Genomic DNA, 72,089 nt, shown 5'->3' with positions numbered 1-72,089 from the left:
CGTGCCGGTGTCTCCCTCGGTATCCTCCGAGGATGCTGTGGGCAAGGTGAAGAGACAGGAAAAAATCAGTCACCTGTATACATCTGACACATGAGTCCAAACAAAATAGGCAACAGTGCATAACAGGAAAGGCATCATGAGTAACATCTAGAATACTCCCCACATATGTAAGCCCTGCACTCCCCAGTTGGTTGACCCACCATGCCACTTGGAAAAAATGAAAATTAGGACACAACAGCAAATAACTTGAAATCCCAAGATCCTGAGAAGCTAGTATCTGGGATCAGTTGAGCACAGCCAGACTATGAAGGCATGCCACCTCTTCTTCACTGTGAACCCAACAGTAATGTCACACCCAAGGCCAAGTACCACATGCCAATGCAGATGGTGTCCCCACACTCAGAGACCTGTGAGTACTTAGGAAACCCCAAAGAAATACATTGTGATTCCTGGAGAATCACAACCCTTTACACAATGGACATGTCTAGAATGTGTGAATGTGCCACTTGGTGAACAGAACATACATGTGTCTGTATAACAGAAGTCACACAAGGAGGTGCACACCAAACTACATGTACACAGTCATTGTCTGAGCTGCCAGACTCATTCAAATAAGCCACTGTTAGGCAGAAATGGGGTATCAGTAAGTACATATACATGGCACCACAGTGGTCTGGATGACTTGACACTCGTAAGTTGGTATCGGCAACAAACAAGGACTAACCCAAATGCAACCACACTGTGGGAACATGTATATGTATGAACTCTAAACAAGTTTTGTTCAAACTGTGCCTTACTTTAAAATGTTGAAAACCAAATGGGGTTCTGGCTCTATTGGCAGCAAGGCCAAGCCAAATATCATCAATAAACAGAACAAAAGCCAATGCTGCATGTAACTCGTCTACACTTTTAGATGGTGAACTGAATCAAACAGTAACACTAGCAACCACTTTTTCCGTTGGATTTAATCCAGAAAATGTTTTACTTTTTACATTAAATACTTTTTCAATTGTTGGAACATATTCTTTACAAAAACAGACAAAAATAGACTACATTAGCACCACAATATCAACATTTTGACTAAATTATATGCAATTCAACACCAATACATATGAACTACACTCAACCATATGGACATCTCAGTCATACTATTCATACATACATCATCACTCGACGACATACACATTAAGACAATAATAAACAATCAATAGAACAACAGGCCATCAATAGACAAAACTTAGCATAGTTGTAAATCACTACACTTTGTTATTTAGAAAAGATTGGCCAAGGGCAGAAAGGTCTACGCGTTTTGAATCCCTTTGTGTGCGGGGATTCTCATCAGGACCAACACTTTGCTGTAACAAAGCAGAGAAAATGTTTTACTAAAATGATCCCACTCTATTATGTTGTGACTGCATGCATTTGGCTTAGTTCTTACCTTATACTAAAAAGCCGACACATTCAGAGATGTTACTACTTGAATCCATAGCCTGAATAGATAAAAAAACAACAGAAAGTCATCTCTTCATGTTTCTGTGCCCATAGCGGCAGACTATTTATCAAAAACTGGCCCATCTTACTTGTAAGGCTGTGGTGGGCGAGAGCCTGGAGAGCCAGACGGTCTTCTCTCCTCACTTGTATTTCGTGCAGCGACGGTTTCTTAATAAATTACCAATCTCGACATGCACTTTAACCAAAAAAAACATGAACAATGTCGTCTGTCAATAAGTCCCTTCGTGGTGCAAGTTTGTTATACTGTGATTCTTATAGAGAGATTGCAAGCTTACCTCAGGGAGTGTAAGCGTGAAGGGTCTAACGATCTTCCTTTTACGCTGTACTTCATACAGCGACGGGTGTTCCAAGTGGGGGTGTGACACAAAAGGGGACTCTGGTAATGCGGGGAATCAATCTCGGCGTGGGTTCAATCTACGGAAAAAACGGACGGAGCAGGCCGGTCAAATATATGCCTGCATGTAAAATAGTGAGTTGCGAGGCCGTGAAGGAGGCAGGGGAATCTTACCTCGAGGAGCACGAATGATCAAGTCTCTTCGCTTCAATGGCTGTCCTCCGTATTGGTGCGAGCTGTGAACGGCTGGTCCCAGCATTCATTTAGGCGTTGATGTCGTGCGCACGTCAGTGGACTACAAGTCGCATGGGAGTTGTAGTTTGGCTGTTGTTTCAAAAGCGTTTTTTCTTTTTAAAAACACACCAAGATTAATGGAAAGGGCCGGTTTAATAAATTACATCCAGGAGAGCATGCGTGCTCGAGTCTTTTGATTAGGTGGCCTTGATGCGGACTGGTCAAACTTGTAGAGGAGTTTAGGCGTTCTGACGTGTACAAGCAACTGAACTACACATCAGATGGGAGTTGTAGTTTTTACCAAGTATTTCATTTAGGAACAATAGAACCAAGAGGGGAACCCACTTCATCAGTACTATTTGTGAACACATCGATTTCGCAAGTTCATAGATTGTAAATTTCAGAGAGTTCGTTTAATCCATTGATAGACGTATTAAATTTGATGATGAGCATGGCTTCTCTTTTGAGTAGTTTCTCGTACAAGTCACCACCTCGCTGGTCTTGTTCCACTTTGGAGATGACTGTCCATTTGAATTCCCTTTCTGTGTGGTTCTTCAAATGCCAATGATTCACCAGTGGTGCATTTTGCACATTTTTACGAATTCTTGATTTATGTCGCTGGATGCGATTTCTTACTTCCTGGTTGGTCTTTCTGGATTAAATCCAACGGAAAAAGTGGTTGCTAGTGTTACTGTTTGATTCAGTTCACCATCTAAAAGTGTAGATGAGTTACATGCAGCATTGGCTTTTGTTTTGTTTATTGATTACTTTAAAATGTGCCAGCGGGTCCCAGGAAAGTGTAAAGGTGGTGTTTTGTGCACTTCCTTGGGAGACATCTGTCATGCAGGCACATTATTGTCCTTCACAAAAAAACAACAAGGTCAAGCATATGAAACATTGAGACATGTTGACAGGTGTAGTGATTGCCAAGGGACAATTTCTCTGAGTAACAACTTGAATAATGTCATTTGTCACATGGCTATCCGTCACCTGATTACACAGTTGGCTACACATATGACCTACTGACTGTCATCTGGAGTGGCACACATATCCACACCCAGGACAATGAATAATCTAATGGGCCTGCAATTGTTTTGTAAAAAAGCCTAGCTGTACTGTGGGGACACCCTCATGGCAAGCCAGAATGTACCCACAGATGTCAGCACACAAAGTCACAACTGTGTAGCATCTGAACCACACACAGGTGCAAAATATGTACAAGCAGGATACATGATTGTCAAAAACTGACACAGGCTACGAAGCACAAACATTAAGCACTGGCCAACATCACGGGGGCACTGCACGGTGACTTTCTGTACTGCGAATTATCACACACAAGTCAGAACTGGCAATGAAAAATCAGGGTTGAACATGTACGCCCCTCCCGCACACACCCACCCATACCTGAGTCAATGTGACTGATACCGATCAAGAAGTGACACCTCTTATTCATGGTTACAATAACTGTGCTTGAAAACTCGTTTCATTAACACAACATCACCTTGTAGGGCTGGCAAAACATATTTGTCACAAACAACCATCAACAGATTGTTGTGAATAGCTACACAGGGACTGCCCCGTGTGAGTATGCACAAGCAAACTGGTGTATCCCTGTCCAGTGGACACATGTAGCACACATGTGAAAAATACAACCTAGGCCAGGGAAGAATGCCACAGAGGCAGGGCCATGCTGAACCCACAGTGAATGTGCACAGTGTTGGATGACACATGATTAGGAGGGCAGGCTGTGTCAGGGGACTGTAGTGGGCACACTGCTCCATGGTCCTGGAAGGAGCTGACTGTAACAGGAGAAACCGTCCCGGCACTATGCATATCTCCCACTCATGCACATCATGTCTGAGGCTACAGAATTGGTAATGCATGCTGCAAGTCTGTTCTTTTGAAACCTCACACTCCTATGTTGAGACTCAGCATCAGTGCCAACAATTATGCACCCCCAAATGACTGAACAGGACAGGGCACAGGCAGACAACCCCCACACATGATGCTGAAAGCAGTGTGCACCTTGATTAGCTGGCAGCCTAGATGACCATGTGCAATAGTGATAACACACAGACCAGGTAACACATGTCAAGGAGGGGAAGGAAGGAAGAACAGCACAGGTTGACTTGGGGGAACAGGATATGCACTGCACATATATACCCTGGCAGTGTCTCCAGGCGACTGAGCAGCAACAAAAGCTGGCAACACACAACAAACACACATGTACCTACCCTCTTCCTGCTGCTGTAACTCCTGTATCCGCCTATCCAGGTCAGGGAAGACCACCGCCAGGAAACGCTTCATTTGGTGAGTCAGACGCCGCCGCCTGCCATGCTTGCGGGGAGCCTCCTCCTTCAGCATGACCCGGGCGATCCTCCGGGTCCAGCACCTGATGTCCTGCCATCTCTTCCTCACTTGTGGCAGGCGCCGACTGCGACCCTCCACCGATTGAACGGCCTTGACGGCCTCCTTCCAGATCTTCCCCTTATGGTAGGCGGTTACCTGTGAGGATAACAAAGTGGGACAACATCACCATGTCACAGAGACACACATTTTAACATCTTTGATTTGTTGAACAGGGCATAGTATGCTGGCAAGTAATAGCACCTTAGTCATAGGGACATTTGCCACTGTGGACGCACCAATGCACTACATGGCATAGTAAGTAAGTAAGTAAATCTTTGTTCGGTTATAAAAAACAATAATAACCATTAAAGTACAGATAAAACATATCATACACAATGCAGACATTTTAAAAGATTCCTTATAAAAATGAACATTAGTTCAATCAAGATTTACTCTATGTTTAAAAATACACTTTAAAAACGTACTAACATATTTCGTAGTCAGAATGTTATTCAGAAGTTGCAGATGCAACATGGCGGGACGACACCTTCTAAGACCAAGGGTTCTCAGCAATGGGATTAGCCATAGTTTGCGATGAGTAAAGTAGAATTTGCAGAACAATACTGTATGCATTGTTGATTGTTCCGACAATTCATCACAAGGGCACGCCATTAGACCCTCTTTCCAGTCATGATTTTTTGGGAACACTACGAGCCTATGGAAAACATTCAATCTAAATCGTGTCAACAAAAAACGCTCAAATTGTGACTCGACATAGGTCAAATATGGTTCCATTTCCAGTGTGGTCATGACTATCAGGGAGTGTTGAGCAGATATTTTTTTTATCTCCTTACTCAACCGTAATTCTTCCATGTGGCTGAGGGCCCTTATTTTTAGGTCTTTCTTCGAAATTTCAGCAATTAGTTTGGGGTTAACATAGTATTTATTGAGCCCCAAATCTATAAGGAGGTTTTTCACATAAAGCAGCCAGTCAATTTTCCCCGCGTGTTCCAGAGACATGCAATCAGCCACTATCTCTTTTGTGATTGAGTTTTTTGTTGACGTCCAAATACGGCGCCGCAACAAAAGAGGTTGGATTTTAGCCAAATCTTCGATATGGGGCAGACCAAGTTCTGCATGACAGGCAAAGGTGGATGCTCGCTTGGGTGCACTCAGTAGGAATCTCAAAAATGTGTTCTCTGCTATCTGGAGGGCATTGGTGTTTTTATGTCCCCACAACCCCGCCCCATAAAGTGCGATGGAATGACACTTTGCTTTATAAATGCGGAGGAGCTCTACTGGTGGCCTCTTTCCAAGCTTCTGGGAAAATTTTATAAGGGCAATAATTGCTCGCAAAAGTTGGTGTTTGCGGGCTTCTATGGCCGCTTTCCAGTTAAGTTTGTCATCTATCATGACCCCAAGATATGGATATTGTGTAGTCAAATCCACTTTCTCTTTGTCAAGTTAGATAGACCTTCCCCTTTTCTTTCCCTTTCCTGCCACCATCACATATGTTTTTTTTATATTTATTTTAAGGTCCAAGCTACCCATGAATTTTGAATATCTATCTAAAGCTTTCTCCAACTCTCGCGGGGTAGGTGCCAGTATTGCTGCGTCATCCGCATAGAGAAGGGCAGGGACGGGGCGATTTTTCACTCGTGGGAGGTCCTGGGCCCCTTTCAGCATCTCTGCCTCAAGACCATTAGCGTAGAGGGAAAAAAGAAAGGGGGCCAGGACACACCCCTGCCTCACGCCCCTCTCCACATTAAAGGAATCCGATAATTCACCCTGCGTTCCAAAACGGACCCTAGATGAGGCATTAGAATACAGTGCCCGTAGGAGATACACAAAAGCTGGGTCTATGCCCAAATGAGTGAGCACTGACCACAGCTTCGAGTGGGAGACGCAGTCAAAGGCCGCGGAAAGGTCGACATAGACCATGTTTAACCTTCCTTGTTTTGCTGAGACATATTTACCCATTAATAGGGCTAAGTTCAAAGCCTGTTCAATTGTTCCGAAGCCCCCTCGGAAGCCAAACTGGATATCAGATAGTATATTACGGTCATCTACCCAATCCTGTAGGCGCTGGAGAACCACTCTGCCCAGAGCTTTACCGAGAGAGTCCAGTAATGAAATTGGCCTATAACAGGTCACATCTTCCCTATTTCCTTTTTTAAAGATGGGTACCATAATCGATTGGGTCCATGTTTTAATTAAACCACAGTTCATTGTTGCATCGAACACTTTTGTTAAAATTGGGGCCCATAAGTCTAATTCAGACTTAAAAAAATCGACTGGTACACCGTCTGGACCAGGGGCTTTTCCACTTTTGCTCTTTTTAACCGCATTTATGACCTCATTTAAGTCAAATTTTAGGGGAATCGGAAATAAACTTTCTTGTGGACTCTGGTTATTTCCTCTAGTAACTCTACTCCTATTACTTTGCCAAAAACTTTTGAAAAGTGGTTTGCCCATATTGGGCCCTCAATCGCTACTTCTACTCTTGGCATGTCGCTGGTATCTATCAAAAAGGGGGACTTCACTACCTTCCAGAACTGCTCACTATTCCGATTCCGGGAACTCTCATATAGTTGGTCCCAGAGCGCTTTTTTCAGTTCTTGTTTTCTAATTTTGCAGGCTAGACGATAGGACCTCCTTAATCTGCATATTTCCTCTTGATCTCTTACAGATTTCGTCAGCGCTTTTTTTAAGGATTTGTGGGCCAAGGTACACTTATGGTCAAACCTCCTTTTTTTTTTTTTTGGCCTTATTCCCTTTCATATTTCTGGTTAAAGAGTCCTTCACCTTCTCCATAATTGAGCTAAAATTATATAATAGTTCTTCTTCACTAGTATCATTGTCGAGGCACTTCACAATAGCGGGATATGTCACTTCAACCACCTTGTTCATCAAGGCCACTGAGTCTATCATTCCCCACCCTATAGCATAGCCATTTGTTTTTGTGAGGTGGATATTATTCTGGGTAAGTGTGGCCATTATCGGGTGCGATGTATAAAGCCCCTGGTCAATGACCAGCTCAAAAGCTAATGCGGCGTGATCACTTAAAGTGTTGGGTATCAATCTAAAGCTCTGGGCCTTACTTTCGAGTGTTGTTGAAACCAATATATAGTCAATCGTTGACTCCCATCCCCTACCCAGATATGTGGGTTTTAGCTGGCCAGATACGATGTTAGTTTCATTCAGGATTACTAGGCCTAGCTCTGACAGTGTTTCATTTAAAAAGTCACCGGCTTTAGTGTGGCAGAAGTGAGTCATATACTTATCTGTTTCTTCTGCCATACCACAGATATTACTATTTTTTACTTCACAGGGGTGGTGATTGAAATCGCCGCCCCAAATGATGCTTGGGACATCTGAACCTAGCATTTTTTTTATCAAATTAAAAAGTTTGTTACGGAGAGTCCCAAGTAAATTTACTCTCTCATTTTCCGGGACATTATCATATGTATTCACTAGAATTATTGTCCCGTTCTTCGGGAATGAGAGTTTCAATATCTGATAGTTAGGATATAGGTTAAGTGATGTTACTTTTAGCCCAGATATGGTGTTTTTTATATATACCGTCAGGCCCCCCTTGGCCCTACCATGAGGACCTGCCACTGCCGCTGAGAAATAAGTTTTATAGCCCATTAGATGCTGTTCATTGGTAGACCATGTCTCCTGTAGACAGATTACATGGTAATCTTGGGTAAAATCCAACAGACTTCCGTTCATTATTTTGGTTCGTAATCCTGCGATATTCCATGACAGGATTTGTATTATATTGTCGTCCTTTCTAAAATCTAAACATTTATTTATACAAGCTGCCTCTACTACTGGTGCGTGCTCTGAGGATTTTTCCACTTCGTCAACCATCTGCATAGATTGATTATTACAGAAATTCCCAAGAGTGGCAGTATCAGCTCCTCTAAATGGTGTTAAAATTGGAGCTGGGGAGAGGTTGCTACTTTCCATTCCCTGTATTTCTACACTTTCACTTGGGGGAGTGGTATCGTTAGAGATAGTTCGATTTACCACAGTGGGATTTTGTGTTCGGACCTGTTCTAAGTTGAGTCAATCTATATTTTCCAAACCACCCAAAGCTGAAAAACGATTATAAGTAGGTATATTAAACCTCTGTTGTAGCTGGGCATAGTTGTTCTGATATAGTGGATTTATGGTCTGAAATGGATATTGGTTATTCATCGAATAGCTCCCAAACTGGGGGTTAGGCAGATATTTACGAGCGTTTTGATAAAAAATTGATGGTCTGCTTCCCTCCAGTCTTTGTAAGAGTCTTTTGCAGAGTGGGATTTAAGATGGGGGATCAGTTCTTGTGGATAAAAATAGTTGACATTGTGTGTGGAAATAGCATCCCCTCCTCTAGCTTCATACCAGTCTCCAATACATCTAACGGCTCTATGGTCCCTGAAGTTTATGATTATCACATCCCCCTTCCTTTCTTTTGGTCTTGTTCCCACCCAGCTCGTTCTTCTCACCATTAAAATTTCCCCATTTATATGTGCGGGAAGTGGCGGATTTTGATTCAACCAGTAGATGGTTTTATTTTTTAGGGCATAATAGTCCTCCCTGGAACTCTCTGGAAGTTCAGGTACCCCTGTCATAATGATCGTATATGGGGCTGATTCCGGGGGTAAGTCCACTCTTCTAGTTGGTTGAATATACTGGCGCTGGGGAAACGGTTCGCAATTTCCATTATCCATTGTATATTTTGTTGATGTGCTATTTTTTCCCTCAGAGTTATTTATGTTTTTATTTTTTAGGTCTTCGGCATTTCCTCTCATTTCAGATATGGAACTACTGCCCACCCTTGTTTCCCTTACTATTTCTTTGTCTTTTAATGGGGGATTAATCTTACTATTGTCTGCAGTTTTTTTCGATAACTTTCCCACAGATTTTTCCCCCAATACAATATGCGTTTCCCTTAGAGTGCCACTAGTTGATGGTTGTTCTGGCAAAGTAGGGAAAGAGGTGGCTAACTCGACAGTGGTGGTTTTAGTCTGAGTTTTTAACAGTTCAGTTAGGGTAAAATTAATCCCCTGCATTTGCTTGCCCAAATCGTCCTGGTGTAGGCTTATTAGTCTGGTCCTTTCGAAGAGGGGGAGTAAGAGGGACTTAACCATAACCTCTATTTTTGTAAGTAGTTCACCCAGGGGGTCCGTATCAGTAGATAACCCTATGTTATTAACACTTGAAGAAGGGTTATTCGTTGCTACAAGGTCAGTAAGAGTCAAGGTTTGTGCTATGAATTTGGTCTTCTTATTCTTAGCCAAGGATGGTATAACGGGAGAACCTTGTCTCTTTCTTGAGATATGTCTGATATCGGGAGACCCTATTGTCAATGGAGAGGATATTACCAGATTTGGCGAATCTGATAACCCTGATATGGATGAACTTATTGTGTGGTCGGTAGGGGGAACCATGCCTGGGAAGTTTATATCTGAAACTATTTCGTCCCTTTACGGGATGGGACATACTCCCTTGTTCAACACCCCCGGGGAGAGTGCTTTTCCAATTGTGCCCAATGAAGAGCGTTTGCCAGTTAACAAATCAAGGGATAAACGTTTTTCTGTTTCTGCAATTTCCTTCTCTAAAACAGTAGTAACACGTTTATAAAATTGATCTATAGTGCCAGAGACAGGACCATTAGATGTGTTAACAGTTAAAGAGCGTGATTTTCCTATGTCTGATGGCATATTTTTAACCTACACAGAATTACTAAGGGAAAACAGTGCACAGGTAAGTCCAAAATCACGATGATACAAGGTCCGAGGCTTATAAATGTTTATGATAGTGTGGAAATACAACTCTTACCACACAATAAGGGTTAAGGAGGTATCCCGTCCCGTCCTCAATCGTCCTCGAGCGGCCTCAAACGGCCAGCTCTTTGCCCGGTCTTCGCTCCGGGAGCGTCCCGCTGGCGCGTGAGGTCGGGGCGCTTATAGTAGCGGGGAGTTAAGAAAGGAGGCGTGGCCGGGAAGAGGAGACAGGTGTGCTGGATCAGCTCAGCAGCAGGCACCCTGGTCCTCGCAGTCCTGGGGATGTGAGGCTCTGTGGCGGCCTCACCGCGTTCAGTGCAGCGTCCCCCTCACTCATGCAGCTCCGGTCGGCAGAGAGACCAGCTGCAGGATGTCCAGGAAACGATAATGCGGCGAGCGGCGCCCGCGAAGCGGGGGCCGCGAGAAGTAGAGAGATTGATGGGGGCGTGACCGGGAAGAGGAGACAGGTGTGCTGGATCAGCTCAGCAGCAGGCACCCTGGTCCTCGCAGTCCCGGGGATGTGAGGCTCTGTGGCAGCCTCACCGCGTTCAGTGCAGCGTCCCCCACACTCATGCAGCTCCGGTAGGCAGAGAGACCAGCTCCAGGATGTCCAGGAAACGATAATGCGGCGAGCGGCGCCCGCGAAGCGGGGGCCGCGAGAAGTAGAGAGATTGATGGGGACGTGACCGGGAAGAGGAGACAGGTGTGCTGGATCAGCTCAGCAGCAGGCACCCTGTTAGACGGACCGGGAGGGTCGGCCGAGGACAGGAGGAGAGGTCTCCGGGGAGAGCCGTCTCCAGCGATCGTACAGACGAATAACTTCCCCCCCACAGATGTACACCACACAAGGATAAGGTTTAACGTTCTTTATAAGCGATCTCTTAGGTACGATAGGATGGTACAAGGAGGTCTGGACTCAGGGGTCCCCTCGATTCTAGTCTCTTGGTTGGGAAAGGGGGTAGCGGGACAGTCTGGTTACCAATCTGGTAGATGCGATGATGGATAGCTCACAATCCTCGAGCTCGGTGTTCTAGCTGGACGGGCCGTGGCAGCGCCAGCAGGTCCCGGTGAAGGTGGTCGTTACACGGTCCGCAGCAGCGCCAGCAGGTCCCGACAAAGGTGGTGGTTCCAACGGTCCGCGGCAGCGCCAGCAGGTCCCGACAAAGGTGGTGGTTCCAACGGTCCGCGGCAGCGCCAGCAGGTCCCGACAAAGGTGGTGGTTCCAACGGTCCGCGGCAGCGCCAGCAGGTCCCGACAAAGGTGGTAGTTGCAACGGTCCGCGGCAGCGCCAGCAGGTCCCGACGAGGATGGAGGATGTAGAAGGCCGCGGCAGCGCCAGCAGGCAGGACGATAGTTCACAAGGCAGGGCTACGGCAGCGCCGGTAGTCCGTCAAGGATGAGTTCTTCTCGGTGTCTCTCGACTCCAGGATACAACTGCCTTCCTGCTCTGGAGCTGTCCTAGTTATAGGTCTGGCGCCCTTTGATGTCCGGACCCTCGCACTTGGAGGTCGGGAGGTCTGGGATGAGGGAGTCCAGACACCCAGCAGGGGGGTGGAGCCAGCGCCCGGGGAGCTGGAGAGCGATCGGCACCTGGCGGGGGAGAGCCATCGACACTTCTTTTTCCCATCGACCTGCCAAGTGGTCCGTTCACCTCCTGGGTGGATGGTGGTGCCGGGATGTCGGGGCCTGGCCAGGCCCAGGGTTAGGGTCGAGCTGAGGCCACGCGGCCTCGTGGTGCAGTGTCCAAGATGGCGGCAGGTCCGGCCGAGGGAGCCGGTAGTGGTTCGGCCCCATGATACAGAGATGTCCGGGGGCAGGAGTTCCGTCTGGAGACGGGGTGCGGGTTGTTTCTGTGGGTAACACCTGGAGGGACGGGGCTTGGGCCCTGTCATGCGGGGAGGGAGCAAGCCCTTCATGTGGCCTGTCCAACATGCGTCCCCCCCAGCTGAAGGCGGGGAGAGTCACCCATCCTCTAGGGGACTCTCCTCGTCGAGGCGGAAAAAGCGTGACAGGCCATCTGCGTTGGCGTGGTCTTGCCCGGTCGATGTTCCACAGTGAAGTCCATCCCCTGCAGGGAGATGGACCAGCGCAATAGTTTGGGGTTTTCCCCCCGCATCTGCATTAGCCATTGCAGGGGTCGATGATCTGTTTGCACCCGGAAGTGGGTACCGAAGAGATAGGGCCGGAGCTTTTTGAGGGCCCACACCACTGCGAAGGTCTCCCTCTCGATGGTGCTCCAGCGCCGTTCTCGGGCCAGGAGGCGTCTGCTGATGAAGGCCACCGGTTGGTCAAGTCCCTCGGGGTTCAGCTGGGAGAAGACCGCCCCGATGCCATGGTCGGAGGCATCTGTTTGCACAATGAATTCCCGACTGTAGTCGGGGGCCTGGAGCACCGGGGCAGTGCACATGGCGGCTTTCAGCTTCTCGAAGGCCGCTTGACAGTCTGGGGTCCAGTTGATCTTCTTCGGGTGATTCTTGGATGTGAGTCCCGTGAGGGGCCCCACAATGCTGCCATAGTCCCTCACGAACCGCCGGTAGTAGCCGGTGAGCCCCAAGAAGGCTCGGACCTCGGTCTGTGTGACTGGGGGCTGCCAGGACTGGATGGCAGCGATTTTGAGTTGCAGAGGGGCCACCAGACCGCTTCCCACCTGGTGTCCGAGGTAGGTCACGGATCCCTGACCAATTTGGCACTTGCCGGCCTTGATTGTGAGGCCGGCCCGCTGGAGGGCCTGCAGGACCTCTCGGAGGTGGTGGAGGTGGTCGGACCAGTGGCGGCTGTACACAGCGATATCGTCCAGGTAGGCGGCGCTGAACTCCTCGAGCCCCGCCAAGACCTGGTTCACTAGTCGCTGAAAAGTAGCTGGGGCATTCTTCATGCCAAAGGGCATGACTTTGAAGTGGTAGTGGCCATCGGGGGTAGAAAAGGCGGACCGTTCTTGGGCCCGGGGTGTGAGACCGATCTGCCAATAGCCCGCTGTCAGGTCGAAGATGCTGAGGTAGCGGGCAGCCCCCATGCGGTCGATCAATTCATCCGCTCGGGGGATGGGATGAGCGTCGGTTCTGGTGACAGCATTCAAGCCCCGATAGTCGACGCAGAATCGGAGCTCAGGAGTAGTGCCGGGGGTAGCAGCTTTGGGGACCAGCACGACCGGGCTGGCCCAGGGGCTGTCCGAGGGCTCGATGACCCCGAGCGTGAGCATCTTGGATACTTCCTCTTGGATGCAGGCCCGCACCCGATCTGGTACGTGGTATGCCCGGTGTCTGATAGGGGGACTGTCCCCAGTGTCCACGTCGTGCAAGCACCAGGGGGTGACCCCTGGGGTGAGGGAAAACAAGGTAGCAAACTGCAGCAGGAGGTCCCGGCAGCCTTGGCGCTGTTCCGGGGTGAGGGCATCGGAGAGCCGGACCCCGTCCACGGAACCATCTTTCTCCCGAGTCTTCAGGAGATCAGGGAGAGGCTCGGAGTCTTCTTCCGTTCCACTGTCTGTAGCCATCAGGAGGCTGAGCTCCGAGCGCACAAAGTGGGGTTTGAGTCTGTTGGTGTGGAGGACCCGGAGGGGGTTCCGGGGGGATTCTATATCGATGAGATAGGTGACGGGGCTCTTGCGTTCGACCACTTTGAAGGGCCCCGTCCACTTGTCCTGCAAGGCACATGGTTCGGTGGGGGACATCACCCACACTTGTTGGCCAGGTTCGAATTCGATGGAGGAGGCATTTTGATCGTACCATTTTTTCATGTCCTCCTGACTGGCCTCAAGATTCGCTTTTGCCACTTCTCGGAATCGCCTGGTCTGATTGCGTAGGGTCAGGAGGTACTTGAAGACGTCTGGAGGGGTCTTGAGGGGGGCCATCTCCCAACCTTCTTTGACTAGGCTGAGGGGCCCTCGCACAGGGTGCCCGTACAAGAGTTCGAAAGGGCTAAAGCCGAGGGAGGGTATGCTCAGACGTGAGTCCCTTGCTCATTGCACCATCAGGATTCAGGCAAGCCGGGCCGACGAAGGATGTGATGCCAGAAACCGGTCCCCGGAAGCTTGTTTCCTTCCCAGTATAAGAATTGGCTTGGTAGTTTGGTTTGCCCTGTTCCCATCATGCACTGGGACAGGTACAGACTAATTTGCATTTGGCCAGGTTCTGAGCTGGGATGGTGCAGTGAGCTAAAAAACGGTGATGGATTAAAACCATGATCTCTTGACTTGGTAAGAGTATTCTGCATCATTCAGAAACTCTGTCCATCACCACCCCCTTTTTCCTAAAGCCGAGGGACTTCTGGGGAACTTCTCGATAGGCGAAGAGGAGGCACGGAAGTAGTACATCCCACTGGCGACGGAGGGGCTCTTCCAATCCCCCAATCATTCCCTTGAGCGTGCGGTTGAATCGCTCGACTAGTCCGTTTCCTTGAGGGTGATAGGGGGTCGTGAATCGGTAGGTGACCCCGCACTGTTGCCAGAGGGACTTCATATACTTTGAAATAAAGTTTGTGCCTCTGTCGCTGACGACTTCTCGGGGGAAGCCCACCCGGGAGAAGATCCCCATTAAGGCCCTGCCGACCACCGGGGCTGTTACAGTTCGCAGGGGCACAGCCTCGGGGTAGCGGGTGGCATGGTCCACCAGTACCAGGATGAACCGATGTCCTTGGGCTGTACGGGGGTCCAGGGGCCCCACAATGTCTATTCCCACCCTCTCGAACGGGATGGTGACAACTGGGAAGGGTTGCAGAGGTGCTTTGAGTTTGCGGCCGCTCTTCCCGCTGGCCTGGCACGTGGGGCAGGACCGGCAGTGGTTGAGGACGTCGTTCCTCATCTTTGGCCAGAAAAAGTGGGTCACCAGGCGACTGTAGGTTTTGTCCTGGCCCAGGTGTCCAGCCAGAGGGACATCGTGGGCCAAATTTAACAGGAAGTCTCTAAAACGGAGGGGCACCACCAGCACTCGACTGGCCCCTAACTCCGCGATTCTCTGTTCGCTGTACAATAGGTCGTTGTCCCAATAGATCCAATGGGCTCCGGTGGTGTCCCCTGCGCTTTGGGCGAGGGCTTGCTGGCGGAGTCCCTCGAGGGAGGGACAGGTCTTCTGTTCTTGACGGAACTGTTCCTGGGTGGGCCCCCCTTCTTGACGCCACTGAGCCAGGTCGGGAAGGTCCTGGGGCTGAGCGACCCCTTCGGGGGTTTGCTCTGGGGGGTCGGTATAGTCGGTGTCCTCTACTGGAGCGATCGGGGGAGGAGGTGCAGGCCATTCTGGTTCTTCTGGTCGGGGGATGGCACGGGCGGCCATGGACCGGGTGGTTAGGCACGCCCAGTCCGGGAGGCCCAGCATCCCCAGGTGTTCTCTTCTTTCTACGGCGGCCCACGGGGAACTCTCAAGATCATTCCCCAGGAGACAGTCCACGGGGGCATCATCCCGGACCGTCACCTTCAACATGCCGGAGACTCCTCCCCATTCGAAGGGGACGCAGGCCATCCGACATAGACTCTCTGAATTGTCGGCTGAGCGGACGGGGCAGAGAATGTTCGGCAGGATCTGCTCTGGTTTTACCAGGTGACAGCGGACGGCCGTCACACTGGCCCCCGTGTCACGTAGTGCTTCGGCCCGGCGCCCATTAATGTTCACCCACTGGCTATATTTTCTGGTGTTGGCGGGTAGGGGAGCCCGCGGGACCATGTCTCTTCCCCCTAGGCACGCTAGAACAATGGCGGCCGGTTCCCACTCTTGTTGTGCCTGTTCGTATTCTTCCTGTTCTTCGGAGATTTGTTCTCCCCCCAGGGCGGCGGCAGCTACCTGGCGGGGTCTCGGAGTTTGGTTCTGTGGACAGTTCGGGTCATTGGCGTAGTGGCCGACTCGCTGGCATCGGTGACACGTGACGTTGGCTCGGAACCCCGGGCGCATCGGGGGGTTGCCCCGGCTGGCCGGGGGCGGGGTGCTGGCAGCGGGAGCGGCCGGGACGGTGTCTCTCCCTCGTCCCTGGCCTCCTCCACCTCCTCGGGGACGGTGCTGACCTTGGTTGTTCCGGTGCTGTTCGTGTGGCCCTCTCCGGCCCACTCGGGTGCTTTCCCACCGGTCAGCTTCGGCGGCGAGTTGCCGTGGGTCAGTCAATTTACTGTCGAGGAGGTGCTGCCTGAGCTCGACGAAGCAGTTGTTAGAGAGGTGCTCCCACACCATGAGATTAAAAAGTTGCTCGTAGGTCGTTACGTGGCTTCCCTTGATCCAACCCTCGAAGGCTCGGCTGAAATAGTTGACATATTCCACCCAAGTTGTACCCGGGATCCGGGTGCAGTCTCGAAACCTCTGGCGGTACATTTCGGGTGTGAGCCCATAACGGGTGAGGAGGGCAGCCTTCATGTGGTCATAGGATGACATCTGATGGTCTGGGAGCTGTAGCAGGGCATCGCGGCCTTCGTTGGCGAACCTCCCCCATAGACCGGCTCCCCAGTCACTTCTCCTCTCGGACATACTCTCGAACGACATCCTTGGGGATGTGGACTTTCTTTTCTGTCGCTCCCGGGGTGCGCGGTCGCTCGGGCACCTCCGGTTCTTTGTTCTGCTTCCGTAGGTCTATTTCTGCCAGTTTGCGCTCGTGTTCGTATGCTAATCTCTTTTCTTCGAGCTCTCTCTGCCTCTGTTTTTCTTCCCGTTCTTCTCGGAGCCGCAGATTTTCTAGGTTCAGTTTTTGCTCGGCTAATTTTAGTTCACCGTCCATTTTGAGCCGTGCCATTTCTAACTCATGTAGTCAGTTTTTTTCTCTCTCTTGGATCTCTTCCTGCGAGAGGCCCGTTCCTCGCTCCTCGGGAGCCGTGGCGTTCCTCTCTGATGCTGCAATGTTTTGGCCCGGGGATCTGGCGGCCCCGGTTTCTGCCCACGACTCAATGGCATGCTTGAAATCGTCTTTGGTACTCAGGCCGGTGGTAGCAATGCCTAGTTCCATGCAGAATTGTTTTAATTCACGATGGCTGTACTCTTCCAATTTCTCCATCTGGAATTTCTCGGTGGATCCGCTCTCTTTGGTTGACATTGTGGTTTGAGCTACTCTCTGTACGATTACGCGTTGATTCGGATCGTGCCGCTGGCCACCAATATTAGACGGACCGGGAGGGTCGGCCGAGGACAGGTGGAGAGGTCTCCGGGGAGAGCCGTCTCCAGCGATCGTACAGACGAATAACTTCCCCCCCACAGATGTACACCACACAAGGATAAGGTTTAACGTTCTTTATAAGCGATCTCTTAGGTACGATAGGATGGTACAAGGAGGTCTGGACTCAGGGGTCCCCTCGATTCTAGTCTCTTGGTTGGGAAAGGGGGTAGCGGGACAGTCTGGTTACCAATCTGGTAGATGCGATGATGGATAGCTCACAATCCTCGAGCTCGGTATTCTAGCTGGACGGGCCGCGGCAGCGCCAGCAGGTCCCGGTGAAGGTGGTCGTTACACGGTCCGCGGCAGCGCCAGCAGGTCCCGACAAAGGTGGTGGTTCCAACGGTCCGCGGCAGCGCCAGCAGGTCCCGACAAAGGTGGTGGTTCCAACAGTCCGCGGCAGCGCCAGCAGGTCCCGACAAAGGTGGTGGTTCCAACGGTCCGCGGCAGCGCCAGCAGGTCCCGACAAAGGTGGTAGTTGCAACGGTCCGCGGCAGCGCCAGCAGGTCCCGACGAGGATGGAGGATGTAGAAGGCCGCGGCAGCGCCAGCAGGCAGGACGATAGTTCACAAGGCAGGGCTACGGCAGCGCCGGTAGTCCGTCAAGGATGAGTTCTTCTCGGTGTCTCTCGACTCCAGGATACAACTGCCTTCCTGCTCTGGAGCTGTCCTAGTTATAGGTCTGGCGCCCTTTGATGTCCGGACCCTCGCACTTGGAGGTCGGGAGGTCCGGGATGAGGGAGTCCAGACACCCAGCAGGGGGGTGGAGCCAGCGCCCGGGGAGCTGGAGAGCGATCGGCACCTGGCGGGGGAGAGCCATCGACACTTCTTTCTCCCATCGACCTGCCAAGTGGTCCGTTCACCTCCTGGGTGGATGGTGGTGCCGGGATGTCGGGGCCTGGCCAGGCCCAGGGTTAGGGTCGAGCTGAGGCCACGCGGCCTCGTGGTGCAGTGTCCAAGATGGCGGCAGGTCCGGCCGAGGGAGCCGGTAGTGGTTCGGCCCCATGATACAGAGATGTCCGGGGGCAGGAGTTCCGTCTGGAGACGGGGTGCGGGTTGTTTCTGTGGGTAACACCTGGAGGGCCGGGGCTTGGGCCCTGTCATGCGGGGAGGGAGAAAGCCCTTCATGTGGCCTGTCCAACACACCCTGGTCCTCGCAGTCCCGGGGATGTGAGGCTCTGTGGCGGCCTCACCGCGTTCAGTGCAGCGTCCCACACACTCATGCAGCTCCGGTAGGCAGAGAGACCAGCTCCAGGATGTCCAGGAAACGATAATGCGGCGAGCGGCGCCCGCGAGAAGTAGAGAGATTGATGGGGGTGTGACCGGGAAGAGGAGACAGGTGTGCTGGATCAGCTCAGCAGCAGGCACCCTGGTCCTCGCAGTCCCGGGGATGTGAGGCTCTGTGGCGGCCTCACCGCGTTCAGTGCAGCGTCCCCCACACTCATGCAGCTCCGGTAGGCAGAGAGACCAGCTCCAGGATGTCCAGGAAACGATAATGCGGCGAGTAAGTACACAGGTGGCATGAGGGGTGCAAACCAATCCAAACCAATCCCTGATCATGGCACACACTGTGCATCCCAAGCAACACAAATCTGATGGCCTGCACCGCAAAGCAGTCACATGCCCCAGGCCACTGACGAAACCGCAGCAGAGTACACAGACACACACAGGCACAGATCAATCACCTGCCATTGTCAACAGCGGATACAAAGGTCACTCTGCACATGTGCCACTTGCCAGGGGGGTGTGGGGCTAGCTCAGCAAGTCAGACACACAGCACGGCTTCCTTCTCACATCAGATGGGTCGAGCAGTTGCCTCCTCCATGCAGCTCTGGTGCAACACTCCACATAGACACTCACCCACATGACAAGGAACATTCACACACATCAATGTCCAGGGGGTGTACACATCATTTGGACACTCTCACCACTCTCAACACAGCTCCACTCAACTCCCACACATCTGTGGGTGCAGTCACCTGTCACACCGGGGTGACCACTGAATCACCGCAGGACAATAGAACAAGAATGCCCAAGAGGATTAGCCAGGCTAAATGTGCCATGCACTATGCAGTGAATGTCACAGTAAGCACAATGCAAGTGAGGAGTGCACACATGAACTACATCAAGCCCTGCATGAGAGACATAAGCCATCCACCCTCCCCCCCCGGGACCCACTCTAAACAACATTGCATGTCTGTCACACCTGGACACAATGCCAGAAGTGACAGACACAAAAAAGGTGCACAGGCAAAGGTAGGGGAGTCAGCACTCACCTGCTCCCCTGGTCGACCATACAGCATGGGGTACCGTGGGAGGACCACATCCAGCAGGGCCTCGTTCTCCTCCTGGGTGAAAAGCTTGGCCATCTCCACAGTCCTTGACATGGTGCCATCGGGAGACAATACAGCAGCAGTGGTATCGACTGACATGTTGTGCAGGCAAGTGCCCACTCATGGGTTCTGCCTGCTTTATATCTGCATTGCTGGCCTATTTCATTTACAGGAGTACAGAGTGATTGGTCAGACTCATTTGCATCCTACGTTTCCTCCAATCCCTTTAAACATACACCAGTGACACCCTTAGCATCTTTCGAATTTGCAGCATCATGTCAAGTCAACAACCACTTTGCAACAATGTATAATGTGGCCAACTGCTTTTTCCAGACCACATGATATAAAGTTTAGAACTTGAAACTCGGTATCCATGACAACCAGCATGCATTTATGCCCTAATACTTGTCCCTCATGTGTCCCAATTGTAATTTTTAAATCCCCACACAGGTACGGTGCGTTTCACACGTACCCCTAGGGCACAATCACTACAGTGATACGGCCTGTACTCACGCGTGTACGGGCCGTACACGCGTGAGTACGGCTCCTATCACTATAGTTGTGTTACCGTAGGCCATAGTGATAGGGGCCGTACTCACGCGTGTACGGCCCGTACACGCGTGAGTACGGCCCCTATCACTATAGTTGTGTTACCGTAGGCCATAGTGATAGCGTGAGTACGGCCCCCATCACTATGACCTACGGTAACACAACTATAGTGATAGGGGCCGTACTCACGCGTGTACGGGCCGTACACGCGTGAGTACGGCCCGTACACGCGTGAGTACGGCCCCTATCACTATAGTTGTGTTACCGTAGGCCATAGTGATAGGGGCCGTACTCACGCGTGTACGGGCCATACACGTGTCAGTACGGCCCCTATCTCAATGGCCTATGGTAACAACTATAGTGATAGGGGCCGTACTCACGCGTGTACGGGCCGTACACGCATCAGTACGGCCCCTATCACAATGGCCTATGGTAACACAACTATAGTGATAGGGGCCGTACTCATGCGTGTACGGGCCATACACGCGTGAGTACGGCCCCTATCACAATGGCCTACGGTAACACAACTATAGTGATAGGGGCCGTACTCACGCGTGTACGGCCCGTACACGCGTGAGTACGGGCCGTACTTATGCGTGTTCGGCCCGTACACACGACCTCAGAGCGTGTGTATTGCGTTTCACAGCTTACACTGGTGATAGGAGGCGCACACGAAAGGAATGAAGGTGTCAGACTCGCACAACGCTGTACATCAAGTCATTTTCAGTGCAGTCCTTCATGTGCAGGGCCTAGGTGTGTCAGGCAGTGATGTGGCACATGTCTCCTCAAGTTGTGGCACTATAGATGTGTGATGAGCTGTTTACACATGTCATGTGTGATGGGGCACTACGTGGCACACTTCCCCTTCACACTTTGCACATGTGTGCATGTAGTACAAACGTGTGACTATGTCATGTGTGTGTCATGTGTTCCCATGAGCTTGCAGTTGGTGTTCCGTCAACTCCATCTGCTGTTGCAGCATCCAACATGTGTCTGTGTGCATATGTGCATGGCACACAATTACGCACACCATGCCACATGTGCAATACCACGTGACATGTGTCTGCATGCATCGAACATGGTATTGCGACCTGAGGACATATCTGCGTTGTCTCAATGTCTGGGTTATCAGCATTTGACATGTACGCCTTCATGGAAAGGTGTGTGATCTGCCCTTTTTAAATGACATCTGACCTGTGCATCTAGCTTCCCGCATGCTGGCTGTATGAGATTACATCCTTCAAATGCAGATATGTGGATGTCTGTCACTCCTGTAATGTGTCTGGCTGTTCACCTACACTGGCACACAGCTCGTTTCATGGCATGTCACGTCGACCTTGCAAATAAACTATTGTAGCTGGCTCTTCGTACGAGTATCACCTTGCTGGCATACATGTGCTGGATGTATTGCACAGACCAGACTCTGTATTTAGCAGATGTGTATTAGCTGTTGAACATGTGCTCATTTCATTGACATTGTTGTTGTGATGTACTCGCTCATCGTTATTCCTTCCAAATCTCTGCAGGGCACCGCCTCTCCCCCGACCAATGCCAGACCTGGGTGCCATGCGTGAACATGACTGCATCCGAAGATACCGCTTCTCGCAAGAGTTGATTGAGCGCTTGACCACCCGGCTGGAACCACACCTCCAACCGCAACACTGGTATCCTACTGCTCTGACCCCCAAGATGAAGGTGATGGCAGCCCTACATTTTTTTGCCACCGGTACCTTTCAATTCACCATAGCTGATGTCGGTGGCATGTCCCAGACAATGTTCAGCCGTGTCCTGCATGATGTTTTAGAAGCCATGTTGGAGCACCTGGATGAATTCATCCATTTTCCCACTTGTGAGCAGATTGACAGGTGTCAAGGGTGAGTTCTATGCCCTGGGAGGGATGCCTCATGTAATTGGGGCCATTGATGGGACACATGTGGCTTTGGTACCACCACAGGCACAGGAGGTAGCCTTTCGGAACCGCAAACATTATCACTCTATTAATGCCCTTGTGGTGTGTCTACCTAACATGTGGATTTCCCATGTCTGTGCCCGTTTTCCAGGGTCAGCACACGATGCCTACATCATGAGGCGTAGCAGGGTGCCAGAAATGATGCTGCGGCTGCACGACAAACGAGCATGTCTTGTTGGTGGGATACTCTGTTTGTCCTCTGTTTAGCGGTATCTTTGTATGTTACGGCATCTCCTGACTCACTTCTTCACATGATGTTTCCATGTAGGGGACTCTGGCTATCCCAACATGCCATGGCTGATGACGCCTCTCCGCAATCCCAGAACAGCCGCAGAACACCGTTACAACGACCCCCATGGGCAGACCAGGCTCGTGATTGAGAGGACGTTTGGACTCCTGAAGAGCCGATTCTGGTGCCTCCACAAGACCGGCGGGTCCCTCCCATATGCCCCAGTGAAGGTCTGCAAAATCTTCCTTGTGTGCTGCATGCTGCACAACATGGCAGTGGAGAAGGCAGTGCCACTCATCCTGGATCCCGATGAGCATGAACATCCACCTGTGGAGGATGAAGGGCTTAGGCACGAGGAAAGTGAGGAGGAGGAGGAGGAGGACATCCGGAGTCAGCTCATCCGCAACTTCTTCTCATAATGGTGAGTCCCTGTGTCTGAGTGTGCACGCTTTGAGCCTTGTGTGGCATGTGTTTCAATGTGTGTGTCCAGCTGACTGTGTGCTAAGTGACTTGGAGGTGTGTTCTGATGTGTCATTCAAGTGATGATGTCATTCCACACATTTTAGCATGGACACTAATTTGTTAAATTTGCATGGTGACAACATCATTCTTGTTGAGTACATGTCCATGTCTGCCGATAACTAGCTCTTTGCTGACTTGTGGTGTGTCTGTCATCCACAGTTTCTTGCGCATGACGTCTGCTCGTGTCTTCGTTGGCCTCCAGCTATTCCTCATGAGTATTGCAACGTGTGCTGAGTCAGCGTTCCATGCACGGACATGGTGAAAAGTCATTTTGGGTAAGGAGTGCAGCAAGGCATTTTGTGTGTGGTACGTGTTTGGTTTATGTTGGGACTGCTCCTGTGCATGTTGTGTTACCATGCGTACCTGTCGACTCACCATGGGGCACATGACATGTGGCATGGCTCCCATGACTTGATATTCACCCTGCCTGACAGTCATCTGTAATGTTTTGTGGAATGTGATGAAGGCATCAATGTGTGTAAAACGTCCCTCAGGAACATACGGGATGCTGATGGCGGACATAGTGTGGGACATCCCCATAAGAGGCTCAATGGCGAATTGCAGACTCTCCGTGTGGAGCAAGGGGTGTTTGGCTCACACACTTCACTTGTGTGCCAGCTCAGTAGGATTTTACACATCTGTGTGTTGCAGGGGGTGTCCAGTGTAGGTCCCACATGGTCAGAGGAATGACCTGTGAGTCTGTTCAAAAGGATGCATTTCCCTTAGTGTGAGCCTGAGTAATAAAGGTGATCCTCACACTTCAAGGTGCCTCATCTCTGTCAATGCTGGTCTCTTGCCACTTTGCATGCAGCATCTCTGGCATAGTTGTGAAAGATTGTGCAGAGGAGTCCATGTGTAGTTTAGCAACATGCATGCAGTTCCTCATGGATCATGATCCCTATTGTGCATGAAGTCCATGGTTGTGTATGTATTTTGGCATGTTGGTCCACACAATGGGCCATCAACACCTGCTGAGGGTGTGTCTCCTGTGCGCAGCTCGGCCATCAGTTCCCTGATCCGGTGTCATTCATCTTTGGTGTTTGTGCATGCATTGTCTCTGGGTGTGCCATGTACAACCGGACACTCCTTCCTTTACACATGCCTCAAAGATGCTCCTCCCTGCCTTCCTCCACCCAGTCATTTGGCTGTCCTCAGCTTGTCTATGCCAGAGTTGGCGCCACGCGGTGGCAAAGGCTGGACCATCAGCACATGCAACGTGAACATTCCACGACCCTCATGTCCTTGCATGACACACATCACACTACAGTCTGATGTAGCAGCCACACTCCAAGCAATGTCCATCCGCAAATCTACCGCATGCTGTCAGACATACCCTAAGCGCACACACGACACCTTTGCATGCTGAGTGTGCTACTCCAACTGCCTACACAGCACTGCCACGCCTTCCAGGCCCTGTCACACCAACCAGGTCATGTCCCTCCTACTCCCCACCGGCTCTGTACCCCAGCAAGGTCATGGGAGTGGGACTCAAGGCTTCTGCATGTAGTATGGTGTTGTTGTCTGGCACATGGCACAGGTATCATCTCTCAGCATGTCAATCTACAATGTGTCCAGGACCCCCCTCTCCACCATCACATGCGCACAGCAGCTCATCAGCTGGTATGCCATTGACAGCCAGGTGCTCCTCACCCTCACCAAAGACGCAGACATTGCCAGTTCCATTATTCCTGAATGCATGAGATCCATTGATGAATGGCTGTACATGAGCCACCTGAGGCTGGACTTGTACAGGACTGAGGTGATCATCTGAGGATTGTCCCCTTACAGCTGGGTCAAGTGCTTGTGTCCCACCCGCAAGAGCCCTGCCCCGGCACCCAGTGGCCACACACACAAGATGGTGTGCATCATGTATTGCTCGCACACATTTGCCATGTCAGTCCACAGCATCTGTACCTCATGCTGCAACGCCCTCTGCATTATGCACATGATCCACAGATAGATCCACTCCAAGGAAAGACAGACCATCCCCCATGTCCACGACAACATCCATGTCAAATACTGGCCTGCCCTCTACAGAGCACGTACATCCAAACTCCTGGGAAACTTGTCCACATCCAGGGTGCATCTGCACACCTCAGCTTCAACATCCTGCACCCCAGCCACATCACCATCCACCATAGATAGCTGCAATGGATCACTGTCTGCTGCAGGATGACCTCAACACTCCCCACCCACACTCAGGAGGCAGTCCACAACCCCGACAGAAAACCAACCTTGTACGTCTTGTCATACGAGACCCCGTTGGGCCATCTCCGTGTATCCGACCTTGCCCTGGCCACCATTCTTCACATCCACCGTACTCCAGCATGCAGGACATAGTTCTCCCACCTGCCAACACATACCTGGGACTCCCTCCCCGGGAACCTCCACATGAGCCATGACCTCTACGCCTTAATGATAATCTTCCAAATAGGTCTGTCCGCTCAGTATTGCAAGCCCCCCCTCAGCAGCTTGTGGCCATCACAGGTGTGTGTTCTGCTCCATGCCTGCTTTGAATGATACCTTGTGACCCATGTGTGTCCTGTACCAGACTTAGATTCCAGGGTATGGATGGCTGGAGTTAATTTAACACTCAGTCATAGTTTGACATTTACACACACATATGTTGTGGAATTAAGCAACATGACAGCAACGTCTCATGAACCAAATAATATTTTTATTTGCAGTTGGGTACGTGTTTTGGTAGGTGAAATTAGGTGCTCTACCGGGGGAATAGAATCCAAAGTTCACAGGGGGAGATGGGATCCTTGGCATTGGAAGTCATCAGAGTCCAGAGCACAGTGTTGGTCAGCATTGGTCAGACTGTGACCAGCAAGTCCATGTGGCAGATAATGTCATTGGATGAGGTGCTGCTGTTGCGCCAGAGGGCCAGGTGCCAGGCCAAGTGACCTGGGAGATGTTGAGGGTCCGCTGACTCTCACGGTCTTTTCCGTGGACGACCCACCTTCCTCCGGGGACCCTCAGATGCAGGCCTAGATGATGTTTGGGACGCTCCGTCGGATGAATCCTCCTCCTCCTCCCTCCCTGTGGCTGGTGCTGGTCTGCGCCTGCTGTCACAGGGAGGGTTGCCCATGTTGTCGGCAATCCGACGGAGTGAATGGCTCATGTCCCTTTGCACCGCCAGGAGCTCAGCCTGTCTTGCCTCCATCCGTCCTTGGTGTTGTTGTTGACTGGCATGTTGCTCGGCCTGCATGTTCTTGATCTCGTTGAGGGTCCCCTGCATCTCTGTGAGTCTTGACACTACCTGGCTGATGCCCCTGGTGTCACGACGGTATGTGTCCAGGATGTGGCGTATGTGGGACATACCGGTTCCCTCAGCTGGCTGGTCAGGTTCACGCCTCCGCCTGCCTCCACTCCCACCACCCCTGCCCACTTGAGCCTGGCCTGCCGTTGTGGGCACATCGGGTTTACGGGACCCCTGAGGGATGGCATTTGCAGGGTTGCCTGCCTCCTTCTGGGTGCCCAGAGAACCATGTCCCTCCTGGTCAGACTGGCTCTGTTGTTCAGTGCGAGCAGGGCTCCTGGGTGTCTCCTGGGATGTGGCAGCAATGGGGGTGGTGATTGGCACAGATGTACCTGACGCAGGTGCTGCAGGGGCTTGGGCACCAGAGGGGCCAGGTTGGTCGGGGTCATCCACGGAGTGGTGAGAGTCGTCGCTGCCGGTGTGGTCATCTTCATGCTGAGCCGGGGACTGTGATTGTTCCCCCCCACTGTTGGGGGGAGATCCACAACGTTGCCCTGTGTGTGAGAGAGAGACAATGTTAATACTGTTTCATGCAACATCCATGTTTCATACATATTCAAGTTGTCACAGGTCCTCCAGGTAGTTGGATGTGCCTAGCATTCCTCTCAATGTCCACTTGGGGATGGGTATGTTGCGGGGGACAGATTGAAATGTTCTCCTGAGTGTTTGACCTGTAGAATTTTGGCTAGGATGCTTATTTGGCTATGGATTGGTCTTGTGTCACATGTCCATTGTGAGAGTGTGTAAATCCGTTGCCTGCCCCGGGGGTGTGTGCTTGTGTAAGGGGGGTGTGTGTGACCGGGACTGCTGTTGGGTGTAGTGTGAGTTGGCATTGGGTCTCCCAGGTGATGTGTGTGTCCCCTCATGGTGAATGCTGGCATGACAGTGAGTGTGAGTTCCTGTGCTAGTTACCTGTGCTTGTGGAGTTGGTGTTTGAGTGCACAGTGGTCCCAGGAAGGCCTTGTGCTGCATACAGCAGGGCCAAGTGTCAGCGACCTTGTCAGTACTTTGCCAGTCCCTGTGCATTGTGCATGGGTATGTATCTATGCCATATGGGCTGACGGCATTGGTGTCTGCTTCTCATTTTCACAATGTGTTGTGTGAGGCCCACCCTCCCAGCCTCCCGGACATCGAGTCTTGGGTTTGTGGTTGGTGTAGCCTGGGACATGACATTGGCTTGATTTGTGAATGGTGCATGGAGACGTTGGTGGCATGAGCGTGGTTTTTGAGTGTGGTTGTGTGCGGTCAGTGCTTGGAGGAAGTTGCGTGCATTTGGTGTATTTGTGGTGTGGACCCCATTGCCCACATGTTACATAAGTTGTTTTTGTACTCACCAGGCTCTGCGACTCCTTCAACTCCGTGAACTCCCACCGGCGGAAGCAGGGCCATCACCTTCTCCTCCCAGGGATGATAGTGTACGGGTCTGCGGGGCAGCCCGCCTCCAGTGATGTTACTCTGGGCGTATTCCTCATTCATCTTCCTCTTGACTGCCCTGCGCAGATCGTACCACCTGGCTTGGCATTCATGCCTGGTCCTTCGGATGGGCGCAACAGCATTCACCTTATCGACGATCCTCTGCCACAGGCTGGTTTTTTGGGCTATGCTGATCTGTCTGACCAATGTTCCAAACAGCTGTGGCTCGACTCTGATGACTTCGTTGACAAGGAGCTCCAGCTCTGCCCTTGTGAACTTTGGATTCTTGTCTGTGGGCATGGTGTGGGGTGTGGGTGTGGATGGTTGTGGGTGTGTGGGTGTGAATGTAACGGTGTGTGTGAATGTGAGTGAGGGTGTTTGTGAAGGAGGTTGTGTGAAGGTGTGTGAGTTAAGGTGTAGTGAAGGGGTCAGTAAGGTGCAGTTGTTTGTCTGTGGGGTCTGGCAGCAGTGGGTCTGTTGCAAAGGCTCATGGGTTGTGTGTGTGGGCCCTTTTTATTGGTCCATTTTTGGGTGTGGCTGTGTTTGAATTTTGGTGGGTGTGTTATAAGAGGTGGTTGTGAGTTTGGGCCTCTGTTTGCCTGTTTGGATGTGCCAGGTCAGTCTTTGAGATGTATTTTGTCATGTAGACGTGTTTTGTGGTGTTGTGCGAGTCGAATTGACCCTCCTTGTGCTGTTTTCCAGTGTCCTGGTTCTGTACGAGTATTTTTCGCGTAGGTACGGTCCGTACATACGCGATGCTGGGTGAGGGTGCTGGGGTACGGGGTTGGGGTGCTGCGCGTACATGCGGTGGGGGTACGGCGCATACAGGTGCGGGCCTGGGGCAGTGGAGGTACAGGTGCGGGCCTGGGGTACCCGCGTAAATGGGGGGGTTACGGCGCGTACATGCAGGGGTATGGCGCGTACAGGTGCGGGCCTGCGGCGGTGGGGGTATGGCACGTACAGGTGCGGGCCTGGGGCGGTGGGGGTACGGCGCGTACAGGTGCGGGCCTGGGGCGGTGGGGGTACGGCGCATACAGGTGCGGGCCTGGGGTACACGCATACATGGGGGTATGGCGCATACATGCGGGGGTACGGTGCGTACAGGTGCGGGCCTGGGGCGGTGGGGGTACAGTGCGTACAGGTGCGGGCCTGGGGTACCCGCGTACATGGGGGGGGTATGGCACGTACATGCGCGTGTATGGCGCATACAGGTGTGGGCCTGGAGTACCAGCGTACATGGGGGGTATGGCGCGTACATGTGGGGGTACGGTGCGTACATGCGGGGGTACGGCACGTACAGGTGCGGGACAGGGGTACCCAAGTACATGGGGGTATGGCGCATACATGCGGGGGTACGGCATGTACAGGTGCGGGCCAGGGGTACCCGTGTACATGGGGGGTACGGCACGTACATGCGGGGGTATGGCGTGTACAGGTGCGGGCCTGGAGTACCCGCGTACATGGGGTGGGGGTACGGCGCATACATGCGGGGGTACGGCGCGTACTGGGGGGGTACGGCGCATACGGGCCTGGGGTACAGTGCGGACAGGGGGGTGTACGGTGCTGACATATTGGGGGGTGGGGGGCTGTACGGCTTGTACACGGGCACAAGTTTACCCGTGTACATGTGTGCTACTGCGTTGGCTCCGTACGGGGCCTTTTCCATGCGGTTGTGTATTCGGACGGGCGGTACGAATCGTACTTGCGCGTTCGGACTTTTGTTTTACGATTTGCACGTAAAAAATTCCGACTCCCTCTCGTAGACATTTCCCGACGCTATTCGTAGGTATTTTTCACGTCCGAATCGCACTTGGCCGTTTGTACGGTACTTGTACGATTCGTACGTAAAAAAATACGGATACGTGTCGGACTGTAAATTTTTTTGACGGATCGGAATCGGCACCATAATAATACATTTTTTACAGCACAACATAATTTCCACAAAGTAATTTTTTTGCCTTTTTTGCTGTTCTCAGAATATATTGAATTTCACTCGAAATAGTAAATTCAATGGTACTCATCACTTAACAGAGGGCAAAAAAAAAACAATCAGAAAGATTGTTTAAAAAAAACATACTATTCTCAGTAAAATACCAGAAAATACAAATCATACATATATGAAATGCTTACAGATTACAAAATGTTATAACTTTAACTTATAAAAACTGTAAATGTTGCCACATTAAAATAATCACCGAATAAATGACCACCAAAAAGTCCATAATTCAAAAATATACCTTTCCTTGAGGCCAAATGGTATTTTTGCACTTCTTCTTTATGTAAACTGTCCAATGATAGTTCTATTAAACTATAATATTAAATTCCTCAGAGAGTGAATTAGCTTCCTAAAACTTTGGCTTCAAAAATATTAGGTAGGAATTTTGTAATTCCCTAGGCCAACGTTGTTTGAAAACCAACTGGGCATCATTACAAAGTGTCCAGCCTTTGTCACATTTTAGATAGGCAGAGTAATGTCCAGATGTGGTGGAAGGACCATCATGGAAAATTATTGCAATTGCTACAAAAGTCCTTCCTGATATTGATATTTGTGCTGCTACAAATTGTTCTATTAAAGTATCCAATTTTCTTCCATCAGCTGTACAACGTTGCATCATTAAAATTATGTATTTTCCATATTTTGTTAACAATAATGTGGATAACATTTCTGATTTACATTGGCTACACTCCATGTTTTGAATGGCACCTTTCACTAATTTATTGAAAGCCACTGATTTACAGTCTGGTAATGTTAAATATAGAAATCTCTCAGTGTCTACATTGGTGCTACATGTATACGTGCAATTTTCACAATGATGTTCCCATTTGTAAGAAAGGCCAAAAATATTTTCTATTTATACACCTTCATTTTCAAAAATGGTAAGCATATACATAAAAAATTACTGAGCATCTTGTTGGATATTTTGTGTAAATTGTGTAGAACCAGAACACACATCCAAAAGACTACGAACATCTGAAACAGATTGTATTTTACTTCTATCTGTTGTCAATTTTTCGTAAACAGAGTGCAACCGAGAACAAAATCTTTTTTGCCGATTCTCCATAATTTGCTCTTGCAAATCTTCAAGATCAAAAACAACATTGACCACTACATTAGCATAGCAGTTGACACCAGAACTATTTTCAAACTGATAACCAAAAATCTCTTCAACAGTGTCCAATTTCTTTTTACCTGCAATCACAACATTATCTTGTTCTTTTCTTTTCTTGATACCTTCAGAACAGATATTCTCTAACCTTCTTTTTCGACCAACCACACGCTTTTCAAATACAGGACATTGACCTAAATTTGGAGTATACACCCTTCTTAACCTATTATACTCTTTTACACAGTTTGCATCTGCAGTAACCTTTGTCTCATCAAAATCAATCAAAAACAAACCAGATAATGTTCTGACTCGCGACAAAGCAACATATGCCATACCCTCTTTAAATAGAGTAGATCCAATGTTCACCAATGCACTGTCTACACTTAATCCTTGAGATTTATGAATAGTCACTGCATATGCCAGAGAAAATGGAAATTGTTTCCTACGGACATATAAATCTTTAACAAGCAAAAAACAAACTGAACAACGACCAATTTCTTTAACTTCATCAATCTGATCAAATTTAATTTTTTTAAATTAAATTCCTTCTTTTTTCTGATAATTCACAAAATCCACCACTTTGCCCATTGCACCATTAACTAAACCTTTCTCTACATCCAAATTACGCCTTAAAATTACCCGACAGTTTACACACACATACAGTGTCTTTTCCAAACCAGCAGTTTTAGATATTTTTTTTTCTAAACAATCTAGTTTTTATCTCAACTTACCCGTTAAAATAATAGTGATTCCTTCATGTAGTATTTTATCGATGGCTTCCATTTTGACAATTTCTTCATTTTCCAATTTTAATAATTCTTCGTTGAATATTGAACACTCACGCAGTGTTGGCATTAAGCAAATCACTGACTTATTTTTAGCAATTTCCACATACACTTTTGCAGCAACTGCATTTTCATTTGGAAAGACATTGCAAAGTAATCGACTCTCCAAAGCTTCTTTCCCTTTTTTTGAAAGAATTCCAATTCTTATATCTTGAAGAATACTTCCATATTCAGCATCATTTGCCTGTCGCATATTTGTTGTCAGTTCTTTGTATTCAAAATTACTCCAAATGTTCACATTACCAACACTGCCAAGAGACTTTCTAGTATCTTCATTGGCAAGTGTTTTAAATACCAGTTGTCCTTTTACCGGTGTCAGTTGCAGTGGATCTCCAAAAACTATGACGTGTTTTCCTCCAAATAACACGTCATACTCTGTTTTAAGAATTTGCTGCATTCTTAAATGCACAAAGGCAAGCATCAAGTTTGAAACCATGCTCACCTCATCAATAATGAGAAGTTTCATTTTCTTCAGCACTCTTGAAACTTCACAACAAGCTTCTCCAGATAGCTTGTGGTATTCCAATTTGTTCTCATGCTCTACTGGCAGCATTAGTAAACAATGTAAAGTAATTCCTTTAATGTTATGTGCTGCCAACCCAGTTGGAGCAGTGACAACACAAGACAAATGCGACTCAGTTGTTTTTTGCAGATAACTTGTAATTACTTTAATTAAGAAACTCTTTCCTGTTCCAGCTTGACCATTCACATACATTCGGATAGGTTGAAATGATGTACATGAGCAGTCTTTCTTTTCATGAATTAATCCATGGTCAATCTGCTCTTTCACTTGCTGATATATTTGTTTCTGTTCAACATTTAGTTGCTCTTCCAAGTTTCCTAACTGTATTGCATCTTCTTTTGCTTGATACATTGCTGTTTCCACCTCATTCATGGCAATCGCTGCTTCATTTTCAACAATTGGTTGTCCAAGTGGATCTTGACTCAGTGCAGCAGAACTTTGACTGTCTTGAGAACTGTCTCTAGCAATCTCAGCTGCAATTGTAGCTTCTTGATCAATTTCATCATTCAACATTTTCATATAATTTTCGAAAGCACTGCATTGTATACTATCTTTACAAGCATTAAATGAATCTTCATAGCTGGGAAAATCTCCAAGTAATTCCAGTTCAGAACGCCATGGTTTAAACATTTGTAAAAGGGCTAAATGGTAAAATTCCCTTTTGTCAGCAGTGTCGCAACTCAGTTTTTTGTGATTAATTAAATTTCCTTTCCTTTGTTTCACCAGACATCCTTCAGAACCAATCACTTCATATTTTCCATCGTTGATGTTCTCTGTAATATTCCGTTTAAAAGTGTAGTTTTGCAACACTTCATAGAGACACATGTTCTCAAGATGATGACTTCGCTTTGGATAGTATGTGTCCAACATATTGGTTTTCAAAATATCTGTACTTTCAGGGTCAATTTCTGCTAAATATTCAATTTCTTGAACAGTTTTCAGTACCCGATTTCGCATTCCTGCAAGACCTAGACTCACCCAAATGATTCTTCTACTTTTGGAATATAGACTTGCAGATGATAACCGATCTGAACATTCATATGCTCCAATTTCACGATGCGATAACATTTTCAAACTGAAACTGTATAATTTCTTACTTAGACTCTTCTCATGAGAAATCTCTTCCCACATTTCTTTCAATTTAGTCTTTTCTGATTTAGTAATGTAAGACGTTACATATCGAGCAACAGCAATAGAATTGTGCAAAACATACTGAATATCCATGTTAGCGTTCCACATGGATAAAATAACTGGGTTGTAGTCATTTATGTATTTTGATTCTTCACTTCTTCTTAAGTTGTAGGTGTTTTTCGTAGACTTTCTTGTGATGGTATGTCGTACAGCTGACATGAAACTGTTCACTCTTCCTTTGGCTAATACAGGACGTGGAAATCCAAAACGGCATTTGGTATAGAACTTATCCTTTGACTTGTACTTTCGTCGACAGTATTTTCCACACCTATGGCTTTAAAATCGTAAGACTTGTTCTTTTAAGTTTTTGTCTTCTCTGCTATTTGGTACAGCACATGTAGCATAATCTTCAATGAAAGACAAAACACTTTCATCTGAATCTGTTCCAAATTTGGGGGCATCCTTGACCCATAACAACATATGTATGTGAGGAGCACCTCTTGCTTGATACTCCTTTCTCCAAAAGAAATCCACAACTTCTCCAAGAGGAGGATTCTTTTTATTGCAGATGAAAGACATCATAGCTTCAAATCTATGATTGAAATATCTGCATACATTGACAGGATCCAAAGAGCACAATTCTCCAGGTGTCTTGTATTCAATATTATTTATGTTGGAATTTGCCTCTTGAAGAAATTCAAGTAAATCATCCCAAGCATACTCAGCACAGCTTAGTGTAACAAACCATGTAGGAGTTCCCAAGTTCTGTAGCATGCATTTCAGTTCTCCATGTCGACTGTACCAATATTCATTAGTCCCACGCTGACATGCCATCAGATTAATCAACTGAGATTCTAAATGATCATCTCTCTGATGCACTTTATCCATAAAATCCTTTGCAGTTACATTTTGCAGATGCATTCCAGTTTTTAAAATGTGATTTACTGCATATGAAAGTCCAGACAAGTCACTTTCAAACAGAAAATGAAACATATAAGGGATACATTGTCGAAATCTTGGATCTTCTGCATATAATCTTGTTGTCTGATATTCAGATGCAGGAATCTGCACAGGACGTTCATCATATCGTCCACCTTTTCCTGTTGGAAACAACTGCGGGAAACAACGAGCTTCCAAACTGTCTTCCCATACACTCATGGGACTTCCTGTTGCTTTTTTCATTTGAAACAACTCAATTGTATTCCCCATCACCTCTTTGGAATGAAGTGGATGTACACTGTAATGTTCATAGATTTCTTCACATCTGGACATGTCCACTTTTTCAATTTGTCCACTTAATGTTTCACTATCTTCTGCTAAATCTATTTTTTCTTCTCCAACAAACACATTTCTATGGTACTCATTATTTTTTATCAGATATAATGATGCCTTTTGCACTTTTCTAACATCTACTAACTCTTGCCAGATTTTCTTATTCTTAGTAGGAACACCATTAACTAGAGTGACTAGTGGCTCATTTTCTGCATGATCTACACCAATAGTTTCAACATTTGTCTTTAAATCTAATGGTAAATACACAACTTTCAATTCTCTTTGCAACTCTGATGGAGGTAATTTACTTGTTTTGGGCTCCATACGAACAATAGCCTGAAATGGGTGAACACATTGTATCAGAATAGACTCATACGTATTTAAATCTATCAGCTCTGGAGGAATAGCAACCAACTCTAGATTATTATGAACAGCTCTAGCAGGCATTTATTCTCATCTAATTTATTATAACAATATTTACAAATACGCTGCTCACATCCCAAATCAAAACAATCCTCTACCAACAAATAAGTTGCAAATTCTATCCACTTATCATTATCTTCTATTTCACTTTTTAAATACAGATTGACACCCCTAGTCTGATTTTTATAGTGACTTCGCCGACAACAAATACAAGAAACATTAGGTCTTTCACCTGAAATTACCTTAAACTTTGTCATTTCATCCTCAAATTTTTCTGTAATTACAGGTTCTACAGTGTCTTCAACATTTTGTTCTACTAATGTGTCAGTTTCTTCACTCTCTTGCTGAGGCCCAAAGTAACAAAACTCAATATCCTCACAGACCTGCTTCACATCTGAAACGGACCCACGCAAAAGAGCACTATTCAACTCACTTAACTTTAGTGCTAGACTTTTTGCATAATACAACCTTCTCACTAACTTCCGCATTTGAGTATGATGTACTGCCAGCATTCTGAAATGGTGAAAAACACTTTCACAAACTTTCCTAGAAAGACAAGCCAGAGAATGACCTTGCAAACCAGTACTTGGTACTAAAAAGGTCACTAAAAGACTGCAAAGGGAGTGACAAGATGTTTGCTGGACTATATGGATATTGACTAGGGAATTGAAAGTATAAAAGACAAATCTCTAGGTGGTTAAAAGACTGCATGCATAGTGCATAGGGGTTTGAAGCAGTCCATGTGCTAAGTCCTGGATCAGTGCATGAATACTTAGACAGTAACTGAATCATTAGAGTACTGGAAAGAGAGTGTCTTGGTGAATTTATAAGTGTTTGGGTTTTGGCACAGTGAATGAATTACTACATGGTGCTGAATGGGTCACTAGAAGACTACAAAGAGAGTGATAGGGTGTTTCCTGGAAGTGTATGGAAACTGTCTAGAGAATTGAAAGTGTGAACTACATGCATACTGCATGGACATTTGAAGCAGTCTATTTGGTACTTAGAAACTGACTAAATCATCAGACTACTTCTAGGACAGTGCCTTGGTAAAAATATTAAATTTTTAGTTCTGGGGCAGTAAAGACAATACTACATGGTACTGTAATTTAGTGTCAAAGCATGATGCATACGCAAAGACTGGCTTCTAATGCTTCTAAAACTTGACAACATGACAGGTTTCAAAACAGTTTTCTGTCAGCAAATGCACAATGTTACCAAACACTTCTCTGACAGTGCTTCCCAAATGCACACAGACTCACAGTGTGATTCTAGACAAGCACCACTATCCCTAGGAGTTTACCAAAACTCATTCACTACAGTGGAAGTGATAAGGGAACTGCACACAATCTACATATTTCATGACTACACTTTAGTGTCAATGCCTGACTCATTTAATCAACACATGAGCAAAGACTGGCTTCTAATGCAACTAAATCTTGACAACATGACAGGTTTCAAAACAGTTTTCTGTCAGCAAATGCAGGATGTTACCATACGTTTCTCTGACAGTGGTTCCCAAATGCACACAGACTCACAGTGTGATTCTAGACAAGCACCACTATCCCTAGGAGTTTACCAAAACTCATTCACTACAGTGGAAGAGGTAAGGGGACTGCACACAATCTACATATTTCACGACTACACTTTAGTGTCAATGCCTGACTCATTTAATCAACACATAAGCAAAGACTGGCTTCTAATGCTACTAAAACTTGACAACATGACAGGTTTCAAAACAGTTTTCTATCAGCAAATGTACGATGTTACCAAACGCTTCTCTGACAGTGGTTCCCAAATTCACACAGACTCACAGTGTGATTCTAGACAAGCACCACTATCCCTAGGAATTTACCAAAACTCATTCACTACAGTGGAAGAGGTAAGTGAACTGCACACAATCTACATATTTCACGACTGCACTTTAGTGTCAATGCCTGACTCATTTAATCAACACATAAGCAAAGACTAGCTTCTAGTGCTACTAAAACTTGACAACATGACATGTTTTAAAACAGTTATCTGTCAGTAAATAAACTATGTTACCAAATGCTTCTCTCACAATCCTTACCCAAATGCAAACAGAGTCACAGTGTGATTTTAGACAATCAACACTATCCTAGGACTTTACCAAAACTCATTCACTACTGTGGAAGGGGTAAGGGGACTGCACACAATCTACATATTTAAGTGCAGCACATCAGTGTCAAGGCATGACTCATTTAATCAACATATAAGCAAAGACTGGCTTCTAATGCTACTAAAACTTCACAACATGACAGATTTCAAAACAGTTTTGTGTCAGCAAAAGCACGATGTTACCAAACGCTTCTCTGACAGTGGCTCCCAAATGCACACAGACTCACAGTGTTATTCTAGACAAGCACCACTATCCCTAGGAGTTTACCAAAACTCATTCATTACACTGGAACTGGTAAAGGAACTGCACACAATCTACATATTTCACGACTTCACTTTAGTGTCAATGCCTGACTCATTTAAGCAACACATAAGCAAAGACTGGCTTCTAATGCTACTAAAACTTGACAACATGACAGGTTTTAAAACAGTTATCTGTCAGTAAATAAACGATGTTACCAAATGCTTCTCTCACAATCCTTACCCAAATGCACACAGACTCACAGTGTGATTTTAGACAAGCAACACTATCCTAGGAGTTTACCAAAACTCATTCACTACTCAGGAAGAGTTAATGGTACTGCACACAATATACATATTTAAGTACACCACATCAGTGTCAAAGCATGACTCATTTAATCAACGCATAAGCAAAGACTGGATTCTAATGCTACTAAAACTTGACAACATGACAGGTTTCAAAACAGTTTTCTGTCCGCAAATGCACGATGTTACCAAACGCTTCTCTGACAGTGGTTCCCAAATGCACACAGACTCACAGTGTGATTCTAGACAAGCACCACTATCCCTAGGAGTTTACCAAAACTCATTCACTACAGTGGAAGAGGTAAGGGAACTGCACACAATCTACATATTTCACGACTGCACTTTAGTGTCAATGCCTCACTCATTTAATCAACACATAAGCAAAGACTGGCTTCTAATGGTACTAAAACTTGACAACATGACAAGTTTTAAAACAGTTTTCTGTCAGCAAACACACGATGTTACCAAACGCTTCTTTCACAGTGGTTCCCAAATGCACAAAGACTCACAGTGTGATTCTAGACAAGCACCAGTATTCCTAGGAGTTTACCAAAACTCATTCACTACACTGGAAGTGATGAGGGAACTGCACACAATCTACATATTTCACGACTGCTCTTTAGTGTCAATGCCTGACTCATTTAATCCACATATAAGCAAAGACTGGCTTCTAATGCTACTAAAACTTGACAACATGACAGGTTTCAAAACAGTTTTCTGTCAGCAAATTCACGATGTTACCAAACGTTTCTCTGACAGTGGTTCCCAAATGTACACAGACTCACAGTGTGATTCTAGACAAGCACCAGAATTCCTAGGATTTTACCAAAACTCATTCACTACACTGGAAGTGGTAAGGGAACTGCACACAATCTACACAATCTACATATTTCACGACTACACTTTACTGTCATTTAATGAAAGCATAAGCCATAACTGTCTTCTAATGCTACTAAAACTTGACAACATGACAGGTTTCAAAACAGTTATCTGTCAGCAAATGCACGATGTTACCAAACGCTTCTCCACAGTGGTTCCCAAATGCACACAGGCTCTCTGTGTGATTCTAGTCAAACATCACTATTCCTTACACTATACCAAAACACATTTCTTCATCTACAAGGAGTACTACATTTTACTGCAGAAACATAACTCATTTCACAAATTCATAAACACTAAGTGGTTTCTAAAGCTACCAAAATATAATAACTGCATAGTTATCTGTCTACAAACACATGAAAAAACACAAATCCTTATCACAAAATGGTTTCTACATGCACACACACTGTCAATAAGATTGTAGAGGAAAAAAAAATACTCCCTACACTTTAGCAGAAAAAATACATTAGTCTGATTAAAATAAAAATAGTCTACACACATCCCCTCACAATTAAATAACTCACCTTTCAAGATGTTTTGTAGATTAGGAAGTATATCAGTCACACACCAGATATCAGTCACACACCAGATTTTCTTATACAGAATCTCTGCACTGTGCACCTGTCAGCAAAACCAAAGAATGGCAAAATTTCCCACACATATACATGTAAACATCAAATCACATTCCTTCCCACATAAATTCAAAAGCAAACACACATTTCTATTGGTTAAACATTTCAACCCTTTCCAAATGACATAAACTTCAACCCTTCCCCCAATCTGCCTTCTGCCCGTTACCATAGAAACAGGTCATGGAACACTGTACTGAGCACACAGGTCACAAGTTCAGCACACACAATGTTGCTAATCAAAACACCAAGTGTGCTTGACTTCTCAACATATCAACTTATCATATATAATGTCCTTACAATCTGTTTTTGTTAACCAATAAGAATCAAGCGTTTAAAAAACAGAAATATGCACCCTACCTTTCAGTGTAGAAGGTTGTCAAACAACCAGTGATTTATTGTCTTTTTTCAAAATTGCATCTTAGCCACCATTTTAGAAACATCTTACTTTCCAAACTGCCATTTCATTTACAGAGACCATCTGAGTGCATCCAGACCTACTTACAAGATGCTTACAGTGTGGATTGTGGGACACAGCTACATTTTCTGGAGCCAAAGGTATGCAGAAAACAAAGGCATTCACAAAGACCTAGGTTTGCCAAATGTAGACATTAAATGGATTGGACAGAGAGGGTTAAAGTGGCACCAATTGATGCCATTGGTGAAATCCTTCATGCAAATCCAACACCCTGACCTCATAATAGTGCACTGTGGTGGCAATGACCTAGGCACTTTGACTGGGGTAGGTCTGGAAATGCTTATGAAGGACACCTTTGCACAACTGATTTCACTTTTCCCTTAAACTGCATTTGTGTATTCTAACATATGCCAAAGGCAGAAATGGAACTGGTCCGATCATTTTTGTCCACAGATTGAGAAAGCTAGGAAACATGTGAATAAATCTGTTTCTGCTTTTCTCCGAGACTACAGAATGGGGTCCATTTACAATAACAATCTGCGCTTTCATATGCAAGAGATGTATAGGAGAGATGGAGTACACTTTACTGATGAAAGAAACAGAGTCTTCCTCAACAACTTTAGACTCTGTATAGGTACTTACTTATAAGTACCAAAAACTCACAATGAACACAACGGCTCTTTTTAGAGCCACTCAAGAACAAAACACTTCAGCTTAATCTTTATCTCCCAACAATTTCATTTTTTTTCCCTTGGATCTGCGAACCCACCGCGAGAGGATCCGTGCATCCAATGCGATAGGATGCGCGCACCGTGCGCGCATTTCGCCGCTTTTTTTTTTTAAAAAGGGGGGCCCCAGGGGGTCCTTCTGGGACACCCTAAGCACCTCTAGAGGGTCAGAGTATTTCCACTCTGCCTCCTTTATATGTTTTACACACTTATTCCCCTTGCTTCTTCAGCCTCGCTTCCACCGAGGCAAAAAATGGCCGCCAACAGTTCCTGGTTTCGAATGTAGAGAGACGCTCGACAGCCAATTAGCATTCAGCGCGTGATCGGGAGGGTGCTTGCTCGGTTCGGGGAGGGTTCGCGTACGGTGCGGGTAGGGTCTGCGGATCCTCTGCGGCCATAGATATCACTAACTTTTTTACCCTAATTTTCTCAGGAACTACTGAACAGATTCACACCAAATATGCAAAAGGCACGAGTCCGAAATGAGGACTACCTCATTGCCAAATTTGGTGTCATTCAGTTCAGCGGTTCGGGCTGTAGCTGTGACAACAGATCCTATGGGAAATTGCATGGGGAAAATGTGTTTTGGGACCCCCCTTTTTTCTTGGCCCCCACTTGACGAATCACCACAAAACTTTCAGGGTAGGAGCGGAGCGGAGCTGGCCAAAAGTTTGGAGAATTTCGCGAGGATTCGTCAACCGGCGCCAAAGATATTCCCAATAGAATGTTGCGGATTTCCTATGGAAAATAGATCCTAACTATAACTATCTACTGGCGACCGCCAGTAGATAATATATAGATAGATAGATAGATAGATAGATAGATAGATAGATAGATAGATAGATAGATAGATAGATAGATAGATAGATAGATAGATAGATAGATAGATGGATGGATGGATGGATGGATGGATGGATGGATGGATGGATGGATGGATGGATGGATGGATGGATGGATGGATGGATGGATGGATGGATGGATGGATGGATAGATAGATAGATAGATAGATAGATAGATAGATAGATAGATAGATAGATAGATAGATAGATAGATAGATAGATAGATAGATAGATAGATAGATAGATAGATAGATAGATAGATAGATATTACCTATTACCTACTGGCGGTCTGCAGTAGGTAGTTATAGTTAGGACCTAGTTTCCATAGGAAAAGCATTTTTTGATTTGCCAATATCTTAGGCGCCGTTTGGCAAATCTTCGTGAAATTTGAAGAACTAGTGGCCTGCTCCGATCAGCTCCTGTCTTGAAAGTTTCGGGGTGATTCGTCAAGCGGGGCAGAGACAAAAGGGGGTCCCAAAATGTGTTTTATCCATCTTAATTTCCATAGGAACTTTTGTCGTGGCTACACCGAATTTGGCAGAGAGGTAGCTGTTGTTCCAGAGTGCAGTCTTTGCTTCAAATGGTGTAAATCCGTTCAGTAGTTCCTGAGAAATTCTAAAAATAAAAATATCGATATCTTGTGGCTGAGGGGGATTCGCGAACCCTCCCGACACAAGCTTAATTTTGATTGGCTGTCAACACTCCAAGCCCGGAAGTGTTGTCAGCCATCCTATGACTCAGTAAAACTGAGTCAAAAGAAAACAGTAAGAAAAAAAAGGATAAAAAACATGAAAAGGGGGCAGGATAAAAACACCTTGCCCCCTAGACCTGCTCAGGGGGCCCACAAGGACCCCAGGGCCCAAAAAGCATTCTTGTAATATTTTTGTCCGAATTCACGCTGTGCAGCTAAAAAAAGAAAAAGAAAACAAAGCGCGGGCTCTCACACTTCGTTTCTTTTAGCCCCCGGTGGGCCAGGTTCTGGGACAATGAGGAAATTATATGTGGGGGCCTGCGGGGGCCCTCGCAGCCCTGGGGACCGCCACCTCCCCGGGGCTTCGTTTATCATGAACGGAGCAAACACGGCTCCCCTGCAGCCCCGGAGACCGCCACCTCCCTGGGGGCTTTTTTAAAAAAATGTGTGGGAGGGGCTCCTGTCCCCCCATGTTGCCCTGGGGACTGCCACCTCCCTGGGGCATTTAATTATTTTAGGGTGGAGGGGCCTCGCGAACCCCCAAGCCCTGGAGACTAGCACCTCCCAAGGGCTTTAAATTATTTCAGGCAGGGGGGCCTCGCAGGTCCCCCCAAGCCCCGAGGACCACCACCTTCCTGGGGCTACATGATTTAAATGTGGGGGCCACATGGCCCCCTCAGCCCCGGGGTCCGCCACCTCCCTGGGGCTACTTTCAAAAACAGCGTGGGGGGCTCAAGCCCCCCCACACTGCCCCGGGGACCACCACCTCCCCGGGGCTTTAATCAGCTGGGATGGGGCCATGAATTCCCCCTCCTGGAGCCCTAGATGGCCCTGGGGAGCTCCCAGGGCCGGCTTCTGCAATGTCCAGGGGTGCCCACCCCAGGACATTGCTGTTTCCTATGGCAGGTAGGGAGCATGGCTCCTGCCGTGCCATAGTAAACACTGCTTTGCTTCTTGGAAGCGAGAGCAGCAAACCTGCTCTCGTTTCCAAGAAGCAAAGCAGAATTGCTTTTGGGCAAAGGGAGCTGCATGTCACTCTCCTTGCCCAAAAGCAATGACGGCTCCCACAGGAGGAGAGTAGCCGGCTGGGACCACGGGGGCATTGGGTCTCCCCCTGTGGTCCCCAACATGAGTGCCGGCCCCAGAGGATGGGATCCCCGGGCCAATAGTGGCCCAGGGAAGGGGGGGCCACTGCTCTAAATATATATATTTGTTTAAAATAATGCCGGGCGACAGGGGGGCCACGCAACCCCCTTCCAAAAGTATTATTTTAAAAAGCATGGCAGACCTCGGGGGATGGGGTCCACAAGGCCAAAAGAGGCCCAGGAAAGGGGGGCCACGGAGCCCCCTTCCAGTCAAAAAAATAAATGTGGCCAGGCCCCGGGGCATGGGGTCCCGGCCCAAAAGTGGCCCAGGTAAGAGAAACCACACGGCCCCATTTTTAAATGGATCAGGCCCTGGGGGATGGCGTCCCCAGGGCCCACAAAATATTAAGAGAAGGGGGGCCACACAGTCCCCTTCTACTAAAAAAAGAAAAGCAGAAGCCGGCATCTTGCCGGAGGCCCTGCCCCCTCCCTGCACCAATATGCAAACGTGCCTCCTGGCCCGTTCTGGAATGAGGGATTAAGTCCCCTTGAATCCTAAGGGTCCTTAGGGGCCAATTAGCCCACCAGGTACTTCCAGTAAGCCCCACACAGTGGGATTTGATGAGAGGTCGTCCGAGGCCACGCCCCTTTTTACACCACTCTGCAAATACGCCTCTTGGCGCTCTGCTGGTGGGGCGATGAGGTCCTCTTGTATCTTGAAGTCCTCAGGACTTAAGTGGACTTCATCCCCCGAGCAGCAGTGTGCCAGGCGGCACATTTGCAGAGAGGTGTAAAAAGGGGGCGTGGCCTCGAACCACTCTCAGCAATCCAGCTGTGTGGGGCTTACTGGAGGTAACAGGAGGGCTAGTTGGCCCCCAGGGACCCTCAGGAGGCAAGGGGACTTCATCCCCAACCAAGAGCATGCCAGGAGGTGCGTTTGCAGAGTGGTGGACAAAGGGGGCGTGGCCTGTGTCCACCTCTCAGCAATCCCACTGTGTGGGGCTTACTGGAGGTAACAGGTAGGCTAGTTGGGCCCTAATCACCCCCTGCAGTGAAGGGGACTTTAATCTCCATCGAAGAGCGCACCAGAGAGTGCATTTGTAGATGTGTGGGCATAGGGGGCGTGTCCTGCTATGAGAACTTACCATTGCTGCTGTGTGGGACTTACTGGAGGTAATAGTAGGGGTAGTTGGCCCCCAAGGTTATCCTTGGGGGCCAAATACCCCTCCTGTTACATCCAGTGAGTCACACACAGTAGGATTGATAAGAGGTCTTCGGAGGCCATGCCCCCGTTTCTCCACCACTCTGCAAACGTGCGTCCTTGCACACTACGGGTTGGAGGATGAAGTCCTCTTTTCTCCTGAGGGACTTTGGGGGCCAAGAAGCCCTCCTGGTACCTCCTGTAAGTCCTACGCAGCAGAATTCTTGAGTGGTGGTCAGAGGGCCAGCCCCCTTTCTCCCCCTCTCTGCAAACGTGACCACTAGTTAAAGAAGCATTTTGCAATGTAATAGGTTTCACATTTGCAAGAGTTAGAGCTATTGGCATTGTACATGTAAAAGTGTTTTATTAATGTTTCTTGGACTGGAGTGGATGTAGGTTGTGTGCACTGGAATTATGTGGTATGTATGTTGTGCAGTGAAGTTATGTGGATAGAAAGTATGTGCTATTTAGTGTATAGGAATTAGGTAGGGTGGGATTTTGTGTTATTGAGAGTAATTGTGTGGTATGATAGTCTGTGTTGTGGAGTGGCAACCTCAGGTTTAGTCTTCCTCATATCCACAGAAGTTAAACGATAAACTCAATGAGACAAAAAAAAGAAGGAACCATGGAGAAGCACTTCTGGACCTAGTCAGAGGTATGAGCAGGGCCACTGGAATTATGCGACTGTGGGGTTGCATCGACTTTTGCACAATTATACATTTTCCGCATTTGCCACATAATACATAATCTGCAGATTTGAACAAAACAAACTTGTTTCTAGCTCAAATGGTGCAAGCGTTACCAAAAATGCAGCAACAAGTGTTACAGCGAGGTGGATGGCCCTTTGCAAACCTAGAATGATCACCTGTTACTTATTGCTAAAAGTGGGTATTAAATTGGTACTAATGGTGTGCAAACCCCTCTTGCTTTTTTTGCACCTCTCTTGCCTCTTTCTGAACCTCACTTGTTTCTTTCTGTACCCCTCTTGCCTCTTTCTGCACCCTTTTTCCCTCTTTCTGCACCTCTTTTGCCTCTTTCTGTACCCTTGTCCTTCTTTCTGCACCTCTTCTGCCTGTTTCTGCATTTCTTTTGCCTCTTTCTGTACTTCTGTTGCCACTTTCTGCACCTCTGCTGCTTCTTCCTGCACCCCTGTTACTTCTTTCTGCACCCCTCTTGTCTCTTTCTGCACCCTTCTTCCCTCTTTGTGCAACTCTCTTGCCTCTTTCTACACCTCTCTTCCTTCTTTCTGTACCCCTTTAGCCTCTCTGTGCACCTCTGTTCCTTCTGTTTGCAATTCTCATGTCTCTTTCTACACCAATCTTGCCTCTTTCTGCACTTCTGTTGGTTCTTTTGCACTGCTCTTGCTTCTTTCTGCACCTCTCTTGCAAATTTCTGCTCTCATTGTGCCTCTTTCTGCACCCCTCTTCCCACTTTCTGCACCTCTCTTGCCTCTGTCTGCACCCATGTTCCCTCTTTCTACACCTCTTGTGCCTGTTTTGGCAACTTTCTTGCCTCTTTCTCCAGTTCTCTTGCCTCCTTCTGCACCTCTGCTGTTTCTTTTGGTACCCTTCTACCCTTTTTGCATCCCTCTTGCCTCTTTCTGCAGTTCTTTTGTCATTTTTGCACCTCTCTTGCCTCTTTCTGCACCTCACTTGCCTCTTTCTGCATTTATCTTGCTTCTTCCTACACCTCTGTTGATTCTTTCAGCAATTCTCTTGCCTCTTTCGGCACTTCTATTGCTTGTTTCTGCACCTCTCTTGCGTCTTTCTGCACCTCTGTTGCCTCTTTCTCTACCTCACTTGCTTCTTTCTGTACACCTCTTACCTCTTTATGCACCCCTCTTCCTTCTTTTTCCTCCTCTCTTGCCTCTTTCTGCACCACTGGTCCCTCTTTCTACACCTTTTCTGCCTGTTTCTACACTTCTTCTGCCTCTTTCTGTACCTCTGTTGCTTCTTTCTGCTCTTCTCTTGCTTCTTTCTGCACCCTTAGCGCCTCTTTCAGCACCTATGTTGCTTCTTTTGGCACTTCTCTTCCTTCTTTCTACACCCCTCCTGCCTCTTTCTGTACCCCTCTTGCCTCTTTGTGCACCTCTCCTACCTCTTTCTGCATCCCTTGTGCCTCTTTTTGCACTTCTGTTGGTTCTTTCTGAACTGCTCTTGCTTCTTTCTGTACCTCTTTTGCAAATTTCTGCATCCCTCATGCCTCTTTCTGTACCCCTCCTCCCTATTTTTCTACCTCTCTGGCTTCTTTCTGCACTTCTCGTGTTTCTTTCTGCACTGCTCTTGCTTCTACCTTTGTATGAGTCTGTTGGAAGGTACAGTCAAAGTAGGCCTCTTTCTGCACCTCTGTTGGGTCTTTCTGCACATCTCTTGATTCTTTCTGCACCTTTCTTCCTCTTTCTGGACTTCTGTGGCCTCTTTCTGCACTTCTCTTAGCATTTAAAAAACCTTAGAAATTCACTGAAAAAACAGAGGTTTCAAGGAAGTTATAGTTAGGAATTAGCATTAAAAAACCTTAGAAATTCACTGAGAATACCACAGGTTTCAGGGACATTATAGTTAGAAATTTTCATTGAACAAACCTTAGAAATTCAGTGAAAAAGACCATAAGTTTCAGGGACTTTATAGTAAGAAATTAGCATTTAAAGAACCTTTGAAATTCACTGAAAACAACATAGGTTTCGGGGACATTGTAATTAGAAATTAGCATTTAAAAAAACCTTTAACATTCACTTAAAAATAACATAGGTTTCAGGGACGTTATAGTTAGAAATTAGCATTTAAAAAAACCTTAGAAATTCACTGACAAAAACCACAGGTTTCAGGGACGTTATAGTTAGTTGGACATTTCACTCGTACAAAACCGGAGAAATTCGGCTGTTATAGTTAGTTGAGCTAGCTATAACTCGCGCCACCGCAATGCACTGCTAATGATGTCACATATTACATCACTCATGACATGGTCAGTGACATCACTCATGATTACCCACTGGCGGTCACCACTAGGAAGTTATAGTTAGGTCTACATTTCCAAAGGAAATGTTTTTTTTGTGTTGCCAATACCTTTGGCTCTGTTTGACAAATTCTCACAAAACATTTCAAAAAAGTGCTATATTTTGACTAGTGTGTGGAAGGAAAGTTTCAGGGTGCTCTGTCAAGCAGGGGCCGAGAAAAAAGGGGGAGTCCCAAAACATAAAATCCCCATGCATTTTCCGTAGACTTTTTTAAGAAACACTACCGCAAAAACTGCTGAATGGAATTACACCAAATTTGCAGGAAGCTAGATCTTGGTGCTTTTATGCGATATGGTGTAAACCCGTTCAGTAGTTTTTGAGAAATTAAGGGTAAAAAAAGGGTATAGCTGGACGGTTCGGTTGGCGAGAGCCTATCAAGAGCACCAATTTAAAAATAAAGCGTTCTGATTGGTGCAGAGAGCTTTTTTTTCATAGCACCATCAGAAATATTTTGCTGGCAGCCATTACAGGACTCAGAGACTTAGGGGAACATGCATCAAGCTAAGCAATTGCGATTATTAAGGAATCGCTATTAAGGAATCACAATTGCCTATGCATGTAGGTTTCGCTAAACAAATAGGGATTCCCACACATTTCCTAATAGCGAATCACAAAATTACCAAATGGGTAATCGCAAATTGCAAATGCAATTTCAAGGGTACCAGGGGGCCAAAAGGCCACCCTGATGCACCCCCAAAATTGGTAAAATTGCCTTAGGAAAATGCAATTTTGTGCATTTTTCGAAGGAATTGCAAATTACCATGATATTGAAGTTGATGGTGATTTGCGATTCCTTAATGCAAAGTCGCATTCTGAGAATGATTCTTGCATTGTATTTAGGGAATCGCAAATTGTGATTCTCTAACTGCATTTGCAAATAAGTAATCACAAATTTTGCGATTACCTATTTTGCAAATGGCTTTGGGCTTGATGCATCCCAAAAGGCTAATTACCGGTTGCAAAGGGGCCGCTTCTGTGAATCGGCCCGTTTGCCACCGCTAATTAGCTTGATGCATGTGCCCTTTAGTCCCCTGTCCTCACCTTTAAAAAAAAAAGATATAAGGGGGCAGGGTAGGAATACCCTGACCCGTAGGCTGAAAGGTGGGGTCCAGAGGGATCCCACTGGGTCCACAATTGATTGGAATTGGGAAAAAAGAAGCAAACTGGCTGCTCAGGCTACATTCTTTAATTGAGGGCAGGGGGCATGCAGCCCCCACCCAAGCCATTTTCAGCCAGAGGACACCATCCTCCGGGGCCCAAATTTGTTTTTTAGGGGAGGAGTGTTTCTGGCCCCTCCCCTGCACCATACTCGACCCTGGGGACCCCATCCTCTGGGGCACACCGTATTTTTTAGGGGAAGGGAGGCCACACAACACCTCTCTCTGGGCCTTTAAAAGGCCCTGGGAACCTTATCCCTCAGGGCCATGCCTTTGAAAACAAGCATTTGCAATGCAATAGGTCTCCCATTTACCCGAGTTTAAGCTATTGGCATCGTAAAAGACAATGCCTTCTTTTTATATTTTTAAAACAAAAGCAAAAATGAAAGGCATTGTTATTTGCAATGTCAATAGCTCAAACGCGCGTGAAAGCGAGACCTATTGCATTGCAAATGCTCTTTTTTGTTTGGCCTTCTGGAAAAGCAGCAGAAACACAAACCCCCAGCCCTCTTTCCGCCCACCCACACTACTCGAGGCTTGGTAACATGAAACATTGTTCTGGTCTTGTGTCTTTGCGTGGGGAACAAGCATGTAACCCCCACTTGGTCTATGGCTGAACAAAGAAGGCCTGGTGCTTAACTATTTCCCCCGCATATGGCGTTGAGAGGAAAAAGCGTTCTTACAGAAATCCACAGTCAGGTGCGGCTCGAGTGATAGGGCGAAAGGAAGACAAGGCATCCTTAGCGCCAGCACAGCAGCATCAATCACGGGCTGTCCCAGCAAACGCTGCCCCAAGAAAAAAGCTGGGCCAATAATTAGTCACGTTGGCTGACTCAGGCTAATATCCAAATGTGCGCTGATAATGCTAGTAGTCATGCACAGAGGCGTGTTTATTGTCCGTACTGATAAAGTACTTTTAGGCCCAGTATTTAAATTTAGTACCTAGACCCGGACTGGTTGTAGCGGGCATCATGTGTTTTTTCAGGTGGAGGCCGGTTTTGCAGAAGTGGGGGGAGCGTTTTTTTGTTACTAAGGGGCGGTTTTGTAGCGTTGCTGCAATATCGGCCCGTAACAAAAGCAGCAGTGCTTCACACTTGCAAACCCACCCACAGCCGATCCCCCAGGGGAGTGGGGTGGTGGGCAGTGGCTGGTCCTACAAAAAGGCCAGGGCTGCTTTGGGTTCCCAGTACGGCCCTGTTAGCATTGCGTCATTCTTCATAGTCGGGCGACATCACGTGTCAGTCGCACGGGCCATAGAAATTTCTTCTAAATTGATGTATTTATAAGTTTAGGGCCTAATTAAAGAGGGGCTTGCAGCCTTGAGTTGAGTTCCGTGCGCTCTTGCGCCAGTCCTGGATGGCGTGCCACTGAGTGTAAAGGTGTCAAAGTCGTGAACGAGCAGTTCCCTTTGTTTACCTCAAACAGATTTCTCATAATTAAGACCACAGGCGACAGATTGTAGTTCACGTCGACCCTCGCTGTGAGGAAGGAACCCCTCTGCATCGTGAATATTTTTTAAATCCGCTTTCCCGGTTCTCTTCGCGGGTTTTTTTCAGGATAGGAAAATCAATCCTTTACAGTTAACCTCTGTTCTGTAGCAGAGAACTGTACACACGCAGCAGTGGACTGCGCAAAGGATTGCACTGCAGATGCCTACTCATGTCTGTGCAATCCAGAACGTACATCACTCATAATGCACGAGGGTGAAGGCAGGTCAACGTGGTTTGGTTAATGCAGTCACCATGTGTTTTGTGTTACTCACACGGAACACAGGAAGAAATGAAGGCATGGTTGGCTGGTGTGTGTCGGTGGATCTCGCTTCCACATAGCCAAAACCACCCAAGTGTCTCCGTGTGCGTAGCCAGACATCTCCAAACCAAGAATGAACAATGAGCATGAGGCAAGGACACCACACACGCACGATGAGCAACAGACGATGGGTGGGCGGGGCCTACAGGAACATGGGATCCTTATGACTGTGACCTACTATGCTAGAACTGGCGACCTGGGGGGTGAAAGGCAAAGCCACGCTGGGACACAGAAGTAAAAAAACACAAGAAAGAATAAATTAAGCCTCAAATTCACAGTATTTGCACTGGTCTCCCTTCCTCCTCTCTACTCAGGGCTCCGCAGTCTGAAGTCCGGCGGTATCCTTCACATCTAAATGAGGCAGGGATACCCAGACATTGGTGGGGCAGGAGAACTGCAGATTTACGGTGATTCTCTAATTCCTCCCAATTCTACGAGCGTGATTCTCAAATTGCACTTTGTAAGGTACTACAAAATACAGTTCACAAACAACGTTTTGGAGTTTTCAAATTCCGCACTCCTTACACGTATGTGTGCAGAGTTACCCAACCAGACTGAGGAGTCTCTGGTTGTGAAGAACTCCGCACACATAAGTATAAAGAGCGTGGAGTCTTAAAATTCAGCACATAGTTTGTGGATACCAAACATCAGGGCTTTAAGTTGGCCGGGTCTCACCGGTGCTGATCACCGGCAGTTTTAAAAAGAGGGTCTCAAAACGGGTCCATATCGGGCTCTGTTTTGTGCCCTGGCATAGGCGGTCTGGGTTTTTTTCAGACTGCAGTGACAGGAGGCACATCGATCGTGTGCTCAGACTGCTCACTTCTCACTACGTCATGACGTCATGCCATGTGAGCATTGTAGGGGAAGGGAAATCCTTTAAAAAGAGTCATTTTCTCTCTGGATTACCCTTCTCTTTTTGAAACTCAGGAGCAGCAACATTGTCGTGGTGTCACCAGGGCTTTAAGTGGAAGCTTTTTCAATATTATATACAAGTCATATTTGCTGCTTATTTATCTTATGCAACTAGCAATCATTGACTAGTTGTAGGTAGGATGTTACGTGTTGTATCATATATCTGGATGCAATGACAGAAACAGCAAAATACAAGTCGGGCGGCACACTATGCTAAGCAAAGATTTTTAGCTTACTTGTTTTGAAGCCACACCCTTAATTACATTGACCACGTCCCTTTGAGAGACCCCCAGTTTTTTCCTCCCACTAAAAGCCCTGCTGAAAATTATTTTAACTTACTGAAAAGTGTAAGTTTACCTTTCAGAACCAGGCCCATATATGTCCAATGTAAAACATTTTCAAACTCAGGAAGAATAAAAGTTCGAAGACAAATGAGACCAGCAGCAAAACAAAAGCAGAGTTTGAGATGTTTTGGTTCCACTGCAATGTATTATGTAGGACGTGTCCATACTAACCAAACAGTTCAACTGTATTATTTATATGTTTGAAGAGTTCCTCTGTTTTGCTTTTCCATATTCTGACTGTGCTGCCTGGTAGAACAACAAGCTGGGAGAAGCAGAGGAGTATGGGAACTGCAAAGAACTCTACAGTTGTTCTCTAGAGCCCCATGAAGTGCATCCTGCACTTTCAAACCCGTGAAGCCCAAGTGAAGCCACCAGTCCAAAAAATAAATAAATAAAAAAGTACCTAGAATTGTTTTCCTGCACCAATGCGTCAGCTGAGAACGCTGGTCCAGTACTCCACAGAGAAGAAAGAAGGCACACCTCAGGTGCGCGCGCCTCAGCGTGGTGGCTGGTTTCATGACTAGTCAGAGCCTGAGGGGGGGAAGGCACATCTGTAAACAATTAATGATAAAGTGTATCAAAAACACACAATTAACGAGTTGAGTTAAAATATTTCCCTTTCTCTTCTGAAGCGATTCTGCGGTGGCGGGGGCAGCTTGGCGGGGAGGTGGGGGAGCAGATGTTTTGGAAACGCCACCTTTCCTTTGTTCCTCTTGCTATTTAAACAGTGGCAGGGGGTCTCATTAAAGATGAATGACAGGATTAGAAAGTAGCATTGTAGCTAGAGGAGACAGCACGGGCTCCTGCGGCACCAACAGATTTGCACAAGGGAAAGAGAAGGATGGGGAAAAAAATAACATATATTGAATCTAAAGGATGCATGAATAAGAGGACAGTAGCTTCCTCATCATAAATGTGCATAAGAGAGAAGAAAGAAAGATGAAAAGTAGCAACTGAGCACAGTTAGATACAGCCATGCCGACAAAAAACAAGCACAAGCGAGGCAGGCTGCTGGCAGCAGGGGGAGGAGGGGGGCTGCGCGATTCCCTTGCGAGAGCGATAATTGCTACCATATGGCTGCGCTCGCACCCGCAAGGAATCGCCACACATGCACGCGTTGCCATTGAAGGCAATGGATCGGGTGCACGTTTTAGCCTGAAAAAGGCACTCGATGGCTACATGTCTCTTTCCTATGCAGCGCATGCGCGCTACGTAGGCGAGACCTAAAAAGGGAGGTGGCTCGCTGTACCCTCCCTCAGCCTTTCATGGCCCCCAAGGCCGGCTCACTTGCTGTGACCCAGGGTGCCCAACCCTGGGACACAGTGGTTTTCTTGGCCACACTGGTGCGGGCAGGGAAACTTGTGTTTTCTCCCGCCTGGCGGAAACATTTTGTTATCTCCCATGAAACAGGAGCAAACACAAAGCCTGACAAGAGCTTTAAAAATGTTCCTGCTGGCTGAAAGCAGACTTCAGATCTGTTTCCCTGTCTGCACTGATGTGGGAAACAGATCAATAGATTGCTCCAGCCCAGAGGGAGCAGCATAAATAGCTGCTTCTTGAGGGTAAGAGTAATGCTGACTCCTGCACCATGTTGGGAGTTGACTGGGGTAGCGGCGGACCTGGGGCTCCCACGCAGCCCCCAATGTGTGCTTGGTGGTTGCCCTGGGTGGGCCCCAGGGCACCCACCTTTAATTGAGGCAGGCCCTGGGGCATGGAGTCCCAAGGGTTGAATGCAGCTGAGGGGTACTTGCCCACCTCCCATTTGAAGGCCATAATAGACTCAGGAAGGGGGGCCATCCCCTTTAAAGTAAAAATAGTTCTTGGGTTGCAATCCCAAGTACCTCATCGGGCTTGAGGATGGGGCCATGCTGCCCTCTCCCCTTTAAAAACAACACACTGCCCCTGGGAAGGAGTCCCTGGGCCTAGAAACACTCAGGGAGGGGGTGTATTCCCCTTTGGCTTTTTTTATATTTGGTTCTGGGGATGGAACTCCTGGGGTCAAATAAGGCTTGGGGAGGGGGACCAGGTTCCCCCTTCTTTTAAATAAGGTTCGGCCCCATAAGATGAGTTTCACGATGCCCAAAAGGCTCAGGCTGGGGGGTTGCATGTCCCCCTGGAAGATGGTGTCCCTAGGTCCTAATAAGGCTCAAGGAACAATGTTCTCCTTCCTCTTTTTTTATTAAATTTGAAACTGGGGATGGGGTCCCTGGGGCCCAAAAAGGCTAGGGGCTGCTTGCCCCCTTCCTTTTTTAATTGACTTCGGTCACGGGGATTGCACCCGAGGGCCTGATAAGGCTGGAAAGGGAAGCTGTTCTGCCATCTCCTCTTTTAAACAGAAAATGGCCACGGGGAATATTATGCCCGTGGCCTATGATGGATCGGAGACGGGGTCCACATGGCCTCCTTCCCCTTTTCAATTGGTTTGGCCCCAGTGAATGGGATTCCCAGGGCCTAATAAGGCTCGAGGAGGGGTGGCACGTGGCCCCGTCCCTATTTTATAATACTTGACCCTAGGCGATGATGTCTATGGGGCCTAATAAGGCTCAGTGAGAGAGCCTACATGCCTCCTTCCCCTTATCTTCGCCTCTGGAAATGAGGTCACCTGGGCCCAAGAAGGCCTAGGGAGTGGTATTGCGTAGCCCCCATCCTATTTTTTTTAATAGTATTTGGCCACAAGGTATGGGGTTCCTTCCACCTGCTCCCTTTAGTATATATGTTTTGGCCCCAGGGCATAGGGTTCTCGGGGCCTGAAGACCAACCCTAAGCTTCGTACACTAAAGGCTGCATGCGATGTGGGGTTGGTAGCCTGCTGAGAGCTTGGCCACATGGCCTGGCGGCAGGACAACCCCTGTGACCAACCCCCTACTACACACGGCTAAAGGCTGTGTGCTGTGTGGGGTTGTTTGCCAGCAAAGAGTTGGAAAAAGGGATAGATGCATTACAGGCCCTGTGACTAACCCCATGCCACATGCATGCAATGGTCGTGAATGGTGTGGGGTTGGCTGCCTCCAGGTGGCTGCCTGCGGGGAGTTGGATGCAGAGCCTGGCTACAAGCCAGGCCCTTTGGTGGCTCCCTCATCACGTGCTATGAAAGGCTGTGCACAGCATGAGGTTGACTGCCTGCAGGTGGGTTATCTGCTCCAGGTGGGTTTGCCACAGGGCCTGAACACAAGACAAACCCTTTTGCTAACCCCTTGCTGTGGACAGACAAAGGTCGTGCACAGTGTTGAGTTGGCTGCCTGTGGGGGGTTTGCTGCAGGCCTTGGCAGCAGTCCAGACCCTGTGACCAACCCCCGCCGCACATGGCCAAAGCCTCTGTGCTGCATGGAGTTGACATTATGTATGGTAATAAAATATAACTTTATGTTAAATAAAACTTTACACAGTGGTGCTCGAACAATTTTCATCATGGTGGTGCGGCCATCCTGAAGTTATAGGGATTGTGAGATATCCAAGTGTCACACAAAGAACAAGTGTAGCAAATATATTCAGCAGCAGAGTGACAAGGGTGTAGTATGTAGCGTGTGGTACTTTTTCACAACACTATTTCAAATAAAATCTTAAAGCCTGGTATGGTAGAGCAGTGTCATTTACATACAGCACAATTTCCATTTAAATGGCAACTACGTTTGCTTTAACATAGGCTTTACTGATAAAAAGTGCACAAATGATAATATGTGGAAATCGAGTTTCAGGAATTAATGTATCTTGATATATTTTTATCCTATTAAAATCTTTCTTTCATCACTGTGTTTTCCAAACTCCTCATATATTTTGAAACATTTGAACAGTTCATTAGCAGGTATTTACATATTATTATGTGTTAGAAAAAGTAAAAATGGCATCTCACTTTGCAGAGAATAAAAAAAACTGAATAGGACACGTTACAACACATGCATTTTCAACGTGTGCCATTACAACGCATTTTTTACAACGTAACATCCATTACAACGAATGTCATTACATCACAAACAGTTACAACGCATAATCCATTACAATGCAAATTACTATTATAACTCCACTGGGGTGTTTCTTTGGGGAATGCATTGTAATGTCATGCGTTGTAATGGATTTTGAGTTGTAAAAATTGTGTTGTAATGGCACGTGTTGTAACACGTGCGTTGTAAATGATGTCTCCCAAAAAAAACATTATTCTCCATGCTAAAAGAATAGGTAGCCATTTGCCAGAAGATATTGACATTTGACATTTACCTTTGAAGCACAGCAAATTTTCACTGATAAAAACAAAATGTAAAGGCATCTTTATTGCTCATTCGCTTTCTGAACTCCACCATTGTTATATTTGATGTGCTGCAGCACCCCAAAAACCACTTCATCCAGCTCCTATGTATCTACATTCATTAAATTCTTTTTAAGTAACGTTATAGTTAAGTGAATATTTCCATTATACTGTAATGTATTAAACATACAAAACAACTGAAATTCATCAGTTATAGTTATTTCAAGTAACTATAACTCGCGCCTAAGGTAACTATAACTTGCTCCCTCACCATGCATAGTTTTGTCATTAATAATTGCATTGCAAATGTTGCAGTGATATTATCAATGAGGTCATAGAAGATGTCATGTGTGATGTAATATGTGGGGTAATTAGAAGTGCATGACGAGGGCACAAGTTATAGTAGGGGTTGACAGGCAGCCTTCGGCGGTGTGGGTTTGGCCCCTCCTTGAGCCAAAAGTGGCCTTGACAACCCCTTCTCTTGGGGCCATATTATATTTGTAAAGTGAGAGGGGGCATGTGCTCACCTCCCTGAGCCACAAGGAGCTCCAGGGACTCTATCTCTAGGCTCTGTAAGGGGACCCCTTCCAGAGCCAATAGTGACCCGGACCCCAGTCCCTAGAACAAAAACATATATTTTAAGTGGGGGTACTCAGCCACCCTCCCTGAGCTTTAATAGGCCTCCAGGACCCCAAACACTAGGACGCACAATTAGAAGGGGAGAGAGGAGCACATGGCCCTCCTCCCCAAACCTGGGACTTCATCCCCAAGGTCTGTGGTCTTTGTAAATGGGTGCTCAACCGGGGGACCCATCAAACAGTACATTGAGAGCCCCAGAGGGGAGCCATAGGGCACTCATGGCCCCAGCCAGCTACCCGCTGCATGAGCCTGCATTGCGCCGCTGCATGAGCCTGCATTGCTGCTGCCCGGTGGGAGTTTTTTCCCTCACACTGGATGTGTGCAATCTGTGTAATGTGTCTTCCTTGCCTGTAGTAAGAGGACAAGGAACAAAAAAGTCTGCTCCCACCCAGTGGGAGCATTTTTAAAGCTCCCGTTGAGTGAGCGCAGATATGCCTTCCCTTCCAGCGTTCCTGAGGGCAGGGATGTCTGATCCCATCTGGTGGAATTTTTTAAAATGCTTCTGCTAGTTGGGAGTAGACATATGTTTCCCTGCCCACAGTATTGCGGGCAGGGAAACTACTGTATCTCCAAGCCCAAGTAATGAGGTCCCTGTGGCATTTACAGGCTCAGGAAGGAAGACCATATGCCCCCTCCCATTTTAAGTTAAGACTTCATTCCCTGGTGTCTATTAAAGCTCAGGGCTGGGAGGTTAAACTTCAAAGGGCACTGCGTGGCCCCCACCTTGAGCCTCTCAAGGCGCGGTGGACCCCATTCTCAGGGGGTCAGCTCACAAAATGTGTCCTGGGGAGCCCAACCCCAGAACAAAGTAGTTCATCTGCCCACATCATCGCAGGCAAGGAAACATATGTTTGCTTCCCCCTGACAGGAGCATTTTTAAATCTCCCTCCGGGTGGTAGCAAACATACTGATAAAATAGGGGGATACCAAAACCCCAAATCTCCATGCATTTTCCATTGACCTTTTTGGAAAGCGACAGCACAAAAACTGCTGAACAAAATAGACCAAATCTGGCAGGAAACTAGGCAGGTTGGCTTTACGTATGGCAATAAAATATTACTTTACGTTAACAAATAAAAACCTAGGAATTAACTGAAAAAAGTAAAGATTAAAGTGGCATTATTGTTAGGAGAAAATTTCACTGACAATGTAACATTTTAAATTGAAAAAAACACTGATTTCACCATTTATAGTTATCTCTAGTAACTAGAACTCATGCACAAGGGTAACTAAAGCACCCTCACCATGAAATGCTAATTCAAGTTCTATTATATCACTAATAAAAAGTCTGCAACATTTGGAATTACAAAATTGATCAGAAGATTGTGCATGGTGTGGGCACGAGTTATAGTTACTTTAGGGCATGACATAGCTATTAGGAATAACTATAATTGATGAATTTTAGAGATTTTTTAGTTTAAAATGCTACTGAAATGTTCACCTGTTCATTTAGCCTTTGTTTGTATGAACATATATACGTATATATATATATATATATATATATATATATATATATATATATATATATATATTACCTACTGGCGGTCGCCAGTAGGTAGTTATAGTTAGGACCACGTTTCCATAGGAAAACCGCAACATTCTATTTTGAATAACTTTGGCGCCGGTCGACGAATCCTCGCGAATTTTTCAAAATAGGTGCGGCGCTACGCTCCGCTCCTACCCTGAAAGTCTCGGGGGGATTCGTCAAGCGGGGGCTGAGATAAAAGGGGGGTCCCAAAACGCGTTTTTCCCATGCATTTTTCCATAGGACCTTTAGACACAGCTACAGCCCGAACGGCTGAACAGAATTACTTAAAATTTGGCAGAGAGGTAGTCCTCAGGTCAAGGAAGTGCCTTTTGTAGGTTTGGTGTAAATCTGTTCAGTAGATTCTGAGAAAATAGCATTTAAATCAATATATATATCCGTGGCAGCTTACGGTGCGCTTACGATGCGCTTACCGTACGCGTACGGTGGCGTGCGTGAGCGCGATTTTGATTGGCTCTTAGATCTTAGTAAACTTTCGAATCGGTCGAAACCAGGAAGCGGCGGCCGCCATTTTCTCTCTCGCTCTCAGAGTTGGGCAGCAATAATGAAGCCCAAAAATGTCTAAAGGGGCAGTTTCTTCAGATCCTAACCACCCATCAATGATATAGGGGTCCCCAAAAACCCCCCAAGCCCCAAAAAATTATTTATTTTTTTTTCGGAAAATCGGCTATTACGCTTACCGTACGCGTACGGTAAAAATTTATATTAAAAAACAATTCTCCACACTCTCCCCACCCCGTGGGCAAATGGTGCCCGAAGGGCACCATTTGTGCATGGTTTAGCAAATATATGAAAGTAATAAGAATACATTTCTCAAAGATGCGCATAATATGTCCCCCATGTGCGCACGGTGCGCGAAGCGCATAGTGCGTACATGGCCCATCCCGCATAATGTGGGCACGCGGTGCGCGCAGCACACCGCGTGACCACCGTGCGTGCATGGCACTAACTGCGTAAAGTGGGCGTGCGGTGCGCGAAGCGCACCGTGCGCGCACGCAACGAACTGCGTTAACTGGGCGCGCACGCCACGAATGGCGTAAAGTAACTTAGCATTTAAAAAAACGTACAAATTCACTGAAAAAACCATAGGTTTCACACACGTTATAGTTAGGAATTAGCATTTAAAAAACCTTGCAAATTCACTGAAAAAACCATAGGTTTCACACATGTTATAGTTAGCTGTACATTTCACTCGTAAAAAACCAATGAAATTCCCCCGTTATAGTTAGTGCAGGCAACTATAACTCACCCGACCGCAATCTTCTGCTGATGACATATGTGTCTTTATGAAAAAAAAATATTTGTAATATATGTATAGCTAAAATTTAATGGAAGAAGACATGGGCAAATAAGTGTCTAAATACAGTATTAGCATCAGCAGAGGATTGCGGTCGCGTGAGTTATAGTTGCCTGCACTAACTATAACGGGGGAATTTCATTGGTTTTTTACGAGTGAAATGTACAGCTAACTATAACATGTGTGAAACCTATGGTTTTTTCAGTGAATTTGCAAGGTTTTTTAAATGCTAATTCCTAACTATAACGTGTGTGAAACCTATGGTTTTTTCAGTGAATATATATATATATATATATATATAGTCACAGAAAAAACATAGGTTTCAGGGGTGTTATAGTTAGCTGGCCATTTCACTCGTACAAAACCATAGAAATAGTTCTGCTAACTATAACTTGCGCGCCCTCAATGCACTGATGGTAATGTCACATACTGCATCATTCATGACATGGTCAGTGACATCACTGATGACATCACTGATGACATCTCAAATGGCATCACTGATGACATCACTGCTGACATCATCCACGTGACAATCTGATACACCTCATCATACACTAGTATAACACAACTACCCATTCAAGTAAAAAAATAAAAGGCATTGTATGTGAGAGTTGGTGTATATAAATAAGTATGTGTAAGAATCAGTGATTGTGAGAGTAACTATATGAATGGGTGTATAATTGTAATGTTGATTTTTTAACATATTAACTATGAGTTACTATGTGTTTGAATAAATGAGGTGTTGTTGGATAATTGTGTAAGTGAGTAAATGTAAGTGTGATTAATTTTTTTTATGAGTGAGTAGGATGACTGCATAACCGACTAAGATGACTGCTGATGTGTCAATATCTATATATGTGTATAAGTGCATTTGATAATGTTCTATTAATTAGTGACTGCATGTATAAATGATTCTGTTGTTGAATGGGTAGTTGTGTGTGTAGACTTAGGAATCAGTGAGTGGGTATGTAGTAACTGGTATTGGTGTGTCAATGGTTTCAAATATGGTACTCTGTATTTTACAGTGAGTGATGAAAGGTTATACTAGTGTATGATGAGGTGTATCAGATTGTCACGTGGATGATGTCATCAGTGATGTCATTTGAGATGTCATCAGTAATGTCATCAGTGATGTCACTGACGATGTCATGAATGATGCAATATGTGACATCATCATCAGTGCATTGTGGGGGTGCGAGTTATAGTTAGCAGAACTAACTATAACGGAAGAATTTCTATGGTTTTGTACAAGTGAAATGGCCAGCTAACTATAACACCCCTGAAACCTATGTTTTTTTCTGTGAATTTCTAAGGTTTTTTAAATGCTAATTTCTAACTATAACATCTCTGAAACCTATGGTTCTTTCAGTGAATTTCAAAGATTTTTTAAATGCTAATTTCTATCTATAACGTCTCTGAAACATATGGTTTTTTTCAGTGAATTTCAATGCCAACAGAACTGCTTTAGAGCCAGAGAACCAGGTCAGCAGAGCTGCTTTAGAGCCAGAGAACCAGGTCAGCAGACCTGCTCTAGAGCCAGTGAACCAAGTCAGCAGATCTGCTTTAGAGCCATAGAACCAGGCCAGCAGAGCTGCTTTAGAGCCAGAGAACCAAGTCAGCAGAGCTGCTCTAGAGCCTAAGAACCAGGTCAGCAGAGCTGCTCTAGAGCCAGAGAACCAGGTCAGCAGAGCTGCTTTAAAGGGAGAGAATGAGGTCAGCAGAGCTGCTCCAGAGGGAGAGAACCAGGTCAGCAGAGCTGCTCCAGAGGGAGAGAACCAGGTCAGCAGAGCTGCTCTGGAGCCAGAGAACCCTGTCAGCAGAACTGCTTTAGAGCCATAGAACCGGGTCAGCTGAGCTGCTTTAGAGCCAGAGAACCAGGTCAGCAGAGCTGTTGTAGAGCCAGAGAACCAGATCAGCAGAGCTTCTCTGTAGCCTAAGAACTAGGTCAGCAGAGCTGCTCTAGAGCCAGAGAACCAGGTCAGCAGACCTGCTGTAGAGCCAGAGAAACCAGGTCAGCAGAGCTTCTTTAGAGCGAGAGAACAAGGTCGGCACAGCTGCTTTAGAGCCAGAGAACCAGTTCAGCAGAGCTGCTCTAGCTGACACTGACTGACTGACACTGACAGATTGACACTGATTGACACTGAGTGACTGACACTGACACTGACTGACACTGACACTGTCTGACACTGATTGACTGACACTGACTGACTGACAATGACTGACACTAATTGACTGACACTGACTGACTGACACTGACTGACACTGACTGACACTGACTGACTGACACTGACTGACTGACTGACACTGACTGACTGACACTGACACTGACTGACTGACTGATACTGACTGACACTGACTGACTGACTAATCTCTACTACTCTACTACTCACTCTCTCCTACTCTCTCTCTACTACTCACTCTCTACTACTCACTCTCTACTACTCTCTACTCCTCACTCTCTACTACTCTACTAGTCTCTACTACTCACTCTCTACTACTCTCTAATACTCTCTACTATTCACTCTCTACTACTCACTCTCTACTACTCTCTCCCTACTACTCACTCTCTACTACTCTCTACTACTCACTACCTACTACTCACTCTCTACTACTCTCTACTACTCACTACTACTCTCTACTATTACTCTCTACTACTCATGCTCTACTACTCACTCTCTAATACTCTCTCTACTACTCTCTACTACTCACTACTACTCTCTACTATTACTCTCTACTACTCATGCTCTACTACTCACTCTCTAATACTCTCTAATACTCACTCTACTACTCTCTACTACTCTCTACCACTCACTCTCTACTACTCAACTGCTCACTCTTTACTACTCTCTACTACTCTCTCTCTACTACTCACTTTCTACTACTCACTCTACCACTCTCTAATACTCACTCTCTACTACTCTCTCTCTACTACTCACTCATTACTATTCACTCTCTACTACTCACACTCTACTACTCTCTACTACTCACTCTCCACTTCTCACTCTCTACTACTCACTCTCTACTACTCACTCTCTACTACTCACTCTCTACTAATCACTCTCTACTACTCTACTACTCTCTACTACTCGCTCTACTACTCACTCTCTACTACTCACTCTCTACTATTCACTCTCTACTACTCACTCTCTACTACTCGCTCTCTACTACTATCTACTACTCTCTCTCTACTACTCACTCTCTACTACTCACCCTACTACTCTCAACTACTCACTGTCTACTACTCACTCTCTAATATTCACTCTCTACTACTCACTCTCCACTACTCGCTCTCTACTACTCTCTACTACTCACTCTCTACTACTTGCTCTCTACTACTCTCTACTACTCACTCTCTACTACTCTGTACTACTCACGCTCTACTACTCACTCTCTACTACTCACTCTCTACTACTCTCTACTACTATCTCTACTACTCACTCTACTACTCACTCTCTACTACTCACTCTACTACTCTCTATTACTTTTTACCACTCACTCTCTACTACTCTACTACTCACTCTCTACTACTCTCTCTCTACTACTCACTCTCTACTACTCACTCTACTACTCTCTACTACTCACTCTCTACTACTCTCACTCTCTACTACTCACTCTCTACTACTCTCTACTACTCACTCTCTACTACTCACTCTCTACTACTCGCTCTCTAATACTCTCTACTTCTCACTCGCCACTAATGACTCTCTACTGCTCACTCTCAACTACTCTCTACTACTCGCTCTATTACTCACTCTCTACTACTCTACTACTCTCTACTACTCTCTCTACTTCTCACTCCCTACTACTCTCTCTACTACTCACTCTTTACTACTCTCTACTACTCACTCTCTACTACTCCACTACTCTCTACTACTCACTCTCTACTACTCACTCTCTACTACTCTCTCTCTACTACTGACTCTCTACTACTCACTCTACTACTCACTCTCTACTACTCTCTACTACTCACTCTCTACTACTCTCTCTCTACTACTCACTCTCTACTACTCACTCTCTACTACTCTCTACTACTCACTCTCTACTACTCTCTCTAGTACTCTCTACTAATCTCTACTACTCCCTCTTTACTACTCACTCTACTACTCACTCTACTACTCACTCTCTACTACTCCCTCTCTACTATTCTCTACTACTCACTCTCTACTACCCCCTCTCTACTACGCTCTACTACTCACTCTACTACTCACTCTCTACTACTCTTTACTTTTCTGTCTCTGCTACTCACACTCTACTACTCACTCTCTACTACTCACTCTCTACTACACTCTACTACTCACTCTCTACTACTCTCTATTTCTCTCTACTACTCACGCTACTACTCACTCACTACTACTCTCTACTACTCACTCTCTACTACTCACTCTCTACTACTCACTCTCTGCTACTCTCTCCACTATTAACTACTACTCTCTACTACTCACTCTCTACTCTCTATTACTCACTCTCCACTTTCTACCTCTCTACCTCACTCTACCTCGCTCTCTACTACTCTCTACCTCACTACCTCTCTACCTCTACCTCTCTACCTCTACCTCTCTACCTCTCTCTACTCGCACACATATGCACATATATATATGCATATATATGCATATGCATTTATATATGTATGTGTATATATATACATACATATATAAACATATATATAATCTGCATATCTATATAAATACAATTATAAATGCATGCATACATATACATATACATATATGTATACATATGCATGCTATGTACATGAAAGTTTGAAAAACACTAATACAAGCAAAGCTAAAAAGCCACCTAATTACAAACAGAATTGCTTTAACTTAAACGAGGACGAGACCTATTGCATTTTCAATGCATGTTTACTTGGTTCCATCAAGAAGGCATTCAGATGTATCACACATTTGCCATAAATTCAGAATGTTAGCACTCTAGTTGCTTATTAGATCACTGTAGTAAAGCTACTGCTCACCAGGGAAGTCTGCTGCTGGTATTGAAAGTGCATGTTTCAGTCTGCATGTCAGAATTTTTTAATGAAATAGAAGAGGATTTGAGAAGTAAATCAAAAAGTGCCCTAATTTATCTTTTTTCAGCACTAATCATAATTTCTATGGCATAATGAGCCCCCTCATTGTGTTCCTTTTAAATTAAACTACTGACTCTCTACTACTCACTCGCTACTACTCTCTGCTACTCACTCTCTACTACTCACTCTCTACTACTCTCTACTACTACTCTCTACTACTCACTCTCTACTACTCACTCTCTTCGAGATGTCATCAGTGATGTCACTGACCATGTCATGAATGATGTAATATGTGACATCATTAGCAGTGTATTACGGGCGCGCGAGATGTAGTTAGTACAACTAACTATATCAGAGTAATTTCAATGGTTTTGTTCGAGTGAAATGTCCAGCTAACTACAACACCCCTAAAACCTATAGTTTTTTCAGTGAATTTCTAAGGTTTTTTAAATGCTAATTCCTAACTATATCAGGCCTGAAACCTATGTTTTTTTCAGTGAATTTCAAAGGTTTTGTAAATGACAATTTTTTATGTATTAATTGTTATACTGATTTTTTTTATACTGATTTACTACATTCTTTAAACTGTTTATTTTGAGATATTTTCTTTTTTATTTACATTATACATTACAATACAAAATATAATTTCTCAGAATGAATTACTTTAGATTAAATACTTTGCAAATAGGCAATAGACTTTTACGTACAGTAGTTACAGTTGTTGCAATGGGCAACACAATTTCAAACACAAAGCAACATTGAGCTCAATGTGAATTTCTAGTCAAATGCAATTAGTTACTTTATGGATTACTTTTCTAACCACAGGACTGGATGCTAGATTCAGTCTTTGGACATCTCCTGTAAACAGTTGAGTAAAAGCGTTTTGGTTACAGTAGTGATGTTCAAGGATTATTATTGTATTTTAAAAGTTGACACTTCGAAAAAATTTCACATAGAATCACCAATGTTATCCTATGGCAGAAAATTCACTTAGCAGGTAAGTAGTGTTATCGTTACTTTTTCTTACTCAGTGGTGGATCCTGGATCCAGCACAGGTGAATCTCCTGTAAACAGTTGAACGAATGTGTTTAAGTCATACAGACGATTTTGTAGGAATATTTTTAGTTTGTGAAAATAGACACTTAGAAACTTTTCTACTAAAAAGCACACAATGGATTCCTATGGAAGGAAATACATGTTACTGTTAAGTACGCTTAGAATTACTTTTCAGGGTCAGTGCTGGTCTAAAAGATGTAGCCCTGGGTTCTCTCCTGATAACAGGTGAGTAAATCGGAATTCGTAGTTCCGCTGATTTTAGAGGAATACTTGTACGTTTCAAAAATGGACACTTTGAAACTTTTCTGCTGAAAACCACACAATGGATTCCTATGGAAGGAAATACAAGTTACTGGTAAGTATGCTTAGAATTGCTTTTCAGGGTCAGTGCTGGGCTTAAAGATGCAGCCCGGGCTATCTCCTGTTAACAGGTGAGTAAATTGGAATTCGAAGTTTGGCTGATTTTAGAGGAATATTTGTTTGTTTAAAAAATGGACACTTAGAAACTTTTCTGCTGCAAACCACACAATGGATTCCTACGGAAGGAAATATAAGTTACTGGTAAGTACGCTTAGAATTACTTTTCAGGGTCAGTGCTGGGCTAAAAGATGCAGCCCTGGGTTCTCTCCTGATAACAGGTGAGTAAATCGGAATTCGTAGTTCGGCTGATTTTAGAGGAATATTTGTACAATGGTAAAAGAAGGGGGCGGGGCCTGAGGTGACGTGTGCAAACATGCCCTGTGGCGCGTTTTAAGTTGGGAAATTAATTCCTCTTCAATCCTGCGGTCCCCTGGGGGCCAACTAGCCCACCAGGTACCTCCAGTATGCGTCCCTCCATTATGCGTCAGGGAGCTGCGTTGCAGAGCGCTGTTCAGAGGCCACGCCCCTTTTAATAACACTCTGCAGCGCTGCTCCATGGCGCTTCCTGGAGGTACCTGGTGGGCTAGTTGGCCCCTAGGGGACCTCTGGATTGAAGAGGAATTAATTCCCCAATTTAAAACGCGCCACAGGGAGTGTTTGCACACATATCACCTCAGGCCCCGCCCCCTACCTTCACCACTGTGCAAACGCACCCCGTTGCGTGTTTTAAGTTGGGGGATTAAGTCCCCTTGAATCCTGAGGTCTCCTGGCAGACAACTTGCCCACCAGGTACCTCCAGTATGCACCAGGGAGCTGCGTTGCAGAGAGGTGTTCAGAGGCCATGCCCCTTGTCACAACACTCTGCAACGCAGCTCCGTGGCGCTTACTGGAGGTACCTGGTGGGCTAGTCGGCCCCTAGGGGACATCTGGATTGAAGAGAAATGAATTCCCCAACTTAAAATGCGCCACTGGGCGTGTTTGCACAGTATCACCTCAGGCCCCGCCCCCTACCTTCACCACTGCCCCGTGGCGTGTTTTAAGTTGGGGGATTAAGTCCCCTTGAATCCTGAGGTCCCCTAGCGGCCAACTAGGCCACCAGGTACCTCCAGTAAGTGCCACGGAGCTGAGTTGTAGTGAGGTGTAAAAAGGGGTGTGGCCTCATTACACCTCTCTGCAACGCAGCCCTCTGGCGCATACTGGAGGTTCCTGGTGGGCTTGTTGGCCCCCAGGGACCCCAGTATTCAAGGGAAATTAGTTCCCCCCTGCAAACGTGCCAGGGGGCACGTTTGCAGAGTGGTGTATGGAGGGGGAGTGGCCTCCGGCCCAATCCTGGTCTTTTTTTTTTTTTTGGCCCTGGGGACCCCATCCCCCAGGGCCTGCCCCCAATTTTTGTTTATAAAAATAAAAAAATCGGAAGGGGGCCGTGTGGCCCCCCTCCCGAGGCCATAATTTGCCCGGGGACCCCATCCCCCCGGGCATGGCCCTTTTGTTTTTTTTTAATGGAGGGGGGCTGCATAGCCCCCCTCCTCTGGCCACTTTAAGGCCCTGGGGACCCCATCCCCCGGGTCCGGCCATTGTTTTTTTTTATTTATTTATGTTTTGATTGGGGAGGGGGGCTGCGTGGACCCCCTCCCAGGCCACTTATGGCCCCGGGGACGCCATCCCCCGGGGCCTGGCCTCTGTTGGGGGCCATGGGGGGGTCCTCAATCCCCCACGGTCCCAGACGGCTCCCCGCATCCTGTGGGAGCCGGCGTTGCTTTTCAACATGGGGAGCAGCTAACATGTGGAAAGGCAATCAGCTTTGCTTCATTGAAGCAAGAGCAGGTTTCCCTGCGCTCGCTTCAATGAAGCAAAGCAGTTTACAATGACAGGGCGGGAGCGGCGAGGCTCCCGCCCTGTCATTGCATACTACAGTGTCCCGGGGGTGGGCAACCCGGGACACTGCAGGAGCTGGCCCTGGGGGGTGGCGGTCCCCAGGGCCTTTTCAAGGCTCCAGGAGGGGGGGCCGCATGGCCCCCCCACACTGTCAAGTTGCCCCGGGGGGTGGAGGCCCCCAGGGCTGGGGGGCATGAGAGCCCTCCCATCCCAAATAATTTCAAGCCCCGGGGGATGGCGGTCCCCAGGGCTGGGGGGGCTATGAGCCCCCCACCCATTTTCAATAAGCCCCAGGGTGGCGGTCCCCGGGGCTGCGGGGGGCCGTGAGCCACCCTGCATATAGTATCTTTGAGCCCTGGGGGTGACGGTCCCCAGGGCAGTGTGGGAGGGATTGGGACCCCCCACACTCTTTTTCAATTCTGCCCTCGGGATTTGGCCCCCCTAGGGGCCAATTACCAAAGAAGCGCGGGAGTCCCGCGCTTCTTTTTTTAAAATTTTCAGCCTAAATTTGCACTGGATGTGCGAATCTCGCCGATGTTTTTTTAAAAAAAATGCTTTTCTTGGCCCTGGGGGTCCTTGTGGGACCCCTGAGCAGGACTGGGGCATCAGGGTGTTTCTACCCTGCCCCCTTGTCTCATTTTTCGCGTTTGTTTTATAGGTTTCTTGTGCCTTGGTTCTACTGAGGCACAAGATGGCTGCAAACACTTCCTGATCTGGAGTGTTGACAGCCAATTAGAATACAGCTCGTGCATGGCAAGGTGCGCGCTGGGTGCGGGGAGGGTGCGCGGATCCTCCGAGGCCATAGATACATCTATCTTTTTCACTCTAATTTTCTCAGGAACTACTGAACAGATTTACACCATTTAAGCAAAAGGCACGAGTCTGAGCTGAGGACTACCTCCCGTTCAGCAGTTCAGGCTGTAGCTGCGTCAACAGGTCCTATGGGAAAATGCATGGGGAAAACGCGTTTTGGGACCCCCCTTTTATCTCGTCCCCCGCTTGACGAATCACCGTGAAATTTTCAGAATAGGAGCGGACCGGAGCTGGCCAAAAGTTTGCATAAAATTTCGCGAAGATTCGTCAATCGGCGCCAACGTTATTCCAAATAGAATGTTGCGGATTTCCTATGGAAAATAGGTCCTAACTATATCTACCTACTGGCGACCGCCAGTAGGTAATATATATATACACATTCATTGAAAAAAACAAAGGTTGCAGAGACGTTATAGCTGACTCAGATTTCACACACACAGAATAATAGATATTCAGGAGTTATTGTTACCTGAGCTAACCATAACGTACGCCCCCACAATATACTGCTTATCACCTCACATATTAGCTCACTCTCGACATGGTCAGTGACATCACTGATGACTTCTCAAATGACATCACTGATTAGATGGTCTGTGAGAGGGTGTGAGAGTGCCTGTGTGGGTCTGTTAGTGAGTGTGAAAGTTCCTGAATGGGACTGTGATTGGGTGTATTAGTGCCTGCATAGGTCTGTGAGTGGGTTTGTGAGTGGGTGTGAAAGTACCAGAGTGAGACTGTGAGTGGGTCTTTGAGCGCCTGCATAGGTTTGTGAATAGATGTAGATGTGTGAGTACTTGTATATGTCTGTGAGTGGATGTGTGCCTTGCTTTCGCCTCTCAGATAATACGGAATCTTCCACACGGTCGCTCAACACTCGGCGAAGCAGGAGACATAACACAATACCAACAACACCTTTAGAAAAGGGTTTTATTTTACAAAATGCAAGGACTCTCTCTTTTAGAATAAGGCTTGGGGTTTCTATTTTACACAATGCTCTCTAACAAAAAAGCTTTTCCAGATGCCAAATGCACACAATTCAAATATATATATAGAAATATATGTTTATATGCAAGCAATAATAACATACTTGGTAAATAAACCAGCTAAATGCATGAATAATACTGATTAATAAACAAGCAGCAAATAATATAAGATAAGACTCAAGCAAATATACTGGGACGTCCTGCAAGAGATCAGAAAGATATATATACATCAAATGATTACTTTGGATGTGCACCTCAACTCACTCACACATCACAAAGAAAGCACCTCAAAAGATCAGAGCCACTGGCCAAACATCACAATGGCAATAATCAAAGCTCAAGCACCTCAAATGACCACAACCACTGGAACCATGCATTACAATGACACTAGTCAAAACTCAATACTTCACCTGGTGCAAAGACTGCATCTTAGCCCACTCCTGACCAGGGGAATTAAACAGCCTGGGTTCAGAGCCTCAGCAACCAGGGTTTCACGCTCCGAAGTAGACGTGTCTGTCCCCGTTCGGATTCCAAACTCCCGGTTTCTAAGTCAACAACCCTCAGCTTTATAATCTCAAACCACACTAGAAGGTTCAAGAGAGAAGCCTCCCCCTGCGCCAGAGGAATCTTGCCAGAACTGGCCAGCTTCCAAGCAAGCATTCCCAAGGCAGGAAGAAGTTCCCACGTCCCCTTCCCCAATCTCGCATGTTCCAGCCTTTATCTTGACAAAGCTCACAAAGCCTTCGGGTACATTAAACAATCTCTCACAAAACAATCCTTGAACGTGATTAACCCAAACAACTTGCAAGCGCTGCTGTGCATGCAGATAAAGCTCAAGCAAGGCAGAGTTAGAACACAGGATAACATGAGGCCATGTCAAAGGCAATAGTAAGAACTTCATAATACTCATCAATGTACAACACAATGCACATTTGTGAACACACTGCTTATAGATTCACATACTTTATCTATCAATGTACAACACCGAGCACATTTGCTCACAACACTGCACTTCGAGACCAAAAAGTACATTCTACATCTCTCTCTCTCTCTCATGCTTTCAAATGCACATCCCACATGTTCTGTTCTTGGCAAGGCTGTCCAAGACAGCTCCAACTGAAAGACTGCAAAATTACAAGACAGAAACTTTTAAGAGAAGCAAGGCATATGCAGGCCATTGTACATTCAGGCTAGGGTAAAATAATACACCAAAGTCAGTTAAAATATTGGCAGTCAAAGGTCATCACAGGCTGTCAGACCACAATAGTGCCTCTTGCACTATAGTGTGTAAGAGGCTTTGTGGGTGTATGTGTTTCTGTGGGCTTGTGAGTGGGTGTGTGAGTGTCTCTCTGAGCCTGTGAAAGGGTGTGAGAGTGCCTGTGTGGGTCTATGAGTGAGTGTGAAAGTACCTGAATGGGACTGTGATTGGGTGTGTGAGTACCTGCATAGGTCTGTGAGTAGGTGTAGGAATGCCTGTGTGGGTCTGTGAGTGGGTGTGAAAGTGCCCAAGTGGATCTGTGAGTGCCTGCATAGGTTTGTGAGTGGATGTGTGAGTGGTTGTATATGTCTGTGAGTGGGTGTGTAAGTGGCTATATAGGCATGTGAGTTTCTCTGTGGGTTTGTGACTATCTCTCTGAGCCTGTGAGTGGGTGTGAGAGTGTCCGTGTGGGTCTGTGAGTTATATGTGAGTGTCTCTATGGGTCCGTGAGTGGCTGTGGGAGTAGCTCTGTGGGTTTGTGACTGGGTGTGTGAGTGTCTCTGTCGGTCTGCATGTGGGAGTTTCTTTTGTGTCTCTCTGGGTCTCTGAGTGGGTGAGAGAGTGTCTGTGTGGGTCTGTGAGTACGTGTGTGAGTTTTTGTGTGGTCTGTGAGTGGGTGTGTGAGTGACTGCTTGGGTATGTGACTAGGTGTGTGAGTGTCTCTGTTGCTCTTTGAGTTGGTGTTTTGGGTGTCTCTCTTGGCCTGTGAGTGGGTGTGAGAATGTCTAAGTGAGTTTGTGAGTAGGTGGGTGAGTGTATCTGTGGGTGTGTGAGTGGCTGTATGGGTGTGTGACTAGGTGTGTGATAGTCTATGTGGGTCTGTGAGTTGGTGTGTGAGTTACTCTGTGGGTCTGTAAGTGGGTATGTAAGTGGGTGTGTGGGTGTGTGACTAGGTGTGTGAGTGTCTATATTAGTTTGTGAGTGGATGTGTGAGTGTCTGTCTGAGCCTGTGAGTGGGTGTGAGAGTTCCTGTGTGAGTGGGTTTGTGAATTTCTATGTGGGTCTGTAAGTGGGTGTGTGAGTGTCTCTGAAGGTTGTTGTGTAAGTGGCTGTGTAAGTGTGTGACTGGGTGTGTGAGTGTTTCTGTGGGTCTGTTAAGGGTGGGTGAGTGTCTCTCTTGGCCTGTGAGTTGGTGTGAGTGTCTGTGTGGGTCTGTGAGTGGGTGTGTGAGGTTCTGTGTGGATCTATGACTGGGTGTGTGAATGTCTCTCTGGGCCTGTGAGTGAGTTTGAGAGCATCTCTGCGGGTGTGTAAGTGTCTCTGTTGATCTGTGAGTACATGTTTTGAGTGCCTCTCTGACCCGTGAGTGGGTGTGAGAGTGTCTGAGTGGGTGTGTGACCCAATATTATTATTATTTTCCTGCACATCCTTTACCCATACAAAAACAATCCACACCAAAAAACCTAAAATAACGCATTATACAATTTACATAATTAATTATCAAATAAATAATTAATTATAATATCTATTTATTAATTAATTATAATTAATTTACTTCCACCCTATGCCGCTGCAAAACCCACAACCCACACCTACACGTTAAATTAAAAATAATAATTATACAATTAACATAGATAGTTATCAAGTAAATAATTAATATTAATTACACATGAATTTGTACCCCTGTAAACCCCACAACCTGCTTCAGTACTAAAAATGGTAGAAAGAAATTTAAACTACACTAACAATAATTATACAATGTAT

Source organism: Triturus cristatus, chromosome 3_2 (genome assembly GCF_964204655.1).
Source record: "Triturus cristatus chromosome 3_2, aTriCri1.1, whole genome shotgun sequence".
Classification (NCBI taxonomy): domain Eukaryota; kingdom Metazoa; phylum Chordata; class Amphibia; order Caudata; family Salamandridae; genus Triturus; species Triturus cristatus.
Note: the sequence above shows the minus strand (reverse complement) of the source record.